Source organism: Lolium rigidum, chromosome 4 (genome assembly GCF_022539505.1).
Source record: "Lolium rigidum isolate FL_2022 chromosome 4, APGP_CSIRO_Lrig_0.1, whole genome shotgun sequence".
NCBI classification, from domain to species: domain Eukaryota; kingdom Viridiplantae; phylum Streptophyta; class Magnoliopsida; order Poales; family Poaceae; genus Lolium; species Lolium rigidum.
The window spans coordinates 114,228,913-114,301,001 of NC_061511.1; positions in this window are offsets into that span (position 1 = coordinate 114,228,913).

Consider the following 72,089-nt stretch of genomic DNA (forward strand, 5'->3'; position numbering starts at 1 on the left):
GTGAAGGGTCAAGGGATGGGCGCGTCGTGTAGGCGACTTCAAGGCGGTCTGGCTAGCGTCAATGGCGTGTCCAGGCTAGGCGTACGGTGGTCGGGCGCAGGTGTGTACTGACGCGGCCGCGGCGGACGGAATCGTCCTCTCCGGCGACGGCGGGTATAGGCAGGTGACGCTAGCGTGTCCGGCATGCTCCACGTGGCGTGGCGGGTACCATGGCGAGCGGGGCGGTCGGGGTTGCCGTGGTACGGCGGGGCGACAGGTGGCCAGTGGCGTCCGCGCGTGTACGGCGCGACGTCATCGGCATGGCTGGGCGATCTGGGCGCGCGTCGTCTGGCGGCTGTCGGCGTCCTTGCGATCAACGGCGAGTACCGTCGTACTCAGGAGATCCAGGGGAACTTGGAGGACAAGGTGGTCGGGGTTTTCGTGGAGGGAAAGAGAGGGGAAGGTGTCAATGGGGAACGTGGCCGGCATGGCCTTGTCATGCCATGCTTGGCCCTGTCCTGGTGTTGCCTTGGCATGGGCTAGGTGTGGTGGTGTCCAGGGGTCAATGCTAGGGCAGGTGGTGGTCAAGACAAGGCTTGGTTTGATCACATTTGGAAAATTGGGAAACTTCCCAAAGTTTCAAAGTCTCCTCTTTGCTTGCTTCTAACTTTTGATCCAAGATGAATTTGGGGTAAAGGTCTTTACCGAAATTTTTCACCTTGTTGAGTACTTGGATGACATGCAAAGAGTAGGATTTGTTTGGTTTCGAAATCTTGAAAACTAGAGGCTCAAAGTGGTGACCAGATTGTAATTGTCAAAAATGACCATTAGTCTATGTGAGCATATTTTTATTTTTAGATTTGGTTAAAATGGTGTTCCTTTGATTTCCAAAGTTGTAAGAACTCTTTAAGATCATATTGCAAATAATGGTGAAGGTCAATTGGGTCTAGGGTCAAAATTTGTAAAATTGGCATAAGTGTGAGATTGTTCCTCATATTAAAAAGTCCTAACTTTACATGAGCATAGATTTGGATCCAAAGTGAATTTGGCATGATGGTCTTTACAAAAGTTGTTCTCCTTCATGTGCTCTTGGATGAGGTGCAAATAATTGACAAAGTTTAGTTTGAAAATTTTGAATGGCAAGGGCTCAAAGTAGTGATCAGACTAAGTTTGACAGATTTTGGCCATTATCACATGTGAGCCAAATTTATATTTGAAAAGTATTTGATTTGCAAAACTTTGATTCCAAAAGTTGTAATAAATGTGTAGTATCACAGTACAACTAATGGTGAAGACCGAAATGGTCTAAGTCAAATATTTAGAAAAATGGCATAAACCATATGTGAGGGTTTTGGGATTTTCTAGCTTTTATTCTTTCATTTCTCTTTGTTTTATTTTGACAAGAGTAGGGTTTATTTGGTGTTAGATTGAGTTGAGTAAAAGGTTCAAACCATTTTGGGACAATGTGGGTGCCTAGGTCAAGATTTGATATTTTGGCTAAGTACCACATATGCCTCTATGCATATGTTTGATTTATTTTATTTCTTACTTGAATTGATTGGTAAGTACTTTGTTGAGTGTGTTGAGGTATTTCCAATCATCTACACAAGGTAAGCAAACAAAGTTTTAGTATTTACACAGAGTAGTCATGGGCTTCCATATGCCCCTTTTTCTTATTTAAGATCATCTCTTTTCATTTTGTTTTTTCAAAGAGTTGTGACAAGAGAGATGAGGTTTAGGGTTTGGTAAGTTTTGCAATGGTTCATCACCATTTAGCAAAGTAAGAAAGGTAGGGTTCAAAATTTACACATTAGGGCTACATGCCCACATATGTCTTTTTCTTTTATTTTGGTTTCTCAAAATAAATCCAAATGATTTTTGAGAAGGTTAGGGTTTAGGGTTTTTCTTATTTGATTTCTTTCTCTTTTATTTTATTTGGTTTGCGATCTTCACTTGATCACCTTAGGGTTTTAGGGTTTAGCACATAAGCATAAGAACACTCATCATGGCAAACACAAGTATTAGGTATGAGCACTATGCATAGCATCCAATGTAAGAAAAGTTTTTGTTGGTTCTCATTTTTGGAAAAAGGAAATTCATTTTCTCTTTGTTTTGAAATTTGGGGTGTTACAAACCCTTCCCCCTTAAACAAATCTCGTCCCGAGATTTTAAGAAAAGTTAGGTTCCTAAGAGAGATTGGGCGATATGATTTTAGCAGGGAACATACTTGGCATGGCTTGAGGTGCTTCTTGGTCTTCTGCGGCAGTCATGTTGTAGAGGCGGCCGTTGTTGTTATTCTGGTTCCTTCTTGCGGCAAAGCGGCGTTGGTTCTGAGCAGGTGCGGCGGGGTTGCCGGCAATCTTGGCGAGTCTCTTGGGGCACTCGTTGGAGTAGTGTCCCACAATTCCACATTCATAACAAGTTATGGTTGACTTGTCCTTGGGGTTGATGGGGATGGCATTACTTCCAGTCTTTGGGGCAGTGTTGTTGTTGTTGTGGTTGCTGTTGTTGTTGTTGGTGCGATTGTGGTTGTTGTTGCCTCCGGGCTTCGGGGGTCCTCCGTGGTTGTTGGTGTATTTTGGGCGGTAGTTCTGTGCAGGGGGCTTGTTGTACTTTGGAGTATATCCTCCAGATGAGTTGTTGCGGTACTTACGGGTATTGCTGGACCCATGCTGATTCATCATCCGGCTCTTGCGATTCTCATTGGCTTGGTGAAGCTTCCCTTCCATCTGGATGGCGGAGTCCACCAGAGCTTCTAGGTCAGCAAAGGGGATGTTGACCAGTACGGTCTGCATCTCGTCATGGAGTCCGTTCAGAAATCTTTCTTTCCTTTTCTCATTTGTATCGGTCTCATCCGGGGCGTACCTTGACAGAGTAAGAAATCTGTCGCGGTATTCTACCACGGACATTCTGCCTTGCTTGAGTTCGCGGAACTCGTCTCTCATCATATTGATCAGTCCTTGGGGCACATGGTACTTGCTAAACTTGAGCTTAAAATCCTCCCAAGTCATGAACTGACCTTTGTTCATGGCACGGGTGCTTGTCCACCAAGCGCGGGCTGGTCCAGCAAGATAGTGGGTTGCAAACAAGACCTTATCATTGGCTTCCACTCCAGCTACTTCAAAGTTATTCTCCATCGTCTGGAGCCAGTCATCGGCATCGAGGGGCTCTTCGGTCTTGTTGAAGATAGGTGGGTTGGTGTTCTGAAAGTTCTTCAGTTTTGACCCAGGGTGGTCGTGGTTCCCATGGCCGTTGTTGTTATGAGCGAGCTGTTGCAGTGCAGCAATGTTGGCTTGGCGTTCAGCTCTCTCGGCTTCTCGGTCGGCCATCATCATCTCTAGCATCTGCAGCATGGCGTCTTGGGTGGCGTTGCGGGTTGGTGGGGCCATCTGAGTATCGGAGTAGATGATAAGATAAGAGGGAAATTTCTACGGTTTGTTTGAATTTAAGTTCACAAGTTCAAAACTTGAAAATTGAGTAGTGTTGAGGGGGTAAAAACCAGCAACACTTTTTCATTCATACCAAACATCACACATTACAAGTCTAACACACCGTTGGTTTGAAGAACCATTCATTCGCGCTACGATACAAGGGGATCCTGATACAACTCACACCTACTTAAGTGCTGGGGTGATACTACTCTTCCGGGTGGATTCTTCGTCTTCACGGGTGATGTGCTTGGCGAGAGGCGAGGGCGTTGTCCAAATCCCTGCGGGTTTTGTACAGCCTGAAGTCCTGGTGTGCTACATAGTGGTTCATCTCCGTGTGCGGGGGCGTGGTCATCGGTCTTCCCATGGAGTCATGTCTTGGGTAGTAGATGAAACGAGTGTTCTTGATCTTGTTCTCATTTTTTCCACACAAACGGGAAATTGCTTCTTGAATAGCTCTGACTAGTCCTTCCTTCCAAGTGTTTCCCGTTACCAAAAACCAGATGGTTTCCCATACCGGGGCTCCAAGCTTTCTTCGTAGATCAGTAGAAACTTCCCACCGAGGTGTTTCTCCAGAGTGGTTGTTGAGGGGTATTCCGAAGAACTCGGGATACGGGTGTCCTAGATATTCCACTAGTTGCTTCAAATCCTTTTCGAACCTTAGGTCGCCTCCGGGACCAAGCTGATAGAACTCCCATTGGTACTCCATCTATGAACAAAGAGGAGGAGTAAATTAGAGAAGTATTCCAGTGTGCAAAATTTTATGTAGGAATGGCAAGGAAAAGTAGGGCATGAATTCCTCCTTTTGAAAAAGATCTCAAGGATAAGAGTGAGAATAAGTTTTTCGCAAATATTCACTTCTTTGGTTTTGAAACTAAGTTTTTCAGACGTCCATTCTAACTAGGGTCTTCTAAGGTCAAACAATGGCTCTGATACCAACTAGTCAACACCCGGATTTTTAAGTCCAGATGCCTGTTATGCCATACATCACAATCCCAGGAATATTGTTGTTGCGAGACATAACGGTTGAATATCATAAGTCATCATTCATTACATATCATAGTCGTCTTACAAATAGATCACATGATCCAATATTACAATAATAGTTGAACTATTGTTTCAACACACATCACAAATACATAGCGGAAGCGTAAAGATAAGGGACTCTCTAGTCCACCGGCCAACGCTTGACGTCAGGAGTAGTCCTAGTTGTCGTAGACGTCCTGCTGTCCATCCTCTTCATACTGCTGTTCCTCTTCATAGTCTGGCCATTCGAATAGCCAGGGACAAAACCGTGAGTACTTCAAAGTACTCGCAAACTAATACTAATGTAAGTACTAACATTTCTAGTAAGGGGATGCTAAGCTCTAGTTTCTTTTGCATAAAGCCAATTTTAGTTCACAAACATTTTAGTAAACAACTCTTCATGTGCTAACTAACTCAAGTGGGAACATTAGTGTCATTCCCACAACTCAATTGTGTTTCAAGTCAAAGTCGCCATTTCAAGTTCAAATCACAAGCCACCCTTCACATGTCACATTTTTGAAAAATTCGATGACGGAACAGTATGGCCTTTCCAACCGTCCATAACCGTGGACGCGGCTATTCGAATAGTTCTACACTCTGCAGAGGTCGTACACTTGTGCCACAACATTTGCAATAATCCGTCGGGGTTAATCGGCCCTGATTTATCACACTCCGTGTGCGGACTACCAACCATAACCTTTCACCTACATACCCTAGTATAGGCACCTCTCCCCATGAGCTTCGCCTCCCGAGTGAAGACAAGCTGTCGGCCTGGGAGCGCACGGGGCTTGGGCCGGACATTCACCTCAACTCACGTCATTTCTCATCATTGCTTTTGTTGTAGAGGCAGCCTCCAGGCATAACCCCGATGACGCTTGTTTAGAGGGAACCCATACTAAGGTACATAAACTTCTAGTTAAGCCCTTACCCATAATCAGGTATTGTGGGGGTACTTGCAAAATTGGAATGGTATCGCATCCGAACCCAACCATCGAGTTTTTGGTAAATTTCACCATGTCATTCACAAGTCATATTCACCTTCAAAATCTTTCAATATAATGACTCCTCATTCCAAGGTTTTCAAAGTCATTTCATTTCACAAGTTCCCATCTAGAGTAGTCAATTTCATTTGTTAGCACTAGCAACTAGTCATGAGGGGTGCTAACTAGCTTATAGCTTTATAGGCTAAGTTTGATGCTCTTGTTCTTCTATAAATCTAGACCCAGTGAATCATGAATCAAAAAGTAACTTTGATAAATCAAAATCAATAAAGCTTGTAAAGTAAAAGCTTGGGATGGGATCATTAAACATAAAGTATGATGTAGTGGTGCCTTGCTCTATCAGAGCTTTGCACTTGGGTAACTTGCAAGAATATTAGCTTGCATAGGTGTTAGCTTGCCTTGGTTGTTGAGGTGGTCAAAGTGGTCTTCTTCTCCTTCCTCTTCGTAGAAGACCTCCTCCTCCTGATAGTCTACGGTACTAGCGTCTAAAATACGAATACGAGGATACAATCACCAAGCTAATTCAATGGCTATCACACATATTCACACAAGCTACTCTAAGCACACAATTAATATAATTAGGGTGCATTGGTGGTGTTGCTTGAGGACAAATAATTTCCTCTCATTATATATGTAAATGATAGTTTCCATATGGTTCTTGAGAAATAATTTCCTCTCATTGAAATCTTCTTAAGATTTAATTTCTCAAACAATCACACATGAATTCATGTTGACCTAAGTCAACCATTCATCATCATCATTTGAGAAAATGATTTAAATGAGGTAGAGTACCTCATACTATTTAACAATGCTGATTATGATTTAACTTCACCAAGTATTTTATGTAAGAGTATTTGACCAGGGGTCAATACTTCATATGAAAGTATTTGGGACAAGATTTAAATGAAGTGAAGCACTTCATACAATTTAATCCTAACATGGTAGTGATTTAATGTCACCAAATAACTCAATATGAGATTATATATACCATGGTCACTACCTCATGTTGAATTACTTGAGAACAAGATTTAAATGAGAGGAATACCTCTCATATGATTTAACACATAGTTGTAACTAAGTTAACAACTACTATTGAGGTGAGTTAATATCATCAACAATTCATATGAGACATATATGACCAGAGTCTCTACCTCATTTTGAATTGTTCTTGACAAGATTTAAATGAGAGAAAAACTCCCCTATGATTTATTAATAGTTTTAGACAATATCTTTGACTAGAAATAGCCATATAGTCCTTTATTTAAACTATGGCATGATCATGCAAAGTAAGCATGGCATATTTTTGCATAAATAATTAGTACAAGTGTAATGTGACTTATAGGAGTTGGAATTAACTTAAAATCATTTGTGGTTGATTTTTAATAATTATTCTAAGGCAGAAAAGTTCCTGTCTTGTTTATTTTTATACTTTAATTCTACAACAGATATGGGTTTGAATCCAATGGCATTGTGTAGAGAAAACTCTAAGCTTTCCAAATATATAAATTTTGTAGAATTTGGCCAAGTAGATTTGGAGTTATTCAATTTCTAACACAGCATCAGTTTGCAATTTATCTAAAAAGAATTAAACGAATTTGAATTCAAATAGGGGGCAGGAAAGAAGTGGGCCGAATTGAATTAAATCGGCCCACGTCCAGCCCACCACGGTCCACAGACGCGTGGGCTGCCTGACAGCGCGGGACCCGCCTGTCAGCGGCTCACTAACCCCGAATCGGTACGGGAGAGGGACGGCCGTTGGATTACAATGAGATCGTGCGGCGCACGATCGTCGTCTCGTCCGACGAGAGGGCTTACTGGCGCGGCGAGGCACGGGGGTCGACGGCGAGCAGGGACTCCGGCGAGCGGTGGCGTTGACGCGTGGCGAGGTTGTCGTCGACGGTGAGTGCGCTGGTACCAGTGGCGTCGCCGATGGTGCTCCAATTCGTCGACGATGATCTCAAGTCCGCCGCGAGCTCCGGCGATCGATTGGACAACTCCGGTGAGTAATCGGGTGAAAGGAGTGGACGAGGAGGATCAGAAGAGAGAGGGGAGGGAGTTTGCTGTGAAAAGGATGGCGCGGGGATGGCTCCTTTTATAGTGGCGAGGTGGTGCTGCGAGGCCGTGGTGAGGTCGACGGTGGCGTCGTCGTTCCAGGGCGGTGAAGGGTCAAGGGATGGGCGCGTCGTGTAGGCGACTTCAAGGCGGTCTGGCTAGCGTCAACGGCGTGTCCAGGCTAGGCGTACGGTGGTCGGGCGCAGGTGTGTACTGACGCGGCCGCGGCGGACGGAATCGTCCTCTCCGGCGACGGTGGGTACAGGCAGGTGACGCTAGCATGTCCGGCGCGCTCCACGTGGCGTGGCGGGTACCATGGCGAGCGGGGCGGTCGGGGTTGCCGTGGTACGGCGGGGCGACAGGTGGCCAGTGGCGTCCGCGCGTGTACGGCGCGACGTCATCGGCATGGCTGGGCGATCTGGGCGCGCGTCGTCTGGCGGCTGTCGGCGTCCTTGCGATCAACGGCGAGTACCGTCGTACTCAGGAGATCCAGGGGAACTTGGAGGACAAGGTGGTCGGGGTTTTCGTGGAGGGAAAGAGAGGGGAAGGTGTCAATGGGGAACGTGGCCGGCATGGCCTTGTCATGCCATGCTTGGCCCTGTCCTAGTGTTGCCTTGGCATGGGCTAGGTGTGGTGGTGTCCAGGGGTCAATGCTAGGGCAGGTGGTGGTCAAGACAAGGCTTGGTTTGATCACATTTGGAAAATTGGGAAACTTCCCAAAGTTTCAAAGTCTCCTCTTTGCTTGCTTCTAACTTTTGATCCAAGATGAATTTGGGGTAAAGGTCTGTACCGAAATTGTTCACCTTGTTGAGTACTTGGATGACATGCAAAGAGTAGGATTTGTTTGGTTTCGAAATCTTGAAAACTAGAGGCTCAAAGTGGTGACCAGATTGTAATTGTCAAAAATGACCATTAGTCTATGTGAGCATATTTTGATTTTTAGATTTGGTTAAAATGGTGTTCCTTTGATTTCCAAAGTTGTAAGAACTCTTTAAGATCATATTGCAAATAATGGTGAAGGTCAATTGGGTCTAGGGTCAAAATTTGCAAAATTGGCATAAGTGTGAGATTGTTCCTCATATTAAAAAGTCCTAACTTTACATGAGCATAGATTTGGATCCAAAGTGAATTTGGCATGATGGTCTTTACAAAAGTTGTTCTCCTTCATGTGCTCTTGGATGAGGTGAAAATAATTGACAAAGTTTAGTTTGAAAATTTTGAATGGCAAGGGCTAAAAGTAGTGATCAGACTAAGTTTGACAGATTTTGGCCATTATCACATGTGAGCCAAATTTGTATTTGAAAAGTATTTGATTTGCAAAACTTTGATTCCAAAAGTTGTAATAAATGTGTAGTATCACAGTACAACTAATGGTGAAGACCGAAATGGTCTAAGTCAAATATTTAGAAAAATGGCATAAACCATATGTGAGGGTTTTGGGATTTTCTAGCTTTTATTCTTTCATTTCTCTTTGTTTTATTTTGACAAGAGTAGGGTTTATTTGGTGTTAGATTGAGTTGAGTAAAAGGTTCAAACCATTTTGGGACAATGTGGGTGCCTAGGTCAAGATTTGATATTTTGGCTAAGTACCACATATGCCTCTATGCATATGTTTGATTTATTTTATTTCTTACTTGAATTGATTGGTAAGTACTTTGTTGAGTGTGTTGAGGTATTTCCAATCATCTACACAAGGTAAGCAAACAAAGTTTTAGTATTTACACAGAGTAGTCATGGGCTTCCATATGCCCCTTTTTCTTATTTAAGATCATCTCTTTTCATTTTGGTTTTTCAAAGAGTTGTGACAAGAGAGATGAGGTTTAGGGTTTGGTAAGTTTTGCAATGGTTCATCACCATTTAGCAAAGTAAGAAAGGTAGGTTTCAAAATTTACACATTAGGGCTACATGCCCACATATGTCTTTTTCTTTTATTTTGGTTTCTCAAAATAAATCCAAATGATTTTTGAGAAGGTTAGGGTTTAGGGTTTTTCTTATTTGATTTCTTTCTCTTTTATTTTATTTGGTTTGCGATCTTCACTTGATCACCTTAGGGTTTTAGGGTTTAGCACATAAGCATAAGAACACTCATCATGGCAAACACAAGTATTAGGTATGAGCACTATGCATATCATCCAATGTAAGAAAAGTTTTTGTTGGTTCTCATTTTTGGAAAAAGGAAATTCATTTTCTCTTTGTTTTGAAATTTGGGGTGTTACACTTCCCTAATCCATCCCCTCATCTTACCAAACTTGGTGACAGAGTCCCGCAAGAACTCCTCATTGCGGTAGTCCATAGGCAGGTTAAGCATCATTAACCAACTAAGACGAGTATAAAAAGTTGATCGGAAATTTTCTCCCTCATCATGCCTAACAAAGGTCACTGTACGGCCATTCCCAAGCTGATGAGCAGGCTGACTAACTAATAGATCTCTGACAATACTATCTCGCATGCGGTACAAACCCAATCCAACAGCACTCTCCGCAAAGTTCACTACTTCCAAATGCAGATTTCCTTCAATGTGATCGTGTACCTGATTGAGGACTTCATCAATCTCTGCTCCTCTGGCCGCGGAAGAACTTGAGCAATGGCCCAAGACTCATGGCGGCGAGGTGGTGGGGTCGCAGCCGTGACATACATGCGCGCCGGCCTCTCATCGGCACCCCAAGGCTGGAGGACCTGGAATCCCGCCGGCGTGAATCGATGAGGATCCACCGGGAAGTTCGCCATCGCCTCGTCGCAGGAAGGTGAAGCAGCAGAGCAGGGGCAGAGGGATTGTTTGGAATGAACAGTAAGGGGCGGAGCGTCCGACGGGTTAAGCACAGGAATAATTGCCTTCTGTCCATCGTCGCGCGCAACGAGGTTGTCAGTTTTGGACAAAATTTTGGCTACCCATCGCATTGATGGCGGTTTTTTCCAACAATCTTTTTTCTCATGTCCATATCGGTAAAACGATTTGCAGCGAATTTTCCCCACACATTCCTTTGTACTGTGCGAAAAACTGAGGCAACGTTGGCAAGTCCAGACACTATCCACCATATCATCGATCATTGATTGAAAAGCATCATCTTGGGCTGGGCTAGAAGGGCAGAATCAATTGGGCCCGACAAAACCGGACTATCCAAATTCGGACTGACAAAATCAGAATTCTCCCGCTCATTACGTTGATCGACTAACTGAACCCTTGGAGGAGTCGACATGCTGCCGAACTGAATTTCCAGAGGAGGGGGCGTCAGTGATTCAGCAAAAACCACCTTAGGCTTATTCCCCAGCTGTGTGCATACATAACCTGCCTCAATGAGATCTTCCTTTAACAACCTGGGCATCGGGATACTCATAGCCTGGACATGCAGGGTACTCTAGAATAGCAGCAAAAGATAAACATCTTTGCACACCGAAACATTTTTCTTTAAGGCTGAAACAGATGGCCTCTGTTTAAGAACCCTGAGAGCATGATCAGTACGCTTTTTATTTGGGCTAACCAGGATCCATTCTTCAGCACACTCTTTCTGCCATAACTTGAATTCATATTTCCAAGAGGGTCCACCATTACCCCAAAGGTGAAAGAAACATTTGAAAGCAGGGCAGGCAAAGGATTTAAGAGAATAAATCAAGAACCCTATATGCTTTGAGGCCACATAAAATCTGTAAACCCTATCTCCAAGATGTATAACATGCAGCTCATGGCAGATACCTCCAATGCAGGACTTTAGGGCTAAACCAACAGAGAACTCATCCAGTTTAAATTTGGCACGTCCAAAAGAGACCACCATAATAAAATGATTAGCCTTGCCTAAAGGATGAACTGTAGATCTAAACCTACGCATGACATCCAACTGGAAACCAGATCCAAATGAAAAGTCCATTCCCAGATCCACTGCATCATGCATAGAAAGGCTAGAGGGTTCATCACTCAACTTGTCTGGCGCTTGAGCACGTACCTTAGGGGCAGCAATGCATTGAGAGAGCATTGCCGTGTGAGAGGGGAACCTCACATTTGATCCAATCAGAAGGGAGTCCCCATTTTCAAGAGATCTACCAACAAGGCACTCACCTTTGGCATTTAACAAAATGATCTGATCCTGATCCGACCAGAAATGAATCAAACCATCATAGGAATTGGGACGGCGACGATCTTGATCTCTCGCAGTGGAATACTTGACCTTCCAAACGCCATCAGGATCCGCCATGTAGTGTAGATCACACCAAGAATTAGGGCTCAAAAGAGAGAGGACAGGCCGCCGGAGAGAATGTATGGAGTGAAACTTGTGAATCACCAGAGATCAGTGAGATCGCCGGAGAAGAAGGTGTTTAGGGCGTGGGGACGTGGGTGGGAGGGAGAGCCATTCTCCGTCCTTTCCTTCCTCGGTTCATTTCTTTGTTCCACCAAGTGGCCACATCCAAGTCCTTTTGAAGACGCCTAATCTTAGCTTCCCCAGTGCCACATCCTTCTGTATTGTTCCTACAAACGTTTGCATCCACTACAAGAAAAGTTGCCATGGCCGACGAAGTTGAAGTCGCGCCGTGGTTGCTGGTGTACCATGGCCGACGATTTTTGGTCTCTCCGTTGTGCATGTCAAAATGTTTTTTTTCTCGTTTTTGAGGCCACCTAGCCCGACGAAAACGGCCAAAACGTTGCGTATGGTGGCCCGGGACGTGGTGCATCTCGAATTCTCGGGTTGACCAGCCGAGTCAACGCAAATCCGCACCGCCCGGGGATGTAGGGCCCAGATGGCAGCGTCTCTGGATTGTTTTTTTCTCGATCGCGCCATCTCGTTCAACGCTCTCCGATCGAGCCGTTTACGATGCAGGATCATAGGTCCCACATGTCATCCTCTATGAACCAAAATTCTTTCTATTCTTGGATTTTTTTTGACCCCCTGATTTACGGCTACTTCCTTTTTCTTTTGATCCCTTGCCGCCTTGGAAACGTTGAGACCGCTGATGCTAAATGGGACCCGCATGTCATCCTCTATGTGCAATCAACTTTCTTTTCTTGGAGTTTTTTTTGGCACCTCATATTTGGTCACTTGCCTTTTTCTTTCGATCCCGTGCCGCCTCTCAAACGGTGAGACCGCTCGTTGCTAAATGGGACCCGCATGTCATCCTCTATGTACTATAAAACTTTCTTTTCTTGGATTATTTTTGGCACCTCATATTTGGTCACTTGCCTTTTTCTTTCGATCCCCTGCTGCCTCTCAAACGGTGAGACCGCTGCTGCTAAATGGGACCCGCATGTCATCCTCTATGTACTATAAAACTTTCTTTTCTTGGATTAGTTTTGGCACCTCATATTTGGTCACTTGACTTTTTCTTTCGATCCCCTGCTGCCTCTCAAACGGTGATACCGCTGCTGCTAAATGGGACCCGCATGTCATCCTCTATGTACTATAAAACTTTCTTTTCTTGAATTATTTTTGGCTCCTGATATTTGGTCACTTGCCTTTTTCTTTCGATCTCATGCCACGTTTGAAACGTTGAGGAACCTGCTGGCTCATGGGAACCGCATGTCATCCTCTATGTACTATAAAAGTTCATTTTCTTGGTTTTTTTTCACCCTCTGATTTTTGGCTATTTCCTTTTTCTTTTGATCCCCTGCCGCCTTTGAAATGTTGAGGACTCTGCTGGCTCATAGGTCCCACATGTCAGCCTGTATGAACGATAAAGCTTTCCTTTCTTGGAGTTTTTTTTACCCCTAATTTCTGGCTACTTTCTTTTTCTTTTGATCTCAAGCCGCATTTGAAACGTTGGGACCGCTGCTGCAAAATGGGATCCGCATGTCATCCTCTATGTACAATAAAAGTTTCTTTTCTTGGATTATGTTTCACCCTCTAATTTTTGGTCACTTGCCTTTTTCTTTCGATCTCATGCCACGTTTGAAACGTTGAGGAACTTGCTGGCTCGTGGGACCCGCATGTCATCCTCTTTGTGCTATAAAAGTTTATTTTCTTGGATTTTTTTCACCCTCTGATTTTTGGCTATTTCCTTTTTCTTTTAATCCCCTGCCGCCTTGGAAACGTTGAGTAAGATGCTGACTCATGGGACCCGCATGTCATCCTCTATGTACAATAAACTTTCTTTTTCTTTTGATCTCAAGCCGCATTTGAAACGTTGAGACCGCTGTTGCTAAATGGGACCCGCATGTCATCCTCTATGTACAATAAAGTTTCTTTTCTTGGATTATCTTTGGCTCCTGATATTTTGTCACTTGCCTTTTTCTTTCGATCTCATGCCGCCTTTGAAACGTTGAGTAAGCTACTGGCTCATGGGTCCCGCATGTCATCCTCTACGAACAATAAAAGTTTCCTTTCTTGGAGTTATTTTTGACCCCTAATTTCTGGCTATTTTCCTTTTTCTTTTGATCTCCTGCCCCCTTTGAAACGATGAGGACTGTTGGCAGGTCGGTCCCACATGTCATCCTCTATGAACAATAAAAGTTTCCTTTGATGGATTTATTTTGAACCCCTAATAATTTCGGATATTTCCTTTTTCTTTTGATCCCTGCGCTTGGAATCGTTGAGGATGTCTTGCCTCATGGGTCCCACATGTCATCCTCTCAGAACGGTAAATATTTCTTTTCTTGGATTTTGTTTACGAACTGATTTTTGGCTTATTTTTTCTTTCGATCTCCTGCCGCCTTTAAAACATTGTCGACGCTGCTGGCTCACGTGTCCCACATGTCAGCCTCTATAAACAATAAACGTTGAGGATGCTGCTACCTCATGAGTCCCGCATGTCATCCTCTCAGAACGATAAATGTTTTCTTTTGTTGGATTTGTTTACCAACTGATTTTTGTTTTTTTTATTTTTGATCCCCTGCCGCCTTTAAAAGGTTGACGACGCTGCTGGCTCATGGGTCCCTGATGTCAGCCTCCCCATACAAGAAACATGTGATATCTTATTATTTTGCATACAATAAACAGTGTATTTCGCTCTGAGCTATTGCAAACAGATGAATTAAATCTTTATTTTTCATAAACAAACTTATATGTTGAATCTCCTTGTTTTTTTGTTTTTGCGAAAAATCCGAACTTTCCTGTTTTTTTTTTTTGAGAAAAATCCGAACTTTCCTGTTTTGGAGTGGGTTGAAATTGTACGAGTCAAAAGGCCCAGCAGGATAGTTCGAAGGCCCAGATGTCCAGATGCAGCCCAATTGAAATCTTTCTTTTCTTGGATTTTTTTCACCCCCTGATTTCTGGCTACTGAGTACTTCATTTTTCTTTTGGTCCTGTGCCGCCTTGGAAACGTTGAGACCGCTACTGCAAAATGGATCCCGCATGTCATCATCTATGTACAATAAAATTTCTTTTCTTAGATTATTTTCGAGTCCTGATATTTGGTCACTTGCCTTTTTTTTCGATCTCATGCCGCCTTTGAAACGTTGAGGAAGCTGCTGGCGCATGGGTCCCGCATGTCATCCTCTATGAAAAGTAAAAGTTTCTTTTCTTGGAGTTATTTTTAACCCCTAATTTCTGGCTAGTTCCTTTTTCTTTTGATCCTCTGCCGCCTTTGAAATGTTGAAGACTTTGCTGGCTCATGGGTCCCACATGTCAGCCTCTATGAACAATAAACATTTCCTTTCTTGGAGTTATTTTTTACCCCTAATTTCTGGCTATTTGCCTTTTTTTCTTTCGATCCCCGGTCGCCTTCGAAACGTAGAGGATGCTGCTGGCTCATGGGTCCCAGATGTCAGCCTCTATGAACAATAAACCTTTCCTTTGTTGGATTTATTTTTCACCCTCTGATTTTTGGCTATTTCCTTTTTTCTTTTGATGCATTGCCGCCTTGGAAACATTGAGTAAGCTGCTGACACATGGGGCCCGCATGTCATCCTCTTTGTACAATCAACTTGCAAGATCCTGGAGCGAAAGAGCTTGTATTAGTGGGACCCATATGTCATCCTCTATGTACAATAAAAGTTTATTTTCTTGGATTATTTTTTGCTCCTGATATTTGGTCACTTTCCTTTTTCTTTCGATCTCATGCCGCCTCTGAAACGTTGAGGAAGCTGCTGGCTCATGGGTCCCGCATGTCATCCTCTATAAACAATAAAAGTTTCCTTTGTTGGAGTTATTTTTTACCCCTAATTTCTAGCTACTTCCTTTTTCTTTTGATCCCCTGCCGCCTTTGAACGTTGAGGACTCTGCTGGCTAATGGGTCCCACATGTCATCCTCTATGAACGATAAACCTTTCTTTTCTTGGAGTTATTTTGACCCCTAATTTCTGGCTATTTTGCCTTTTTTTGGATCCCGTGCCGCCTTGGAAACGTTGAGGATGCTGCTGCCACATGGGTCCCGCATGTCATCCTCTCAGAACGATAAATGTTTCTTTTCTTCGATTTTTTTACCAACTGATTTTTGATTTATTTTTTCTTTCGATCCTCTGCCGCCTTTAAAACTTTGACGACGCTGCTGGCTCATGGGTCCCGATGTCAGCCTCCCGTACAAGAAACATGTGATATCTTGATTATTTTGCAGACAATAAACAGTGTATTTCGCTCTGAGCTATTTCAAACGGAAAAAATAAATCTTTATTTTTAAATAAACAAACTTATATGTTGAATCTCCTTGTTTTTTGTTTTTGCGAAGCATAGGACTTTCCTGTTTTGGAGTGGGCTGAAATTGTACGAGTCCAAAGGCGTCCAGCAGGATAGTTCGAAGGCCCAGACGGCCAGATCCAGCCCAATTGAAATCTTTCTTTTCTTGGATTTTTTTGACCCCCTGATTTCTGGTTACTTCCTTTTTTTTGGTCCTTTGCCACCTTGGAAGCGTTGAGAACGCTGCTGCTATGTCATCCTCTATGTAACTGGCTCATGGGACCCGCATGTCATCCTCTATGTACAATAATTTCTTTTTTTGGATTATTTTTGGCTCCTGATATTTGTCACCTTTTTCTTTCCATCTCATGCCGACTTCGAAACGCTGAGACCGCTGCTGCAAAATGGGTCCCGCATGTCATCCTCTATGTACAATAAAAATTACTTTTCTTGGATTATTATTTTTGGCTCCTGATATTTGGTCACTTGCCTTTTTCTTTCGATCTCTTGCCACGTTTGAAACGTCGAGGAACCTGCTGGCTCATGGGACCCGCATGTCATCCTCTATGTACTATAGAAGTTTCTTTTCTTGGAGTTTTTTCACCCTCTGATTTTTGGCTATTTCCTTTTTCTTTTGATCCCCTGCTGCCTTGGAAACATTGAGTAAGCTGCGGACTCAATGTACAATCAACTTTCTTTTCTTGGAGTTTTTTCACCCGCATGTCATACTCTATATACAATCAACTTTCTTTTCTCGGAGTTCTTTTTTACCCCTAATTTCTCGCTATTTGCCTTTTTCTTTTGATCTCAAGCCGCATTTGAAACGTTGGGACCGGCTGTCTGCAAAATGGGACCTGCATGTCATCCTCTATGTACTATAAAAGTTTATTTTTTGGACGATTTCCTATTTTGTCTTCTTTTCTTTCGATCTCCTGCCGCCTTGGAAACGTTGAGTAAGCTGTCGACTCATGGGACCCGCATGTCATCCTCTATGTACAATCAACTTTCTTTTGTTGGAGTTTATTTTTGACCCCTAATTTACGGCTACTTCCTTTTCTTTTGATCCCTGCCGCCTTTGAAACGTTGAGGATGCTTCTGTCTCATGGTCCCGATGTCACCTCTCGGAACGATAAATGTTTCTTTTCATTGGATTTTTTGACCCCATGATTTCTGCCTACTTCCTTTTTCTTTTGGATCCTATGCCGCCTTGGCAACGTCGAGGATCTTCGTTGCATAATGGGACCCGCATGTCATCCTCTATGCACAATAAAAGTTTCTTTCTTGGATTATTTTTGGCTCCTGATATTTGTCACTTGCCTTTTTCTTTCGATCTCATGCCAACTTTGAAACGTTGAGAACGCTGCTGCAAAATGGGACCCGCATGTCATCCTCTATGTACAATAAACGTTTTTTCTTGGATTATTTTTGGGACCCTGATATTTGTCACTTGCCTTTTTCTTTCGGTATCATGCCGCCTTCGAAACGTTGAGGAAGCTGTCGGCTCGTGGGTCCCGCAAGTCATCCTCTATGTAGAATAAAAGTTTCCTTTCTTGGAATTATTTTTACCCTCGATTTACGGCTACTTCCTTTTTCTTTTGATCCCGTGCCGCCTTGGAAACGTTGAGACCGCTGTCGCAAAATGGGACCCGCATGTCATCCTCTATGTACAATAAAGTTTCTTTTCTTGGATTATTTTTGGCTACTGATGTTTTGGCACTTGCCTTTTTCTTTCGATCTCATGCCACCTTTGAAACGTTGAGACCGCTGCTGCAAAATGGGACCCATATGTCATCCTCCATGTACAATAAAATTTTCTTTTCTTGGATTATTTTTTGTTCCTGATATTTGGTCACCTTCCTTTTTCTTTCGATCTCATGCCGCCTCTGTAACGTTGAGTAAGTAACTGGCTCATGGGACCCGCATGTCATCCTCTATGTACAATAAAGTTTCTTTTCTTGGATTTTTTTACCCCACGATTTTTGGTCACTTGCCTTTTTCTTTCGATCCTATGCCGCCTTTGAAATTGAGGAGGCTGCTGGCTCATGGGTCCCACATGTCAGCCTCTATGAACAATAAACCTTTCCTTTGTTGGATTTATTTTTTACCCCTAATTTCTCGCTATTTGCCTTTTTCTTTTGATCCCCTGCGGCCTTTGAAACGATGAGGACGACGCTGGCAGGTCGGTCCCACATGTCATCTTCTATGAAGAATAAACGTTTCCTTTGTTGGATTTACTTTTGACCCCTAATTTCTGGCTATTTGCCTTTTTTCTTTTGATCCTCTGCCGACTTTGAAATGATGAGGATCTTTGCTGGCAGATCTGTCCCACATGACAACCTCTCCGAACTATAAATGTTTCCTTTCTATGGTTTATTTTTGACCCCTATTTTCGGGATACTTGCTTTTTTTTTGGATATCCTACCGCATTTGAAATTTTGAGGACGCTGCTGGCTCATGGGTCCCACATGGCATCCTCTTTGGACGATAAACCTTCATTTCTTGTTAATGACAGGTTTATCTGTATTATTTTTGCAGACTAATACAAGCTCTTTCGCTCCAAGATCTTGCAAGTTAATAGAATAAATCATGGAATTATTAGGATATGTTTTAAATTTCAAATCCACTTTATGAATTATTGAAAATACCTTGATCCATGTGGGTATGGAGCGATCAAGGATTTTCATATTGGCCATGAGCAGTTTCAAAAATTGCAACCCAATAATTCAAAATAAATACAAACAACTTTTATGTAGAATCTCCGTGTTTTTGTTTTTTGCCAATCATAGGATCTCGTGGTTCTTTAGAAAAGGGCCAACATTGCATGAGCAGAAAGACCCATTTGTAGTTATTGGGCTTCGACAGCCGGAGCAAGTAGGCCAATAGCAAATACCTTGTAGATGGCCGTTGGAACCCAAAAGTATTTGTTGCCTAAACTTAGATGCCAAACTCAGCCTTATTGACATGAACCTTGCTATGCACACGACAATTTCAGTCCGATCCGTGTACGAAACACAAGATCCAACCCTTCGTGTGAGGAAGCAGGTGGAAGCACACCTCCAGATGCTCAATCGTACATACACATATCATATAGGAGTTGTCGTATGTACATCAGTTCCGTATTGACATGTTTTTTTCTTTGGTTCACATGTGGGGTCCGCACAGTCACCTAGGTCGCACATCTACTTCCTTGCTCGTAGTTGATGCATGTTTAGTGGCCTGCGCCAAGAATCACTGCCCCCAGGGATGTACTTTACCCTTTAGCGGCGAAAAAAATAGGAATGGTCCTCTCATGAGTATGATCAACAAGAGGTGGCTATATTATAAAGGACGTACACACATTGTAATTATAGTGCTGAAATAAAGTCAATCCTAAAACAGCCATGCATGGGTTATAATATGAAGGCAACACGAAATACAAAAGCGGGGCAGTGTTCAAATAAACTGATTCGGACTAGTACATACTAAAAACAGTGTACTACTTCTCAACACTTCAAGCATAATAAAAAAGTGTGTCAGTGTTTTTTTAAAGGTAACACCGAACGGGCAATGTTTAAAGCAGGCTTAAACCACATAGCCGCTTGTCGGACATTACCCCAACCATCTCTGGGAAGGCTGATAACTCCCACAGTCTCACCTTCATCCTGGCTGGAGGTTGCATCGCAAAATTTTAGGGTATTGATTATGAAGAAACTTCCGGTATGCTGTGTAGACGCAGTTTTTCCTCATGAATGGAACCAATGTGCCATCATGAGCTTTGGATTCACGCTTCTTCAGGTTGGCAATGATCGGGTAATTGAGTTCGAGGAACAGAGAGTGGTCGCCGAGGCTGTTAACCTGCCTCCAAAGAGAGTCCCCTGCAGGTGCAGTAGATAAGGGATCCTGCTCAAAGATGTAGGTGGCAACAGGAGGATACTGCCGTAGCTGAAGCCCATTAGCAGCATAGGGAATGCCAGGAGGTACTTCAGCATTGGCAATCCCAATGTTGTTTACTGCAAGGATGATCATCAATCGCTTGCCATCAGGAGATGGAGCGAGGAACTACGCGTACTGCTGATCATCCACCACCGGTGGCGGGATTACAAACGGGAGCATCAGGTTTTCTGCAATATTAGAAATGGAGACGAATAGGGTGTTGCGGCAACCATATTCAAACAGCAGCATTGTTCATCGTTCATGCTCACGGTATAAATACGACTATGTAAGCTAAGGACATTGGTCATTCATGTGTTCAAATCGAGTGTCCAATATATCGGTTATCTCGCATCCATCCCACGAAACTAGTCTTAACTTCGCCAAAACTAGACACTAGTTAGTGTATACACGATTATATACTACCTCTGTCCCACAGAAAGTGTCTGAGATTTGTCCAAATTCAGATGTATCTAGACAGTGAAAGCATATAGATACATTCAAATTTTGACAAATATATATCATCTTAAGTTTAAGTCATGTGCTGTAGTTAATTCCCTTTGTCTTAAGTGATCTATTAGAGAGCTTCCCTGTGACCACCCGAAGGGTAAGAAATGTTTAATTGTATAAGTGGATTGCCTAGACCTTTCCATCAGTTCGGACTTTTGGTTGCGTTGGCTAGTCCATGAAGCTTGACATGGTGTCAGAGCCAGGGTCTCGAGTTCGAGTCATGGCTTTCGCAATTTATCCTAAAATTGTTGTTGCCCCCTCGAGTCCACGTATATGCCTCTTGAGCTATACCTCCGAGTCTTTCCACGTGTTGACTTGTCTCCCATCACACGTGAGGGGGGTGTTGAATTGTATAAGTGGATTGCCGCCCTTGCGATCAGTTCGGACTTTTGGTTGTGTTGGTAGTGCATGAAGCTTGACAAGAAAGAAATGCTCTTTGTAGCTAACCCCAAGTCTCGTAACATTTGCAAAATAGGTATCAGATGCAGCTATCCATTCAGTAGAAGAATTTGCATTTTAGAGTTGAAGGTTCATAATATCTTCTCTACTATTGATAGTAAAGGGTACACATAGTATTTGTTTACCTCATTTTTGCGTTCTAAAAAAGGTACGCTATATGGTTGTGCTAAGTTAAACTGATTTAAGTCTGTTCAAGTTTATCGAAAATTATACTACCAACATCTAAAACATCAATATAGGTTCATATATTACAAAAGATATTTAGATTTTCTTTTCTCGAACACATGCCTAGTCGTGCATCATTATATATTAGAGCATACGGGGTTGTAGCAAGGCTACGAAAAAGCGAGAAAGCAAAAAGAAAGAACTATACAGGGGACTATAGGCAGCTAACTTTGTTAGGCCTGCAGGTGCTAAATCTTATATATATATATATGAGGTTGTAGATATTAGTCGTAAACTTACTCAAACTTAAATAACATTGAATTAGGAAAAAGATAACCCGAGTTATTTTGAATGAGGGGACGTCACAATCACTAATCAAAGATAATTGTGGGAAACTAAAATCTTCTCAAGAAAATGGGAGAAATAATGTATCAAAAACAAAATTAATTATAACATTTTGTAGATTGTTCACCGATATAAACAAAGAACTGTTTGATCTGCATGTAGGTACATCCAATCAACGCTTTTTCCCCGATCTCTAGAAAATATAAGCTACGCATGTAATTACAAACGATTTTCTTCTATTTTTCTGTTTCTACGTTAACATTTGAGATATTTGTTAATTACATCCAAATTCTGCAGTTGCATAGAGTTACTAATTCAGGAATGCATTCACATACGGAGTATACTATGTTTGCTGATGACTGACTAGTACTAATTCATTGCAAGCAACGGTTCAGTCATATTCAGATAAAGGATGTGATCGTTAAGTCATATACTTATGAAAGTCCTTATGCATCTCTCTGATGCAGATGACGGGGGTCTCTCGTCCTCCTTTTGGATGCAAAATCAATTAGTTATACATGAAACAATGGGTGTAAAAGTTTATCAAAAAGGGTACCTTCATAGTGCTACGTTATCTTTTGAGATACTGGTTAATTACATCCATATTCTGCAGTGGCGTAGAGTTACTAATTCAGGAATGCAATCACATACTGAGCATACTATGTTTGTTGGTGACTAATTAGTACTACTAATTCATTGCAAGCAACGGTTCATTCATATTCAACAAAAGGGGGTGTGATCATTAAGTCATTTAAGAAAGGTAAAATATAAACAAGGTAGTTCATGAATAACTTCATTGGTTAAGGCAGTGTATCATGCAATGCAACATAAGGACTGAAAAAATACCATTTGCGGTGTCCCAGAAGTACGTGGAGCCGTCAGTTTCATCCACCGCAAAAACGTGGCCACCGAGTTCAATGGCATCACAATAATTTGGATAATCGGGTGCAGGTGTAAGGGCCTCCAACATTCTCCAGTCGCCACCCCCTTCAAGGTAGAAAATCGTTTTGTCGAACAAGGCGATGAGCTTGTAATCTGCGTACCTCCCACCTTTTGTGGGCACTTGGCAGATTACAATCTTCAACAAATCAATTGCTGGACCCCAGTGAAAAGAGTATGCAGGTTGATATGAAACACTACTATGACCAATCTTCGAAGCAGGTAGGGATGGAAGGGGGATATGTCGCTCGGTGTAGACGTTCACGAGGCACCACTGGTACCCATGATGATCGGCGGCGGCGATCCAGTCGCCGTTCGCGCCAAGCCATTTTCTGTCGTGCATGAACGGCAGGGAGACAGAACGGCGAGGATGGTCGAGGGGCACTAGGTCGTACACGGTATCATGCAGACGAGATGCTGTCGCCCAATCCCAGTGTTCATCGAACCAATAAGCAGGCGGAGGCATCAGCATGCATGGTTCATCCCAATGGTGCATCTTACCTTCATCCTTGCTGATCCGGTCGTAGAGCTCCTTGGAACATGCGGCAAGTCGGACGGTGTAGGTAACGTCCAGATGCGCAGCGATGAGGTCGATGTTGTCGCCGGTGAGAGCCTCCCAGTGGCCTTCCCCGCCGCCCCGGCAAAGCCTAGAATAATTCATCACGTGAAGATGGATTTAGGTGGATGGCGGATGCAACCGCGCTTGGGGATTTCGGAGGAGAGGGTGAGCGCTATGGAAGGAACGATGCGGCGTGGTGGGGATCGAGATCCTGCGCGTGCGCGTGATTCTGGGAGGGTGAAGAAGAAGATGATAGACATGCAAGGGGCAAAATCTAGGTAGTACTCTAGCCTGCTGCTGCGACTGGGCGCCGATTTGACTGTTGGTATACTAGCACGCCACCCATCTATAAATTTGCGATGACGTTTGGTGCAGTGATGTCTCCTCACATCAGGTTGACCAGAGAGGTTTTTTTCACAGTTTCCATTTCGATATATTTTTCGCCAATAATCGTAGTTCTCTACATGCCAGAGACACGTACCTTAACACGTGGGCAGCATGCAACTGCGCGAGCACCAAAATGGAATGAGAGATGTTTTAGAGCAGAACTTCATTTCCAATGCCTTTCCTAGCTTGGTTTGGAAACTGGACAGAGCTTCAGTGACTTGATGCTTCCAAGATACATTGTGACTATGTGCCACCATCTACCATCCATTTGAGATCCAACGTTCCAAACTATCTCTTATTTCGAAGCTAAAAAAGAAAAACTATTCAGAAATTTTTGAAAACATCCAGTAATATGTAGATGCCTTGTTTTCAAATCTATGAAGCTTGTGATTAAATAGCTTCTTACGTACTCGAGCACTAGTTCAAACTAAATATATATTTGCTCACAAACCTATAATTCAAATCGAATGAAACTTCATCAAAATATAAATCGAAATATGCATGATTTACTGGAAGTATGAGATATGAACCTTTACATTAATTAAGATGGGACCCACGTAGTATGAGATGTGAACCTTACCATTAAGATGGGACCCACATAGTATGAGTAAGTGAACCTCAGCATCTTAATCGTATGAGGAAGGAGAGAGAAATTATTTTCTTTTGTTTGTGGACAACCAACCAGCTTGTAGGTCACCCATAAGAAATTTTCCTTGTGGAACACATCCATTATGTATAATAGACAACCTTATGGACTACTTTTTCCTTGTGAACAACATAGTGGATTCCCTCGAGGAATCACCTATATATGTGTGTATATATATAGTAATAATATTAACTTTCGCCATAACTTGGGTCCCATTTATCTTGTGAAGTTTCCCACTATGTATGATGAACTGAACCTTAGCATTAAGATGGGACCAACATGTATATGCTATTGGTGTACCCACATGCACGACAGAGGAATGAGAGATAAATTATTTTTGATTGCTAGTAATTTGATTCTACGGGATTTTTTCCTACACCAGCTAGTTGTTTGATTCATGGGAACATATCCTATAGGAAATAATCCCATAGAAAATAAACATGAGGTCATATCTCATTGATAATTCCTTTGGCAGAATCAAAGAGAACTCATCTTCCTACAGGATTCGACTAGGCATGCCATACTAATCATATGTTTTTCCTATTCCTACGAATCATGGAGCCCAAGGAAATATTACTTGTGGATTTCTAGGTTTTTCCTATGATAAGGTTTTTCCTATTCCACTACAACCTTATCAACTACTTTTTCCTTGTAGATAGGTCTTGTGGACAACATAGTGGATGCTCTTAGCCTTTTGCATAGCGGTGGAGCTTGACAAGAAAGGTTGGAGGGACAACAAGCTGAGAGAAAGTAAAATGAGCTAATATTACGCTGAATTTTACAAATAACATAGGCTTAATTTTTCTAGGTTGGGCGAGCCACGGCTCGGTTTTGCTTCAACTAAGACTAGCCACAATGGGAGTATCATAGGTAGTAGTAGTATCATGCATTTCATGTAGGTATAAATCTTATGTGGCACATCAATTAATGATGAGAGAGGTGAAATTAGTATCATAGGTAGATACGGTATCATAGCACGTAAAACTAGAAATTTTAGTGGCAAACACATCATGTACACATATTTGCATTGAGATTCTACAAAACATTAAATAGAATGGAACTATGATACTAGTTCATGATACTATGTATTGTAGGTGTTATATCATAAACTAGTATCATACTCCCTCCGTCCACAAATAAGTGGACGTGCGGGATTTTCAAAGTAAATTAGTAAAAAGAGAGAAAAATTGCATTGGGAAGATGCAACCAACATCTCCCTCCTCTTTAATTATTTCATCTCCAATAGGCTAAGTGCATGTACAAAATTAAGATAACATTTGTTGAATATTATTGGGTTTGATTTCCATGCGATGAGAGAGAAATAACTTTTGCTAATTTAAAGTGCATTGGGAACATAGAAGTACACTCTTTCATGGACAAAGTTTGAGGCTAGATGTCAACTTATTTGAGGACGGAGGGAGTATGTATGATACTAGTCTATGATACTTCCCATTGTGACTAGTCTAAGTGCTTTTGCACCATGAACACTAGCTATGCACAGACCTCAAAAACACTTCTACATCATTCTACTATTCACACTTTCTTTTTCTAATAGAACTGCGTACCATTGTTTTTAATATAATCTTGTGACGAGAGTATATATTTCTAAAATACTCATTTATGTTTCGCATAAGCTCAAAGAGGGGTACTTAATTATGAGAGATATCTTTCAACGAATACGTTGTAGGAGTACTTTAATTATGTGAGCTATCGTGTGAAATGCTTACTAGAATGAGTACAAAAGGTGTTTGATAACATTACAGGCCACACACCCAGTGTGGCCTGCATTGTAGGAGCATTACATCAATTTAACAACTACGGAGGAGTAGCCTAGGTAGAGATAACAGGCAAAGGAAATAGTTCAACAGATAGTACAACACAACTACGGAAAGGGAGTGGCCTAGGTAGAGATAAACATGCAAATGAAATAGTTCAACAGATACAAATCTTGCACTACAACACGAGTATTACATAAAGTACATCATCCCTTCTTTACGGACCTGTGACGCGAAGGCAGGTTCCATTGCCGGGCGTTGGCGAAGCTTGGGATGAACCACAACGGAACCTGCCGCCATGTCCATCTAATGTTGGTTTGGAAACCAACAGTACAGTCTTCAGAATTCAAACTGAAGCGGCAAATTTCTGGAGAAGGAGGATATGCAAGGCCTACTGCATGGTGCGATGTGTAAACAGAGTTGCTTCTCGCCATATTTGGACGGTCATGTTCTGCCCCGTCTTCTACTGGAATGATAATCGGATAGTTCACTCCAAGGAAGAGAGAATATGATCCAAGGGAAATAATCCTCCTCCATGGCCTCGGTGGCATCAAGCGACTGGTGTCCATGTTGTACACCTCGCAGCCAAGTAAACCCTTACCATACCCGCTAATCGTGCGACCATGACGACCCTCGGAGGTAGCAGCGACGAGTAAAATCCGAACCAGTCCAGTATAATCCCGCCCGTCGATAACGACCCGGTATGGACCGAGAAAAAGTCTAGAACCATCGGGAGATCGTGCTAACCACCGGGAGCCAAGATTGTACCGACCTTGTTCATCAAGTTACGGCGGAATAGGTGCCGTGCTCGATCAACAAAGGACCTTGCAAAGGAAAGCACAGCTTGAAGTCGGTTCAACAAAACTTGATTAGTTCATTACATACATGAATAATGATACTAGCTAAAATACTGCCTCCGATCCAAATTAATTGACTCAACTGGATGTATCTAGCTAGATATGCACAAATTAATTGACTCAAGTTTGTCTAGCTAGATGCACTCGCTAGACAAAGCTGAGTCAATTTGATTTGGATCTGAGGGAGTACTTTATTTTGACTCAAAGGCATATCGCTGCTGATTTTGATTGAATATAGAGGGGGAAAGGTATAGGCATGACACGAAAACTAAACAACAAAAAGAAAAAAGGCTAAAGCTAAATCTGAAACTAGCAGGTAATAGCGAAAACACATCATATGAGATGAAAAAAATTACACCAAGAAAGTTGATTCCATGCATAAACTTCGCCTGTCTGAGTTACAGCAAAAACAATACCCTTGTGGATGATTGCATCGGAGTAGCCGAACGCTAAGAACTGGTTGTCAAGAACTGTCCATGTGCTAGAAGCACAGTGAAGGACTGCAATTGCCGCATTGAAGATGGCAAGAACAGAGAAACTAGTATAATTTGAAGCAGCTGTTGGAACTCGGCAAATAGCTATCTTCAGCAGTTGAAGATGTTGATCATTAGACTCGAACACAAGTTTATCCGGGGTGGATTTAAACTCACGTATTGGTGGTAGAGGAATCCGGCGACCGATGTACACATTGACAAGCTCCCAATTCCGGGGGAAGCCAAGAAGGGCGATCCAATCTCCATTCGCGCCTGCCCACATGCCCGTACCACCATCTGGAATCACGGCATCGGAAGAGATCCTGTCCAGCGGCGTCAGTTGGCACAAGGTACCCTTGCGATCTTTTGCATCATGCTGCTTGTCCTTCTGCGCACCCTGCTGCTTGAACTTGTGGACGCGGGAGAAGGGATTGTGCGCGGGCGGTACCTCAGTTTGGTGAGTATGAAGAACACAGGGCATGCCAAACGGCTGAGATGCAGGCAGAGCTACACTTTGTGTTGCTGAATCATGATAAAACTTGCATGAACCGACGAGGCTCGCGGCAGTGATGATATCGCATCGGGATGCGATTTCTTCAAGGGGGCCATCAGGAAACACCCATGAACTGCCGCTCTCATTGATCGATCTCGCCATTGGAAGGATGCGGTCAAGTGGGTGTGGGGGTGTGGGAGTGGGACGCTGGCGTTTGGGTATGAGGTATTGGAGGACAGTGCGAGCGGCAGCTGGTAGAGAGATATGGATAAAAGTCCACAACTCCTACTAGTACCATCAAACAGGTGGCTCGAGATGAACCGAAAAAGGCATGGCGGCGGTGGTGCAGGGGCTGCTGGTGTAGGCGGAGTCGCCAGAGAAGATGGAGATTGATGTCTACGGGAGCTTCTATTCTTGTAGACAGTGTTGGGCCTCCAAGAGCAGAGGTTTGTAGAACAGCAGCAAGTTTCCCTTAAGTGGATACCCAAGGTTTATCGAACTCAGGGAGGAAGAGGTCAAAGATATCCCTCTCATGCAACCCCGCAACCACAAAGCAAGAAGTCTCTTGTGTCCCCAACACACCTAATAGGTGCACTAGTTCGGCGAAGAGATAGTGAAATACGGGTGGTATGAATAAGTAGTAGCAACGGCACCGCAACGGTGCTTTGCCCGGGACGAGTAAACAAGCAGTAGTAACGCAGCGAGTAGTAACGCGATAGAAACGAGTAAACAAGCGAGCAACAGCAGTATTTAGGAACAAGGCCTAGGGATTACACTTTCACTAGTGGACACTCTCAACATTGATCACATAACAGAATAGATAAATGCATACTCTACACTTTTGTTGGATGATGAACACATTGCGTAGGATTACACGAACCCTCAATGCCGGAGTTAACAAGCTCCACAATAATGCTCATGTTTAAGTAACCTTATAGTGTAAGATAGATCAATAGACTAAACCAAGTACTAGCATAGCATGCACACTCGTCACCTTCATGCATATGTAGGAGGAATAGATCACATCAATATTATCATAGCAATAGTTAACTTCGCAATCTACAAGAGATCATGATCATAGCATAAACCAAGTACTAACACGGTGCACACACTGTCACCTTTGCACACATGCAGGAGGAATAAAACTACTTTAATAACAAATCACTAGAGTAGCACATAGATAAATTGTGATACAAAACATGTTGCAATCATAAAGAGATATAAATAAGCACCTCACTATGCCATTCAACATTGAGTAAGTATTCTGTGAAATATGGCCTAAGAGACCCACACGGTGCACACACTCGTCACCTTTACACACGTGGGACAAGGAGTCTCCGGAGATCACATAAGTAAAACTCACTTGACTAGCATAATGACATCTAGATTACAAGCATCATCATATGAATCTCAATCATGTAAGGCAGCTCATGAGATTATTGTATTGAAGCACATAGGAGAGAGATGAACCACATAGCTACCGGTACAGCCCCGAGCCTCGATGGAGAACTACTCCCTCCTCATGGGAGCAGCAGCGGTGATGAAGATGGCGGTGGAGATGGCAGCGGTGTCGATGGAGAAGCCTTCCGGGGCACTTCCCCGCTCCGGCAGGGTGCCGGAACGGAGACTCCTGTCCCCCGGATCTTGGCTTCGCGATGGCGGCGGCTCCGGAAGGTTTTTGTGGTTTTCGTCGAACGCCCCGAGGTTTTTAGGTCGGGGGCTTTATATAGGCGGAGAGGCGGCGCAGGAGGGCTTCCGGGGGCCCACACCCTAGGGGGCGCGCGCCCCCCTTGGCCGCGCCGGTGTGGTGTGGTGGCCCCGCCCCCTTCTCTAGCGGTTCTCGTGTGTTCCGGATGCTTCCGGATAAAATAGGAACCCGGGCGTTGATTTCGTCCGATTCCGAGAATATTTCGTTACTAGGATTTCGAAACCAAAAACAGCAGAAAACGAGAACCGGCACTTCGGCATCTTGTTAATAGGTTAGTTCCAGAAAATGCACGAATATGACATAAAGTGTGCATATAACATGTAGATAACATCAATAATGTGGCATGGAACACAAGAAATTATCGATACGTTGGAGACATATCAGCATCCCCAAGCTTAGTTCTCGCTCGTCCCGAGCAGGTAAAACGATAACAAAGATAATTTCCGGAGTGACATGCCATCATAAACTTGATCATACTATTTGTAAAGCATATGTAGTGAATGCAGCGATCAAAACAATGTATATGACATGGGTAAACAACTGAATCATAAAGCAAAGACTTTTCATGAATAGCACTTCAAGACAAGCATCAATAAGTCTTGCATAAGAGTTAACTCATAAAGTAATAATTCAAAGTAAAGGTATTGAAGCAACACAAAGGAAGATGAAGTTTCAGCGGTTGCTTTCAACTTATAACATGTATATCTCATGGATAATTGTCAATGCAAAGCAATATAACAAATGCAATATGCAAATATGTAAGAATCAATGCACGAGTTCACACAAGTGTTTGCTTCTTGAGATGGAGAGAAATAGGTGAACTGACTCAACAATGAAAGTAAAAGAATGGTCCTCATAGAGGAAAAGCATCGATTGCTATATTTGTGCTAGAGCTTTGATTTTGAAAACATGAAACAATTTTGTCAACGGTAGTAATAAAGCATATGAGTTATGTACATTATATCTTACAAGTTGCAAGTCTCATGCATAGTATACTAATAGTGCCCGCACCTTGTCCTAATTAGCTTGGACTACCGGATCTTTGCAATGCACATGTTTTGACCAAGTGTCACAATGGGGTACCTCCATGCCGCTTGTACAAAGGTCTAAGGAGAAAGCTCGCATTTTGGATTTCTCGCTTTTGATTATTCTCAACTTAGACATCCATACCGGGACAACATGGACAACGAGATAATGGACTCCTCTTTAATGCATAAGCATGTGGCAACAATTATTATTCTCATATGAGATTGAGGATATATGTCCAAAACTGAAACTTCCACCATGAATCATGGCTTTAGTTAGCGGCCCAAAGTTCTTCTCTAACAATATGCATGCTCCAACCATGAAGGTGGTAGATCTCTCTTACTTCAGACAAGACGGACATGCGTAGCAACTCACATGATATTCAACAAAGAATAGTTGATGGCGTCCCCAGAAAACATGGTTATCGCACAACAAGCAACTTAATAAGAGATAAAGTGCATAAGTACATATTCAATACCACAATAGTTTTTAAGCTATTTGTCCCATGAGCTATATATTGCAAAGGTGAATGATGGAATTTTAAAGGTAGCACTCAAGCAATTTACTTTGGAATGGCGGATAAATACCATGTAGTAGGTAGGTATGGTGGACACAAATGGCATAGTGGTTGGCTCAAGTATTTGGGATGCATGAGAAGTATTCCCTCTCGATACAAGGTTTAGGCTAGCAAGGTTATTTGAAACAAACACAAGGATGAACGGTACAGCAAAACTCACATAAAAGACATATTGAAAACATTATAAGACTCTACACCGTCTTCCTTGTTGTTCAAACTCAATACTAGAAATTATCTAGACCTTAGAGAAACCAAATATGCAAACCAAATTTTAGCATGCTCTATGTATTTCTTCATTAATGGGTGCAAAGCATATGATGCAAGAGCTTAAACATGAGCACAACAATTGCCAAGTATCACATTACCCAAGACATTTATAGCAATTACTACATGTATCATTTTCCAATTCCAACCATATAACAATTTAACGAAGAGGAAACTTCGCCATGAATATTATGAGCTAAGAACACATGTGTTCATATGAACCAGCGGAGCTTGTCTCTCTCCCACACAAGCATGATGTAATCCAATTTATTCAAACACAAACAAAAATAGAAACAAACAACAGACGCTCCAAGTAAAGTACATAAGATGTGGCCGAATAAAAATATAGTTTCAAGAGAAGGAACCTGATAATTTGTCGATGAAGAAGGGGATGCCTTGGGCATCCCCAAGCTTAGACACTTGAGTCTTCTTGATATATGCAGGGATGAACCACCGGGGCATCCCCAAGCTTAGAGCTTTCACTCTCCTTAATCATAGTATATCATCCTCCTCTCTTGACCCTTGAAAACTTCCTCCACACCAAACTCGAAACAACTCATTAGAGGGTTAGTGGACAATAAAAATTAACATGTTCAGAGGTGACACAATCATTCTTAACACTTCTGGACATTGCATAAAGCTACTGGACATTAATGGATCAAAGAAATTCATCCAACATAGCAAAAGAGGCAATGCGAAATAAAAGGCAGAATCTGTCAAAACAGAACAGTCCGTAAAGATGGATTTTATTAGGCCACCAGACTTGCTCAAATGAAAATGCTCAAATTGAATGAAAGTTGCGTACATATCTGAGGATCACTCACGTAAATTGGCATAATTTTCTGAGTTACCTACAGAGAATTAGACCCAGATTCGTGACAGCAAAGAAATCTGTTTCTGCGCAGTAATCCAAATCTAGTACTTACTTTACTATCAAAGACTTTACTTGGCACAACAAAACACAAAACTAAGATAAGGAGAGGTTGCTACAGTAGTAAACAACTTCCAAGACACAAATATAAAACAAAGTACTGTAGCAAAATAACACATGGGTTATCTCCCAAGAAGTTCTTTTCTTTATAGCCATTAAGATGGGCTCAGCAGTTTTAATGATGCACTCGCAAGAGATAGTATGTGAAGCAAAAGAGAGCATCAAGAGGCAAATTCAAAACACATTTAAGTCTAACATGCTTCCTATGCATAGGAATCTTGTAAATAAACAAGTTCATGAAGAGCAAAGTAACAAGCATAGGAAGATAAAACAAGTATAGCTTCAAAAATTTCAGCACATAGAGAGGTGTTTTAGTAACATGAAAATTTCTACAACCATATTTTCCTCTCTCATAATAACTTTCAGTAGCAACATGAGCAAACTCAACAATATAACTATCACATAAAGCATTCTTATCATGAGTCTCATGCATAAAATTATTACTCTCCACATAAGCATAATCAATTTTATTAGTTGTAGTGGGAGCAAATTCAACAAAGTAGCTATCATTATTATTCTCATCAAGTGTAGGAGGCATAGTATAATCACAATAAAATTTACTCTCCATAGTAGGTTGTACCAAAAGACCACTATTATAATCATCATAAATAGGAGGCACAGTATCATCAAAGAAAATTTTCTCCTCAATGCTTGGGGGACTACAAAGATCATGAAAACCAGCTTCCCCAAGCTTAGAACTTTCTATATTATTATCAACAATGGTGTTCAAAGCGTTCATACTAATATTACTACCAGCATGCAAATAAGATTCCATAGGTTTTTTAATTTTCGCATCAAACAATCCATGTTTTAAATCAGGAAATAGAATAAGAAGCTCACTCTTGTACATTATGCCAAACTAGTGTAAACAAGAAACAACAAGATGCAATTGCAGGATCTAAAGGAAATAGCTTCGAGCACACACGCAACGGTAACAGGAAAGTACTTTACCTGGGACCGTAGTATGAGTGCCTTTTTACCTTTCCTCCCCGGCAACGGCGCCAGAAAAGTGCTTGATGTCTACGGGAGCTTCTATTCTTGTAGACAGTGTTGGGCCTCCAAGAGCAGAGGTTTGTAGAACAGCAGCAAGTTTCCCTTAAGTGGATACCCAAGGTTTATCGAACTCGGGGAGGAAGAGGTCAAAGATATCCCTCTCATGCAACCCCGCAACCACAAAGCAAGAAGTCTCTTGTGTCCCCAACACACCTAATAGGTGCACTAGTTCGGCGAAGAGATAGTGAAATACAGGTGGTATGAATAAGTAGTAGCAACGGCACCGAACGGTGCTTTGCCCAGGACGAGTAAACAAGCGGTAGTAACGCAGCAGTAGTAACGCAATGAAACAAGTAAACAAGCAGACAACAGCAGTATTTAGGAACAAGGCCTAGGGATTACACTTTCACTAGTGGACACTCTCAACATTGATCACATAACGGAATAGATAAATGCATACTCTACACTTTTGTTGGATGATGAACACATTGCGTAGGATTACACGAACCCTCAATGCCGGAGTTAACAAGCTCCACAATAATGCTCATGTTTAAGTAACCTTATAGTGTAAGATAGATCAATAGACTAAACCAAGTACTAGCATAGCATGCACACTTGTCACCTTCATGCATATGTAGGAGGAATAGATCACATCAATATTATCATAGCAATAGTTAACTTCGCAATCTACAAGAGATCATGATCATAGCATAAACCAAGTACTAACACGGTGCACACACTCGTCACCTTTGCACACATGCGGGAGGAATAAAACTACTTTAATAACAAATCACTAGAGTAGCACATAGATAAATTGTGATACAAAACATGTTGCAATCATAAAGAGATATAAATAAGCACCTCACTATGCCATTCAACATTGAGTAAGTATTCGTGAAATATGGCCTAAGAGACCCACACGGTGCACACACTCGTCACCTTTACACACGTGGGACAAGGAGTCTCCGGAGATCACATAAGTAAAACTCACTTGACTAGCATAATGACATCTAGATTACAAGCATCATCATATGAATCTCAATCATGTAAGGCAGCTCATGAGATTATTGTATTGAAGCACATAGGAGAGAGATGAACCACATAGCTACCGGTACAGCCCCGAGCCTCGATGGAGAACTACTCCCTCCTCATGGGAGCAGACGGCGGTGATGAAGATGGCGGTGGAGATGGCAGCGGTGTCGATGGAGAAGCCTTCCGGGGCACTTCCCCGCTCCGGCAGGTGCCGGAACGGAGACTCCTGTCCCCCGGATCTTGGCTTCGCGATGGCGGCGGCTCCGGAAGGTTTTTGTGGTTTTCGTCGAACGCCCCGAGGTTTTTAGGTCGGGGGCTTTATATAGGCGGAGAGGCGGCGCAGGAGGGCTTCCGGGGGCCCACACCCTAGGGGGCGCGCCCCCCTTGGCCGCGCCGGGGTGTGGTGTGGTGGCCCCGCCCCCTTCTCCGGCGGTTCTCGTGTGTTCCGGATGCTTCCGGGTAAAATAGGAACCCGGGCGTTGATTTCGTCCGATTCCGAGAATATTTCGTTACTAGGATTTCGAAACCAAAAACAGCAGAAAACAGGAACTGGCACTTCGGCATCTTGTTAATAGGTTAGTTCCAGAAAATGCACGAATATGACAAAAAGTGTGCATATAACATGTAGATAACATCAATAATGTGGCATGGAACACAAGAAATTATCGATACGTTGGAGACGTATCAGAGATGAAGAAGACGGAGAGGCACGCACAAAAACAATTTGAATTGAAATCTATATAGGAGTACTACGGGCGTGCCTTCTCTCTCTGGTCTCTTCTGCACTTACTGCACCTGTCGTGAAGGCGTGTGACCCGAGAAGAAGTTAATGTATTGTATAGCTGTCCTTGCACGCCGTGGAGCTGTATTTTGTCTCATCAAATTAGCTCTGGACAGTTTCAGCAGAGAAAAGATCCTTTGCCATCATCATGATATATTACCACGGGCCCATGGCAGTGCACATTCATCTTGTACTACCATATACTGTACTGCTCTATATGTTGCACAAACCACCACTTGGACATTTTTTTTGCAGTTTCCACCATGTGGTGGTCTAATATGTTGCAAATTTCACCACTTGGTTATCTAATCAGCTAGTTTGTCATGTTGATAGCAAAATCGACAAGTGGGTTCAACATGTCAATGCTCCAATTAATGTTTTAGAAAAAATAGATTTTTCAAAATTCATACTTCTTTTATTTAGCTATTTAAAAATGCTTATTCATTTATTTCAACAAATATTGTGCGGTCTTGAATTTTTTCAAACAAATATTATGGCATCGGGTTTGGGACTCCCGAAAAGGATCGAGTCGTGGTACGGGAACCCGAAATGAGGCCCACAACATGGTCGAAAGTGGCAAGGAACCCGTCGTGGTGGATGAACTCGGGAAACCTTGGTAGAGGTAGGGATCTTGAAGAGGCCATTAGGGTTAGCCTACCCCCAATAAGCGTATGAGCAAAAAAAATTCACATAAGTAGTAGCTATTATTAAAATTTCACAAATATTACGCGCTTTTGAATATTTCAAAAGTATTGTGGCGTCACGCTGGCCTTGCCCGAATTTTACCTTTCAGGCTGGATGTCACGAGCATGATCACTCAACCAACCGGGTCCAAACATATATATACAATTGGCCTCCTCGAGCCTACACCGACCAGATTGTTGCTGAAACTGGATCATATAGTTTCTATAGGATTGATGTCCTAAGGAAATATTCCAACAACGGAAGCCGTTTGATTCGTTGTATTATATTCCTTAGGAATCTTGTTGGGCTTGTTTGGTTCGAAGAAAATTCATAGAAATTTTGTGGGATTCAAATCTCAGTGGCTCCTTTGATTCTTGAATACATGATAATTCATACTAATTCACGTGTTTTTTGTGTAGCACTACAACCAAAGAACATGCAATTCAAATTTGTGTGATTTCTTTCATATAATATTAATTCAACATGCAATCATATTCAATTCCTACATTATTTCTATTTTAACATTTTGTACACATCATGCATGCGACCCAAACAATGCGTGCATGGTGGGGGGTGTTTCGTTGCAAAAGCAGTTGGTCACACCACAAACAAACATGCAACAATTAATCTAAATTCACGTGGTTTCCCCACGATGCAACCATACAATATTCAATGAAACTAAGCATGCCATAAACATATACAATACACACCATAAATTTTGGCTGCTTTGATTATTCGCAAGATTTTCAAAGTGCGGGAATATGAAAATTGTATGATTAGAGCGATGATCATCTCCAAATATATAGGATTGAGAAACAACGGTATTTGGATCCAATAATGTTTGATTACGTGTGAAAACCAAAAGAAATAATAACATACGGTTACACAATGAATGATTTTTTGTTTTTATATAAAAATGTATTGTCAATGAATTCTGAAAATTGCAATCCTATGAATTAAACAATCAGAAATCGTGTCAGACTAATTCCTACGATTCGAGATTCTAGTACGGAATATGATTTCTTTGAAGGGGCGCAGTGGGACATGGGTAGCAATGTCGGGTCCCTATCTTGTCTGTATACACTGTACTTACGTATGACTAGTGTTGCTCAGGAAGTCTTAATCTGACGTACTCTGAAGCTAGATGCATCACTGTTTCCAGTCTGATACCAGAAATCCTCAACTCGTCTCCAGTCTCTGTCCTCGTTTTTTTGGCAAAATAGACAGAAATAACCCAAAGTCAAAACGATTGGGAAAAACAAACTTTCGACATACTAGCAAGATTGGGTTATTTTTGTCCAAATTCTCGTTTTTTTCTCTTGGCTTCCCTACCCTTGAATCCATGTCACTTACGTGTGTTGCCCATGCGTCAGGTCCCACACTTCAGTGAGCACAAGTGACGTGCTGTACGTACGCAAACTCCCAACGATCTTCTTTGTCAAGAGAAGACGCATCAAGATTCAAGACCCGATCGCATTTCTTGCTTTCATCCTGGGGTCCTCCATGTAAAAGTTAGGGATTTAGATGTAATTTCATGTTTATTTTGTGTGCTGTTGTAAACAGTTGATTTTTTATGTCCATTTGAATCTTGGTCAAATCCTAGGTTTGACCTAGATTTAAACAAGATTAAAACATGAAAATGAAAAAGTAAGCCTAGATCCTCCTTAGTCAATCCAAAATGAAGCTTTTGGGAGGTTTTTGAAATTTCCATGTTTGAAACCCAAAACCACTTCTTTTCATGCTAGACTTCATAAGACATAGTTTAGGGATAGGGGTAGATACATGATTTGTCTAGTTTCAATATGTCTAGACCTTGTTTATCAACTTGAATGCTTACTATATGACATAAGAAGACTATGTGCTTTGGTTTTTCATTTATCTATTTTTTTGAATTTTATGCCCATTTGAATCTTGGTCAAATCCCAGGTTTGACCAGGATTTAAACAAGTTTAAAACATGAAAATGAAAAGGTGTAAGCATGGATCCTTCGTAGTCACTCTAAAATGAAGCTTTTGGGAGGTTCTTCAAATTTCCATGCATGTTTGAAACCCAAAACCACTTTTCTTCATGCTTGACTTCATAAGACAGAGTTTAGGGTTAGGGGTAGATATATGATTTTTCTGGTTTGAATATGTCTATGTAGTGACCTCACTTTAAATAAAGTGCAAGTCCCTGTGCATTAGTGCTAGTCCCTGGATCGAACTGCTAGCACACACAGTTTAAGATGAAATACCAAATAGCAAAGGTCTTCATTACAACCTAAGATCCAGCGGAAATAAAATAGTTCGATACAACTTGCATAGCTCAAGGGCTAGCATAAACATAAATCAGAGTTCAATATCAAGCGGAAATCAAATAGCATGGAGTCCTCTTCCTTCACGGATGCCACGAGCGGACATGTTGGGCAAAGACTCGTGATCCTAACATCTTCTTCAGCAGCTAGGGATACCTGCAACATCAAACGTTGCAGCCCGAAGGAATCAATACATTTGGAATTGTATTGGCAAGGACACTTTTGTGGACTCAAAAGGCATCCTACACCTACGTGCACATCTGGTAGGTAGAGCTTCTTTTTTTGCATAAAGCCAATTTTTCCCTATCATTTATCAAAACATTTTCTTTCAATCTAATTAACAGTAACATTGGTAAATCCCCAATGTACCAATTAACAGTAACATTGGTAAAGCCCCAATGTACCTTCCTACCCTTGTTCACCCATCAAATTTTATTTAAGAAATTGGGATGAGGAGATCTTCGAACAAGGACTTGTCGGTTCGCTCAAGTTGTCCATAACCGGGGACACGGCTAAGTACTTAGATTTTACACTCTCGAGAGGTTGTACACCTTTACCCACATGGCCAGGTCAATCCTTCTACCTCGATGCACATTTTGCTCGGAGGACGAGGTGCGGACCGTGGCCGAGACCTTCGTGTGTAATCACCCGAACCATTCCCTAAGGGCCCCGTTCCACCTACGGTATCCCTCTACCACCACCTGGCCCCTAGGATCCGGGTTCATACAACATACTTTGTCAAGCCGAGCCATAGTAGCATGTGGTTGTACGGAAAGCTAATGAGCAAGATTTGTCTACAATCTCTTTAAGCCCGGGTGACTTTCCGCAAGTGTGCACTAGCACCGGGGTCTTGCCCCTGATACAGCCACCCTCTCCATAACTCCACCATTCACCCAGGTAATTCATTAAACTTAGTTGTTTTTCCTTAACCTCTATCAAAACCTTTTCCATGGCATAGCAGGTAACAACTAAATTTAATGGCGGCTAAGGGAGTCTAGGAGTGGTGTAGCTAAAACTACTAGGATTTACTAGCAAGCATAAAGCATAAACCCTAGACATGTCTACTATAAAAACACTACGGTGCAAGAATTAAAACTGGGACTTTTGGTGTGTGTCACTTGCCTTTTTCAGAGGGAAGAGTTGCAATCTTCGCAGTCACAACGGTTGCAGCTGTCACAGTCGCAATCTACAAGCATTCATACATAGCACGATAAACACAATGCACAACACAAATGCACAAGCATAGACATGAGATGCATATGATATTTACACAAGTGCACTCCATTTAATGATCTCTGGTTGTCACTATATGCATGATGCCATGGTCAAGTTTTATGGTTGGTTGAATTATTGCGAACCATCTATGTCGCACTAGCGAAGGGCAACTACCATTAATTGAAAAAGGTATTTTGGTACAGTAGAAAAATGATGATTTTGGTACTACTGGACAGAGGGTTCCATTTGCAAGCATATGCAAAAGGAATCACTCGAAAAGGTTATGTGGATCTCATTTTATGGGTGAAGTACTCCGATTAGGCATTTAAATATGGATGAATCTAAAACTACTGTAAGTCCACATTTTATTGTTCCAAAATGTTCCTCATATTTTTAGGATTCCGACGATATAAAGTTTGTGATTTTTGGACAAGCGGATCTCTGGATACGATTTTTACAAAGCGCGGACTATCGAAACCGAGACTAAACGCAAACTAGGGTGTGTCCAGACAAGTGGCGCGTTCCTATTGGTGCGTATCCCTTCACACAGATCACCCGATTGGCACCGTTGGATCTAACTTAATCCTATGGCTCGGATCTAAAGACAGATTAGGGAAAGAAATAAAAAGAAAAAGGGGGATGCTCACGTGGCGCCGGCCGGACGCGGACGTGGTGCACGCGTGGCTGCGAGGTGGCGGCCGACGTGGCCGGCGGCGAGGTGAGCTCGCCGGCGGCGATGGTCGGCGGCGCTTCGGTGGTTCCGGCGGCGGGGAAGGGGCGGACGACGTGCGGGTCGTCGCCGCGGTGCAGGTGGTTGCCGCGGCGCGGCTTGGGGAGGTCCCGGCCGGCGGCAATGGCCGGCTGGAGGCGGCGCGGCGAGGTGAACTCCGGCGACAAATCCGGGCAGCCCGGGGGCGCGATTGGGTGCGGGGAAAGGGGAATGGAGAGAGGGGGCGCGGCCTTTAAAGGGGCGGCCTCGGGCTGAGAGGGGGGCGCGTGGGGAGGTGGGGGAAGTGGAGAGGGAGGTGGCGGGGGCGGTTGCTGTGCGTGCCCGCGTGCGGCGCGTACGGAGGCGGCGGTTCGGTTGGGGACGAAGGAGATGGGGGCGCGCGGGCGAGGCCCGGGGTCGGCCCGGCCCGGTCGGCTCGGTGCGCCTGGGCCGGTGGCCCGGGGGCGGCCCGGAGGAGAAGGGGCGCGGGCTGGGGCGCGGGGAGGCTGGTCGGGCCATTCGGTCGGCCCAGTTGGGTCGGCCTCTCTTTCTTTTTTTTTTCTTTTTTTTTCTTCTATCGCTTTCTCGCATTTAAAAAATGTATTTGAGGCACCAAATAAATCAGAAAAATGCAAATGATATATCGATGGATTCCTTGCAAAAATAGCTTCACTATGGAACCGTCTTTGAGACAAGATAAAATACTTTTGAAACTAAAGTTGGCATACATGCCTATGTGGCTAATAGCGCCATATAAGGGTTTGGTTTTTGAAATTCAATTTGAATTCTCCCTAAATGCAAAATGTCATGATGCACATGTATGAAATGCATGCTTTTCAAATTTAAAATTTGGGATGTTACAAACCTACCCCCCTTAAGATGATTCTCGCCCTCGAGAATCGGAGTGGCTAGCAAATAGGTGTGGGTGATCTTCACGGAGGTCATCTTCTCGTTCCCATGTAGCTTCTTCCTCGGTGTGGTGGTTCCACTGGACCTTGCAGAATTTGATCGTCTTCGTACGGGTCACTCTTTCTGCTGTCTCCGGTATCTTGATCGGCTTCTCTTCATATGTGAGATCACTCTCCAACTGAACTTCCTCAAGTGGCACTGTATCTCTCAACGGGGTCTCTGCCATTTCTGGGTGACACTTCTTCAGTTGGCTTACGTGGAACACACTGTGAACTGCAGCTAGAGATTCTGGCAGTTCCAACTCATAAGCTACTTCACCTTTGCGAGCCAAGATCTTGAATGGTCCTACAAAGCGGGGTGCTAACTTTCCCTTGACTCCAAATCTCTTCACACCACGTAGGGGTGAGACTCTTAGGTATGCTCTATCACCTATCTCATAGGTCACTTCCCTACGCTTTGAGTCAGCGTAGCTCTTCTGTCTAGATTGGGCTATCTTCAATCTATCTCTGATTAGTCTGACCTTCTCTTCGGCATCCTTGATTAGGTCTGGGCCAAAAAGACTTCTTTCTCCTACGCCACTCCATAGCAATGGGGTGGTGCACTTCCTTCCATACAATGCCTCAAAGGGTGCCATACCAATACTAGCTTGGTGGCTATTATTATATGAAAACTCTGCATAAGGAAGATTTTCATCCCAACTTGATCCATAGTCCAATGCACATGCTCTTAACATATCCTCCAAGATTTGATTCACTCTTTCGATCCGTCCATCGATCAGTGGGTGAAACGCTGTGCTGAACTCAAGTCTAGTTCCCAAAGACTCATGTATTTGACGCCAAAAGTGAGATGTAAACTGAGTACCTCTGTCTGACACAATGCTCTTGGGCACTCCATGCAAACATATGATTTTGTTCATGTATAGCTTGGCTAGTTTGGCGCTCGTGTAGGTGGTCTTCACTGGAATGAAGTGAGCCACTTTAGTTAGACGGTCAACTACAACCCAAATGGAATCATATCCCGATCTAGTCCTTGGCAATCCGGTGATAAAATCCATGCCAATATTCTCCCACTTCCATTCTGGTACAGGTAGTGGTTGCAACAATCCTGCGGGTTTCTGATGTTCCGCCTTGACTCTACTACAAACATCACACAGTGCAATATACTCAGCGATGTCTCTCTTCAGATTACTCCACCAGAACCTTTCCTTCACGTCCATGTACATCTTGGTGTTACCCGGATGAATGGAGTATGGCGAATCATGGGCTTCCTGGAAAATCAACTTCCTAAGCTCTGGGTCCTGGGGTACACAGATACGCTTCTCAAACCATATGGTTCCTTGTTCATCTGCATGAAATCCTTTTGCTCTGCCTTCGCTCATATTGACCTTAATCTCCTCTATCTCTTTGTCTATCTTTTGAGCTTCTCTAATTCTGTCCATTAGTGTTGGCTGAACTTCAAGTGATGCCAAATAACCTTTGGGCACAACCTCTAGTCTGAGGTCCTTAAACTGTTCACACAGTTCCTCGGGTAATTCTCCAGCGGTGAGGCCATTTACATAGCTCTTACGGCTCAGCGCATCGGCTACAACATTAGCCTTTCCTGGGTGGTATTGCAAATTCATATCATAATCTTTTATTAACTCCAACCATCTTCTTTGTCTCATGTTCAGCTCCTTCGAGTGAATATGTACTTCGAGCTCTTATGGTCTGTGAACACATCACAATGCTTTCCCATCAAGTAGTGTCTCCATACCTTCAGGGTATGAACAACAGATGCTAGCTCTAAATCATGGGTTGGGTAGTTTCTCTCATGCTTCTTGAGTTGTCGTGAAGCATAGCACACTACTTTTCCATCTTGCATTAAAACACCTCCAAGTCCTTGACGAGAGGCGTCGCAGTACACTTGGAAATCCTTATTGATATCCGGCAAACATAGAACCGGTGCACTTACTAGGCGTTGCTTCAACTCTTGAAAACTAGCTTCACACTCGTCAGTCCAGATAAATTTCTTCTCCTTCTTCAACAGTTCTGTCATTGGCTTTGCAATCTTGGAGAAATTCTCAATAAATCTCCGGTAGTATCCAGCGAGTCCTAGGAAACTCCGGATCTCTCCTGCATTCTTGGGTGATTCCCACTCGGTCACAGCTGCAACTTTACTCGGATCGACTGCGACTCCTTCTGCTGAAACTATATGTCCAAGGAATCCAACCCTATCCAACCAGAACTCACACTTGCTGAACTTGGCATACAACTTGTGCTCTCTAAGCTTCTCCATGATTAGGCGCAAGTGCCTCTCATGTTCGGCTTCATCCTTTGAGTATATCAATATATCATCGATGAATACTACTACGAACTTATCCAAATATTCCATGAACACTTTGTTCATCATGGCCATAAAATATGCCGGGGCATTGGTTAGACCAAATGGCATAACTCGTATACTCATACGGACCGTATCTAGTAGTGAATGCGGTCTTAGGTATGTCTTGCTCTCCGATCTTCATTTGGAAGTAGCCCGATCGAAGATCAATTTTGGAGAACACCTTTGCTCCCTTCAGTTGGTCAAATAGATCGTTGATATTGGGCAACGGGTACTTGTTCTTGATAGTGACTTCATTGAGTGATCGATAATCCATTACCAATCTCTTGCTAGAATCTTTCTTCATCACAAACAAAACAGGGGCTCCCCATGACGATGAACTAGGTCGGATGAAACCTTTTTCCATTTGTTCCTTAAGCTGCTTCTTCAACTCCTTCAATTCCTCTACATCCATCTTGTATGGTCTCTTGGCTATTGGTCCGAGTTCCGGGCAACGACTCAATGAGAAATTCAACTTCTCCGTCCGGTGGCATTCCTGGCAACTCTTCCGGGAACACATCCGGGTATTCTCTCACAACGAGCACAGTCTCCATGCTAACCCCCTTAAGAGAGTTGACCTTACTACTTTTAAGCTCAAAGGTTGAATTGAAACGAATCCTCTTCATTTATGGGGTTGTGAGTGTAATTGATCTCTTTGCACAATCTATTATGCCTCCATAAGTGGTCATCCAATCCATGCCCAGGATTACATCTAGACCTTGGGATGGTAGGACTACTAAGTTGGTCGGGAACTTATGTTTTCCAATTTGCGGGGTCAAATTTCTACATCCATCGATTACTAACATCTCTCCCCCTGGAGAGCTTACTCTAAGAGGGCATCCCGTTGTTTCAGTGGGCAGATTATTCTTAACCACAAATGCTCTTGATATGAAAGAATGCGATGCACCAGTATCAAATAGGACAAGTGCTGAAAAGCAATTGAGCATGAACGTACCGATCACTGCATCAGGCTCATCATAGATCTCCTCAACGTTGACATGGTTGGCATGCCCCTTCTGGAACGGGTTCGGCTTGCCTGCATCCACAACCTTCCTTGCTTCCTCAGCCTTCTTCTCAGGGCAGTCATTGGCAAAGTGTCCTGTCTTCCTGCACTTGAAGCACTCCACCTGGCTGATGTCCTTCTTCACAAAGCGATGACCATTGTTGTTGTTGTGGTCATTGCCATTTCCATGATGGTTGCCATTACTCTTCCCAGAGTTGTTGTGATGGTGATTCTTGTGACCATTGTGGTGGTGCTTGTTTCCACCATCATTGCTACCATACTTGTGATGGCCAGAACTTCCACTACCTTCTCCATATGACCGCATCTTGTGAGCTGGTCCTGATCCATACTTGTCATATCCGTGCTTTCTCTTCCGGTTCTCCATACTTGTTGTGCTTGGACTCAAGCTGCCATCTGCGCTGTCATACATCTCCCGGTAATTGGCGTACCTAGAAGCACAAAGCTGAATGGATATCTCATCATTGAGGCCTCTCATGAATTCCTCCTGCCTCTTCCTATCAGTGTTCACATCTTCAGGTGCATAACGAGCCAACTTGTTGAAGAGCTCAGCATAGTCAGACAAGGAGCGAGATCCACCGGCGCAAGTCGCGAAACTCGCGCCTCTTCAAAGCAATGACTCCAGAAGCAACATGAGCAGTGCGGAAGGCATTCTGAAACTGATCCCAAGTGATGGCTGCGATGTCAGGGTAGGTGATCTGGTAGTTGTCCCACCATTCAGCTGCGGGTCCTTCAAGCTGATGTGCGGCGAACCGCACCTTCTCTTCCCCATGTGCTTGAATGGTGTCCAATTTCTTGTTAATTGTACGTAGCCAGTCATCAGCTACGATTGGCTCAGGAGAATTGGAGAATGTGGGAGGGTTCAACCTCAGGAACCTAGTCGGACGGTCCTGTTCGTGGCGGAGGTGGCGGTGGCGGGGGTGGTGGATTGTTGTTGTGGTTGTTGTTCGCATGTTGTTGTTCAGTTGGGCTATGGTCTGAGTCACTACTTGCATCAGCTGGGCCTGTGCCTCCATCATCTGCTGAACATATGCTGGCACCTCGGGCTCTCGGCGGGGCGGCATGCTGTGGGGTTTGAGAGGTAAGAATGGAATTAGACTAGAGCTAAGGAGAAATAAAATTTCCTACCCTCACACAACACAAGCATATAAACAATCCTCAAAAATCACGCAAGCCAATATTTTTAAACACTAACAAACTGGTATGGTCATACCACAGTTTGGTATGATCAATGCGTTTTTAAGATATCGTTGGTCTGATAAAAAGAGAGAGTGGTGGTCTACTCTATTTCCATCTTGGGTGCTTCAAGCTTCTCTTCCACTTCCTTGAGGTCTTCAAAGGTTGGACGTCTAAAGGATGAAGATTTGTTTTGAAGATGAAATAGGTGAGAATACAAGAAAACCAATTTGCAAACATTATTTTAATAGAGAATGGATTAGATAGATAAGATGGAATTTCATCCTAAGTCCTTCCTATTTCTAATCCAAATCTAGGGTCACGAACCTATGGGCAACACAGTGCTCTGATACCATCTGTAGTGACCTCACTTTAAATAAAGTGCAAGTCCCTGTGCATTAGTGCTAGTCCCTGGATCGAACTGCTAGCACACACAGTTTAAGATGAAATACCAAATAGCAAAGGTCTTCATTACAACCTAAGATCCAGCGGAAATAAAATAGTTTGATACAACTTGCATAGCTCAAGGGCTAGCATAAACATAAATCAGAGTTCAATATCAAGCGGAAATCAAATAGCATGGAGTCCTCTTCCTTCACGGATGCCACAGGCAGACATGTTGGGCAAAGACTCGTGATCCTAACATCTTCTTCGGCGACTAGGGATACCTGCAACATCAAACGTTGCAGCCCGAAGGAATCAATACATTTGGAATTGTATTGGCAAGGACACTTTTGTGGACTCAAAAGGCATCCTACACCTACGTGCACATCCGGTAGGTAGAGCTCAGTTCATTTTGCATAAAGCCAATTTTTCCCTATCATTTATCAAAACATTTTCTTTCAATCTAATTAACAGTAACATTGGTAAATCCCCAATGTACCAATTAACAGTAACATTGGTAAAGCCCCAATGTACCTTCCTACCCTTGTTCACCCATCAAATTTTATTTAAGAAATTGGGATGAGGAGATCTTCGAACAAGGACTTGTCGGTTCGCTCAAGTTGTCCATAACCGGGGACACGGCTAAGTACTTAGATTTTACACTCTCGAGAGGTTGTACACCTTTACCCACATGGCCAGGTCAATCCTTCTACCTCGATGCACATTTTGCTCGGAGGACAGGTGCGGACCGTGGCCGAGACCTTCGTGTGTAATCACCCGAACCATTCCCTAAGGGCCCCGTTCCACCTACGGTATCCCTCTACCACCACCTGGCCCCTAGGATCCGGGTTCATACAACATACTTTGTCAAGCCGAGCCATAGTAGCATGTGGTTGTACGGAAAGCTAATGAGCAAGATTTGTCTACAATCTCTTTAAGCCCGGGTGACTTTCCGCAAGTGTGCACTAGCACCGGGGTCTTGCCCCCGATACGGACCACCCTCTCCATAACTCCACCATTCACCCGGGTAATTCATTAAACTTAGTTGTTTTTCCTTAACCTCTATCAAAACCTTTTCCATGGCATAGCAGGTAACAACTAAATTTAATGGCGGCTAAGGAGTCTAGGAGTGGTGTAGCTAAAACTACTAGGATTTACTAGCAAGCATAAAGCATAAACCCTAGACATGTCTACTATAAAAACACTACGGTGCAAGAATTAAAACTGGGACTTTTGGTGTGTGTCACTTGCCTTTTTCAGAGGGAAGAGTTGCAATCTTCGCAGTCACAACGGTTGCAGCTGTCACAGTCGCAATCTACAAGCATTCATACATAGCACGATAAACACAATGCACAACACAAATGCACAAGCATAGACATGAGATGCATATGATATTTACACAGGTGCACTCCATTTAATGATCTCTGGTTGTCACTATATGCATGATGCCATGGTCAAGTTTTATGGTTGGTTGAATTATTGCGAACCATCTATGTCGCACTAGCGAAGGGCAACTACCATTAATTGAAAAAGGTATTTTGGTACAGTAGAAAAATGATGATTTTGGTACTACTGGACAGAGGGTTCCATTTGCAAGCATATGCAAAAGGAATCACTCGAAAAGGTTATGTGGATCTCATTTTATGGGTGAAGTACTCCGATTAGGCATTTAAATATGGATGAATCTAAAACTACTGTAAGTCCACATTTTATTGTTCCAAAATGTTCCTCATATTTTTAGGATTCCGACGATATAAAGTTTGTGATTTTTGGACAAGCGGATCTCTGGATACGATTTTTACAAAGCGCGGACTATCGAAACCGAGACTAAACGCAAACTAGGGTGTGTCCAGACAAGTGGCGCGTTCCTATTGGTGCGTACCCCTTCACACGGATCACTGATTGGCACCGTTGGATCTAACTTAATCCTATGGCTCAGATCTAAAGACAGATTAGGGAAAGAAATAAAAAGAAAAAGGGGGATGCTCACGTGGCGCTGACTGGACGCGGACGTGGTGCACGCGTGGCGGCGAGGTGGCGGCTGACGTGGCCGGCGGCGAGGTGAGCTCGCCGGCGGCGATGGTCGGCGGCGCTTCAGTGGTTCCAGGCGGCGGGGAAGGGGCGGACGACGTGCGGGTCGTCGCCTCGGTGCAGGTGGTTGCCGCGGCGCGGCTTGGGGAGGTCCCGGCCGGCGGCAATGGCCGGCTGGAGGCGGCGCGGCGAGGTGAACTCCGGCGACAAATCTGGGCAGCCTGGGGGCGCGATTGGGTGCGGGGGAAAGGGGAATGGAGAGAGGGGGCGCGGCCTTTAAAGGGGCGGCCTCGGGCTGAGAGGGGGGCGCGTGGGGAGGTGGGGGAAGTGGAGAGGAGGTGGCAGGGGCAGTTGCTGTGCGTGCCTGCGTGCAGCGCGTACAGGAGGCGGCGGTTCGGTTGGGGACGAAGGAGATGGGGGCGCGCGGGCGAGGCCTGGGGTCGGCCTGGCCTGGTCGGCCTGGTGCGCCTGGGCCGGTGGCCTGGGGGCGGCCCAGAGGAGAAGGGGGCGCGGGCTGGGGCGCGGGGGAGGCCTGGCTGGGCCATTCGGTCGGCCCAGTTGGGTCGGCCTCTCTTTCTTTTTTTTTCTTTTTTTTCTTCTATCGCTTTCTCGCATTTGAAAATGTATTTGAGCACCCAAAATAACTCGGAAAAATGCAAATGATATATAGATGGATTCCTTGCGAAAAGAGCTTCACTATGGAATCACCTTTGAGACAAAATAAAATACTTTTGAAACTAAAGTTGGCATACATGCCTATGTGGCTAATAGCGCCATATAAGGGTTTGGTTTTTGAAATTCAATTTGAATTCTCCCTAAATGCAAAATGTCATGATGCACATGTATGAAATGCATGCTTTTCAAATTTAAAATTTGGGATGTTACAGTCTAGACCTTGTTTATCAACTTGAATGTTTACTATATGACATAATTAAGAAGGCTATAGGCTTTGGTTTTTCATTCTTTAGATTTTTTGTCCGAATTTTTATTCCCATTTGAATCTTGGTCAAATCCTAGGTTTGACCAAGATTTAAATAAGTTTAAAACATGAAAATGAAAAGATAAGCAACGATCCTTTAGTCGCTCTAAAATGAAGCTTTTGGGTGGTTTTTAAAATTTCCATGTTTGAAACCCAAAACCACTTCTCTTCATGCTTGACTTCATAAGACGAAGTTTAGGGTCGATAGGGGGTAGATACATGATTTGTCTGGTTTGAATATGTCTAGACCTTGTTTATCAACTTGAATGCTTACTATATGACATAAGAGGACTATGTGCATTGGTATTTCATTTTTTGATTTCTATGCCCATTTGAATCTTGGTAAATCCTAGGTTTGAGCAAGATTTAAACAAGTTTAACATGTGTAAATGAAAAGGTAAGTCTGGATCCTTCTCTTAGTCACTCTAAAATGAAGCTTTTGGGAGGTTCTTGAATTTACCATGTTTGAAACCCAAAACCACTTCTGTTCATGCTTGACTTCATAAGACAGAGTTTAGGGTTAGGGGTAGATACATGATTTTTCTGGTTTGAATATGTCTAGACCATGTTTATCAATTTGAATGCTTACTATATGACATAAGAAGGCTATGTGCTTTGGTTTTTCATTCTTTCGATTTTTTCTGAATTTTTATGCCCATTTGAATCTTGGTCAAATCCTAGGTTCGACCAAGATTTAAACAAGTTTAAAACATGACAATGAAAAGGTAATTAATCTTGGATCCTTCTTAATTAACCAGTCAGTCTAATAAAAATGAAGCTTTTGGGAGGTTTTTGAAATTTCCATGCTTGAAACCCAAAACCACACTTCTCTGCTTCATGCTTGACTTCATATATAATTAAGACTGAGTTTAGGGTTAGGGGGTACATGATTTGCCTAGTTTGAATATGTCTAGACCTTGTTTATGAACTTGTTGAATGCTTACTATATGACATAAGAAGACTATGTGCTTTGGTTTTTTATTTCTTTTTATTTTATGCAAATTTGAATATTGGTCAATTCCTAGGTTTGACCAAGATTTAAACAGGTTTAAAACATGAAAATGAAAAGGTAAGCATGGATCCTTCTTAGTCACTCTAAAATGAAGCTTTTGGGAGGTTTTTGAAATTTCCATGTTTGAAACCAAAAGCCACTTCTCTTCATGCGTGACTTCATAAGATAGAGTTTAGGGTTAGATACATGATTTGTCTTATTTGAATATGTCTAGACCTTGTTTATCAACTTTTGAATGCTTACTATATATATATATATATGTGACATAAGAAGACTATGTGCTTTTGTTTTTCATTTTTCCGATTTTATTTTATTTTATGCCCATTTAAATCTTGGTCAAATCCTAGGCTTGACAATGATTTAAACAAGTTTAAAATATAAAAAAGAAAAGGTTAGCATGGATCCTTCTTAGTCAGTCACTCTAAAATGAATATTTTGGGAGGTTCTTGAAATTTCCATATTTGAAACCCAAAACCACTTCTCTTCATGCTTGACTACATAAAACAAGGTCTAGACATATTCAAACAAGAAAAATCATGTATCTACCCCACTACAACCTTATCAACTACTTTTTCCTTGTAGATAGGTCTTGTGGACAACATAGTGGATGCTCTTAGCCTTTTGCATAGCGGTGGAGCTTGACAAGAAAGGTTGGAGGGACAACAAGCTGAGAGAAAGTAAAATGAGCTAATATTACGCTGAATTTTACAAATAACATAGGCTTAATTTTTCTAGGTTGGGCGGGCCACGGCTCGGTTTTGCTTCAACTAAGACTAGCCACAATGGGAGTATCATAGGTAGTAGTAGTATCATGCATTTCATGTAGGTATAAATCTTATGTGGCACATCAATTAATGATGAGAGAGGTGAAATTAGTATCATAGGTAGATACGGTATCATAGCACGTAAAACTAGAAATTTTAGTGGCAAACACATCATGTACACATATTTGCATTGAGATTCTACAAAACATTAAATAGAATGGAACTATGATACTAATTCATGATACTATGTATTGTAGGTGTTGTATCATAAACTAGTATCATACTCCCTCCGTCCACAAATAAGTGGACGTGCGGGATTTTCAAAGTAAATTAGTAAAAAGAGAGAAAAATTGCATTGGGAAGATGCAACCAACATCTCCCTCCTCTTTAGTTATTTCATCTCCAATAGGCTAAGTGCATGTACAAAATTAAGATAACATGTGTTGAATATTATTGGGTTTGATTTCCATGCGATGAGAGAGAGATAACTTTTGCTAATTTAAAGTGCATTGGGAACATAGAAGTACACTCTTTCATGGACAAAGTTTGAGGCTAGATGTCCACTTATTTGAGGACGGAGGGAGTATGTATGATACTAGTCTATGATACTTCCCACTGTGACTAGTCTAAGTGCTTTTGCACCATGAACACTAGCTATGCACAGACCTCAAAAACACTTCTACATCATTCTACTATTCACACTTTCTTTTTCTAATAGAACTGCGTACCATTGTTTTTAATATAATCTTGTGACGAGAGTATATATTTCTAAAATACTCATTTATGTTTCGCATAAGCTCAAAGAGGGGTACTTAATTATGAGAGATATCTTTCAACGAATACGTTGTAGGAGTACTTTAATTATGTGAGCTATCGTGTGAAATGCTTACTAGAATGAGTACAAAAGGTGTTTGATAACATTACAGGCCACACACCCAGTGTGGCCTGCATTGTAGGAGCATTACATCAATTTAACAACTACGGAGGAGTAGCCTAGGTAGAGATAACAGGCAAAGGAAATAGTTCAACAGATAGTACAACACAACTACGGAAAGGGAGTGGCCTAGGTAGAGATAAACATGCAAATGAAATAGTTCAACAGATACAAATCTTGCACTACAACACGAGTATTACATAAAGTACATCATCCCTTCTTTCTGGACCTGTGACGCGAAGGCAGGTTCCATTGCCGGGCGTTGGCGAAGCTTGGGATGAACCACAACGGAACCTGCCGCCATGTCCATCTAATGTTGGTTTGGAAACCAACAATACAGTCTTCAGAATTCAAACTGAAGCAGCAAATTTCTGGAGAAGGAGGATATGCAAGGCCTACTGCATGGTGCGATGTGTAAACATAGTTGCTTCTCGCCATATTTGGACGGTCATGTTCTGCCCCGTCTTCTACTGGAATGATAATCGGATAGTTCACTCCAAGGAAGAGAGAATATGATCCAAGGGAAATAATCCTCCTCCATGGCCTCGGTGGCATCAACTGACTGGTGTCCATGTTCTACACCTCGCAGCCAAGTAAACCCTTACCATACCCGCTAATAGTGCGACCATGACGACCCTCAGAGGTAGCAGCAGCAGGTAAAATCCGAACCAGTCCAGTATAATCCCGCCCGTCAGTAGCGCCCCAGGTATGGACCAGAAAAAGTCTAGAACCATCAGGAGATCGTGCTAACCACCAGGAGCCAAGATTGTACCGACCTTGTTCATCAAGTTCTGGCGGAATAGGTGCCGTGCTGATCAACAAAGGACCTTGCAAAGGAAAGAACAGCTTGAAGTCCATTCAACAAAACTTGATTAGTTCATTACATACATGAATAATGATACTAGCTAAAATACTTCCTCTGATCCAAATTAATTGACTCAACTGGATGTATCTAGCTAGATATGCACAAATTAATTGACTCAAGTTTGTCTAGCTAGATGCACTCGCTAGACAAAGCTGAGTCAATTTGATTTGGATCTGAGGGAGTACTTTATTTTGACTCAAAGGCATATCGCTGCTGATTTTGATTGAATATAGAGGGGGAAAGGTACAGGCATGACACGAAAACTAAACAACAAAAAGAAAAAAGGCTAAAGCTAAATCTGAAACTAGCAGGTAATAGCGAAAACACATCATATGAGATAAGAAAAATTACACCAAGAAAGTTGATTCCATGCATAAACTTCGCCTGTCTGAGTTACAGCAAAAACAATACCCTTGTGGATGATTGCATCGGAGTAGCCGAACGCTAAGAACTGGTTGTCAAGAACTGTCCATGTGCTAGAAGCACAGTGAAGGACTGCAATTGCCGCGTTGAAGATGGCAAGAACAGAGAAACTAGTATAATTTGAAGCAGCTGTTGGAACTCGGCAAATATCTATCTTCAGCAGTTGAAGATGTTGATCATTAGACTCGAACACAAGTTTATCCGGGGTGGATTTAAACTCACGTATTGGTGGTAGAGGAATCCGGCGACCAGTGTACACATTGACAAGCTCCCAATTCCAGGGGAAGCCAAGAAGGGCGATCCAATCTCCATTCGCGCCTGCCCACATGCCCGTACCACCATCTGGAATCACGGCATCGGAAGAGATCCTGTCCAGCGGCGTCAGTTGGCACAAGGTACCCTTGCGCTCTTTTGCATCATGCTGCTTGTCCTTCTGCGCACCCTGTGTTATCACCAGAATTTGACCGAGTCAGAGGTGGGCCGCGATCAAGATGGACTTGAAGATATGTACATGGAAGAAATACGTGAATCGGCCTTGTGTACCAAGTTTGGGCTAATTGCCCGTGTATCTGTAACATATTAGATTATGAGTCGGTTAGGAGATAGAGTTTTACCCGTGCACGGTTAGGTGCACACCTAAATTAGAAAGTCCCCGGGACTATAAATATGTATCTAGGGTTTATGGAATAAACAACAACCAACGTTCAACACAAACAAATCTCGGCGCATCGCCAACTCCTTCGTCTCGAGGGTTTCTCCGGTAAGCACCATGCTGCCTAGATCGCATCTTTCGATCTAGGCAGCACAAGCCTACTCACGTTGTTCATGCGTTGCTCGTGCTGAAGCCTTTTTGATGGCGAGCAACGTAGTTATCTTAGATGTGTTAGGGTTAGCATTGTTCTTCGTATCATATGCTGTCGTAGTGCGACCCTTATACATCTAGCCGCCCTTACACCTATCTTAGGTGTAGGGGCGGCACCCGCTTGATCATAGTTCAGTAGATCCGATCCGTTACGGTTGCTCCTTGCTTTTCAAGGATTAGTTTAATATCTGCAATAGTTAGGCCCTACAAAGGGTTGGAGGATCCAGCGGCGTGTAGGGTGTAATTCGCTAGCCCTAGAAAGGATGTTCCGGGGATCAACCTCGTGTTGGTTTTTAGGCCCTATCTAGGATCGGCTTATGATCACCGTACGCGAGCGCGAGGCCCAATCGTGAGTAGGATGATCCGATTATGCGGTGAAAACCCTAAATCGTAGTAGATCTCATTAGCTTTATCTTGATCAAGCAGGACCACCATATATTCGGACACCTTGTTCGAATCATGGGTGGATCGGCTCTTTGGGCCGATTCACAGGATAACCTGAGAGCCGATCGAGGCTCGTATTTAATGTTTACGTGTGTGCCCTGCAGGAAACTAAGCGAGGCATCATCCAACACCTTCCTGACCAGGTATAGGTCAGGTGGCACGCCCTTGCGATAGCATCGGACGTGTGACCGAGGAGGCTTTGCGGGCCGTCGCTTCGAGGGACTGGGGCCAGCCGCAGCCCTAGTTGTTCCCGGCTCTACTGTGTTGCCCGTCGCTGCCCGCCGGTGGGTTTCTGACGCCAACACATTCTGGCACGCTCGGTAAGACAACCTTCGACATCCACCACATCGCCATCTACATCCGAGATGGCGGAAAGCACTCCGGTCAAGTACGAGGATCTGCCTGACGAGCTCAAGAAGAAACATGACGAGATCAAGGCAGTCCTCGAAGCCGAACTCATCGGCTCTTTCCACAGAACCCGCTCCCATGGCGTCAGGTGGAAGGGGTTCTCACCTGAAGGCGCACTCGATGGAGTGGACCTGTCCGCCCCGTCGGAAGAACGCACCAGGTCGCTGCGTCAGGAGATCAACTACATGGTGGCTCATTCGCTGCACCGCCACTCGAGAGCCTCGGTGAACACTTTGGAGCGTGTCGCTCCGCGCGTGGTCCAGGAAATCATGAGCCATCGGTATTCTCCGTCGGGACCAGCTGCGGGGACTTACAAAGGAGAGATGCCACTCCTGTCCCATCCTCCGCTGCCGTTCGCATGGGCAGCACCGGAAGTGCCGAACTCATCGGCATACGTCGTCTACAAAATTGGTGGTGATCCTAGTGACTACCAATTCCTACCGGAGGCGCCCAAGGAGATCCCTCACGGATACGCGTGCGCATACGTACCAGACGGCAGCACCTGGGCACTCTCAAACCAGGCTGCGACAGCAGGGGCCTCTGGAACAGCAGGAGGAACGTCGGGAGCAGATCTTGAGAAGCAAACGTGGCTAGCTAAGTACGCCACTCCGACAAACCTCCGAGCCCAGCTCCCGCGGTTGGCTCGGAACTGGAAAAGCAAGCATGGCTGGTTAAGTATGCCACCCCGGCGAATCTTCAGGGTTCGACGCCTTCAGCCATCACCGCGGATCAGATTTGTACAATTCTGAAAGATCAGTTTGGCATGATGCCGAAAAGGAAGACGTTTGGCTATACCAAGCCGTACCCCAATGAGTACGAATTGATCCCGCTACCACCCAAATATCGGCTCCCGGACTTCACAAAGTTTAGTGGATCAGATGGTTCCAGCTCCATCGAGCATGTGAGCCGATATTTGGCACAGCTGGGCACGATCTCACCGTCAGACGAGCTGCGTGTGAGGTTCTTCGCACAGTCCCTCACAGGATCGGCTTTCGGATAGTACACATCGCTGCCACCGAACTCCATCCGGACTTGGAAGCAATTGGAAGAGCAGTTCCATGAGCAATATCACTCAGAGGCTTCCGAGGCTGGCATTGCCGATCTAGCACAAGTACGACAGAAGCGCGGGGAAACAGTGTCGGAATACATCCAGCGCTTCAGGACCGTGAGGAACCGATGCTATTCGGTTCACGTAAGTGAAAAAGAAGCAGTCGAGTTGGCGGTGGTGGGTCTCTCATCATCGATCAAGGACGTGGCCTCCCAAGCGAGACTACCCTTCATTGGCGCACATGGTGCGAGAAGCCGTCGGCATATGAACAGCGCCACCCGGATGTTTACCGAGGATAAATTCAAGCGTGCGGTGACCCTGGTTGAGGCGGACGAGGATGAAGGTGCTGCGGGAGATCGAGAGGTAGCAGTGGCTGAATGGACTCGAGCGGCGAGGCCCCGTGTCCCGCAAATGGGTGAAGCCACAAGGCCCTCCAAAAGGGTTCGACTTCGACGTGACCAAAACCGAGCAGATTTTTGATCTCTTACTCACGGAGAAGCATATAAAGGTACCCGAAGGCCACAAGATCCCCACGGTGCAAGAGCTGAACGGAAAGCCATACTGCAAGTGGCATAACACGTTCACCCACACCACCAACGACTGCAGGGTGTGGCGGCAGCAGATCCAAATGGCGATAGAAAATGGACGGCTGATTTTCAACCAGTACGCCATGAAGGTCGACACACCACCCCTTCCCCGCCGTTAACATGGTGGAGTGCACTTACCATGGAGGGTGCCAGCCAGATTTCTCATGCAATATCAACATGGTAGGACCTGGACACCACTCTGGTAAGGACGGAGATGAGGGCAGCTGCTCTCATAGCAAAGACACGAGGAGGCCGCTCCACGCGATCGGCTCCGCCAAGACGGCAAGCGCTACGTCACGGAGGGAGAAGTGAAGAACATAAGATATCAACGACCTCTCTCTCGATCACCTCCTCAACAAGTATGTGAGTCGAGTATGACCAACGCCGGCGATACAACGACGATGATGAAGAAGATCGTCTGGCTAGGGACGACAGGAGACGTCGTCGGCATGATCACAACGAGGAGCGATACGAGCGCCACGCCAAGGAGAAGTCGAGGGAGCAAGACGACGAGGATAGGCACTGGGACTGCCCCTTCTTCAGACATTGCTGGGATTCAGGAATGAGCCGATTGCCAACAATCGGCAATTGCCCAGAATGCAACCAGAAGAAGAAGGAGACAGCCAACGTGTCCGTGTTCAAGCGCCTAGGGCCTCTCCCGCCACAAAGCAAACGCGATGAGTCCCCTCGGTTGGAAGATCTCGAGGATTCAGAAGACAAGGGAGAAGAAGAAGACAGGTACCACCGGCCAAGGTGGTGCCCTGATGGACTCAGCCGTTCCCAAAAGCGCAGGGTTCAGCGATTGCGCGGCCTGGAGGAAGCCGAAAGGTTATACTTGCATACGCTAAGGAAGGCACGACCTGATCTGGCTGCGAAAGTTCAGCGAACCCTGGATGAAGAGTGTCGTCCACGGAAAATGGAGTGGCGCCCCAAGCAAAGGAAAGCCGATGATGATACATCGGCTGGCACAAACATGGTGCTCGTCCTTCCGACGAAGCTTAGTGCTCCACGATTGCACGATGCACTCGAGGTAGACAACAGCAAGCGCACCAACATGATAAAGTCAGAGATTGGGCTGGTTTTATCCACCGGCCTGACCGAGTAGCAAGAATAAACCAATGAGCAAGTGTGGCGAGGCTGATCCTTGTGATTGGCCCCAAAAAGTTGATGGAGGAACATTGCAAAACCTTCATCGAGCAAGCAACGTGGAGGCCGATTCCAGCAATCGGCCAAAATTATCCTCATCATCCATGCTGCCTGGGTTCAACATTTAATCCAACGTGGAATACCTAAAGAGCCGACACCATCAATTCTCTTGACAGAATCGGCTCGGGGGGCACCTAGGTGGATAGAACATGAGGATATGCAGTAGGAGTGTCTTGCAAATGCCCAGCAGCCCAAGATATTCTTTCAAGATGAGTATTGAGGTATGGGGGCCGATACATAAATCGGCCTTAAAAAAAAATTCAAATTTTTTTTAAGCACAGCCGATGCAGCAGACATCGACTTAAGGATATAAAGCCGATGCATGACCATCGACTCAAGATGTATAACTGTTATAATCAGAGGGTCAACGGAGCAGGAAGTGGGCCACGAAGAGAGACTCTAATGGAAGAACTCCTCAAGGGAGTGGTTTAATGGCTCGGATCCTTGATGGCGTGTATTTCACACGTTCGTTGGGCAACCCCAAGAGGAAGGTATGATGCGCACAGCAGCAAGTTTTCCCTCAGAAAGAAACCAAGGTTTATCGAACCAGGAGGAGCCAAGAAGCACGTTGAAGGTTGATGGCGGCGGGATGTAGTGCGGCGCAACACCGGAGATTCCGGCGCCAACGTGGAACCCGCACAACACAACCAAAGTACTTTGCCCCAACGAAACGAGTGAGGTTGTCAATCTCACCGGCTTGCTGTAACAAAGGATTAACCGTATTGTGTGGAAGATTATTGTTTGCAGAGAAAACGAGTAAAACAAGTATTGCAGCAGATTTGTATTTCAAGTATTAAAGAATGGACCGGGGTCCACAGTTCACTAGAGGTGTCTCTCCCATAAGATAAAAGCATGTTGGGTGAACAAATTACAGTCGGGCAATTGACAAATAGAGAGGGCATAACAATGCACATACATGACATGATAAGTATAGTGAGATTTAATTGGGCATTACGACAAAGTACATAGACCGCCATCCAACTCGCATCTATGCCTAAAAAGTCCACCTTCGAGGTTATCGTCCGAACCCCCTCCGGTATTAAGTTGCTAACAACGAGACAATTGCATTAAGTATGGTGCGTAATGTAATCAACAACTACATCCTCGGACATAGCGCCAATGTTTTATCCCTAGTGGCAACGAGCACAACACAACCTTAGGGGTTTCGTCACTCCCCAGGTGTCAATGCGGGCATGAACCCACTATCGAGCATAAGTACTCCCTCTTGGAGTTAAAAGTAAAAACTTGGCCAGAGCCTCTACTAGAAACGGAGAGCATGCAAGATCATAAACAACACATGTATAATAACTTGATAATTAACATGACATGGTATTCTCTATCCATCGGATCCCGACAAACACAACATATAGAATTACAGATAGATGATCTTGATCATGTTAGGCAGCTCACAAGATCCAACAATGAAGCACAATGAGGAGAAGACAACCATCTAGCTACTGCTGTGGACCCATAGTCCAGGGGTGAACTACTCACTCATCACTCCGGAGGCGACCATGGCGGTGTAGAGTCCTCCGGGAGATGAATCCCCTCTCCGGCAGGGTGCCGGAGGAGATCTCCAGAATCCCCCGAGATGGGATCGGCGGCGACGGAGTCTCGGTAAGGTTTTCCGTATCGTGGTTTTTCGCATCGGGGGTTTCGCGACGGAGGCTTTAAGTAGGCGGAAGGGCGAGTCGGGGGCTAACGAGGGGCCGACGCTATAGGTCGGCGCGGCCAGGGCTTGGGCCGCGCCGCCCTATAGCTTGGCCACCTCGTGGCCCCACTTCGTGTGTTCTTCGGTCTTCTGGAAGCTCCGTGGAAAAATAGGGCCCTGGGTCTTCGTTTCGTCCAACTCCGAGAATATTTCGTTACTAGGATTTCGAAACCAAAAACAGCGAGAAAACGAGAACCGGCACTTCGGCATCTTGTTAATAGGTTAGTTCCGGAAAATGCACTAATATGACATAAAGTTTGCATAAAACATGTAGGTATCATCAATAATATGGCATAGAACATAAGAAATTATCGATACGTCGGAGACGTATCAAGCATCCCCAAGCTTAGTTACGCTCGTCCCGAGCGAGTAAAACGATAACAAAGATAATTTCTGAAGTGATATGCCATCATAACCTTGATCATACTATTTGTAAACATATGTAGTGGATGCAGCGATCAAAACAATGGTGATGACATGAGTAAACAGGTGAATCATATAGCAAAGACTTTTCATGAATAGTACTTCAAGACAAGTATTAATAAGTCTTGCATAAGAGTTAACTCATAAAGCAATAAATCAAAGTAAAGGTATTGAAGCAACACAAAGGAAGATTAAGTTTTAGCGGTTGCTTTCAACTTGTAACATGTATATCTCATGGATAATAGTCAACATAGAGTAATATAACAAGTACAATATGCAAATATGTAGGAATCAATGCACAGTTCACACAAGTGTTTGCTTCTTGAGGTGGAGAGAAATAGGTGAACTGACTCAACATAAAAGTAAAGAGAATGGTCCTTCAAAGAGGAAAGCATCGATTGCTATATTTGTGCTAGAGCTTTTATTTTGAAAACATGAAACAATTTTGTCAACGGTAGTAATAAAGCATATGAGTTATGTACATTATATCTTACAAGTTGCAAGTCTCATGCATAGTATACTAATAGTGCCCGCACCTTGTCCTAATTAACTTGGACTACCGGATCTTTGCAATGCACATGTTTTGACCAAGTGTCACAATGGGGTACCTCCATGTCGCCTGTACAAAGGTCTAAGGAGAAAGCTCGCATTTTGGATTTCTCGCTTTTGATTATTCTCAACTTAGACATCCATACCGGGACAACATGGACAACAGATAATGGACTCCTCTTTAATGCATAAGCATGTGGCAACAATTATTATTCTCATATGAGATTGAGGATATGTGTCCAAACTGAAACTTCCACCATGAATCATGGCTTTAGTTAGCGGCCCAAAGTTCTTCTCTAACAACATGCATGCTCCAACCATGAAGGTGGTAGATCTCTCTTGCTTCGGACAAGACGGACATGCATAGCAACTCACATGATATCCAACAAAGAATAGTTGATGGCGTCCCCGAAACATGGTTATCGCTCAACAAGCAACTTAATAAGAGATAAAGTGCATAAGTACATATTCAATACCACAATAGTTTTTAAGCTATTTGTCCCATGAGCTATATATTGCAAAGGTGAATGATGGAATTTTAAAGGTAGCACTCAAGCAATTTACTTTGGAATGGCGGATAAATACCATGTAGTAGGTAGGTATGGTGGACACAAATGGCATAGTGGTTGGCTCAAGTATTTTGGATGCATGAGAAGTATTCCCTCTCGATACAAGGTTTAGGCTAGCAAGGTTATTTGAAACAAACACAAGGATGAACGGTACAGCAAAACTCACATAAAAGACATATGGTAAACATTATAAGACTCCATACCGTCTTCCTTGTTGTTCAAAACTCAATACTAGATGTTATCTAGACTCTAGAGAAACCAAATATGCAAACCAAATTAGCAAGCTCTAAGTATTTCTTCATTAATGGGTGCAAAGTATATGATGCAAGAGCTTAAACATGAGCACAACAATTGCCAAGTATCAAATTATCCAAGACATTTTAGAGTTACTACATGTATCATTTTCCAATTCCAACCATGTAACAATTTAACGAAGAAGAACTTCGCCATGAATACTATGAGTAGAGCCTAAGGACATATTTGTCCATATGCAACAGCGGAGCGTGTCTCTCTCCCATAAAGTGAATGCTAGGATCCATTTTATTCAAACAAAACAAAAAAAACAAAAACAAACCGACGCTCCAAGCAAAGTACATAAGATGTGGCCGAATAAAAATATAGTTTCGGGGAGGAACCTGATAATGTTGTTGATGAAGAAGGGGATGCCTTGGGCATCCCCAAGCTTAGACGCTTGAGTCTTCTTAATATATGCAGGGGTGAACCACCGGGGCATCCCCAAGCTTAGAGCTTTCACTCTCCTTGATCATATTGCATCATACTCCTCTCTTGACCCTTGAAAACTTCCTCCACACCAAACTCGAAACAACTCATTAGAGGGTTAGTGCATAATAAAAATTCACATGTTCAGAGGTGACACAATCATTCTTAACACTTCTGGACATTGCATAAAGCTACTGGACATTAGTGGATCAAAGAAATTCATCCAACATAGCAAAAGAGGCAATGCGAAATAAAAGACAGAATCTGTCAAAACAGAACAGTCCGTAAAGATGGATTTTATTAGGCCACCAGACTTGCTCAAACGAAAATGCTCAAATTGAATGAAAATTGCGTACATATCTGAAGATCATGCTCGTAAATTGGCGTAATTTTCTGAGCTACCTAAAGGGAGATAGACCCAGATTCGTGACAGCAAAGAATTCTGAAACTGCGCAGTAATCCAAATCTAGTACTTACTTTTCTATCAAAGACTTTACTTGGCACAACAAAACATAAAACTAAGATAAGGAGAGGTTGCTACAGTAGTAAACAACTTCCAAGACACAAATATAAAACAAAAATACTAGAGTAAAAACATGGGTTGTCTCCCATAAGCGCTTTTCTTTAACGCCTTTCAGCTAGGCGCATAAAGTGTATCTCAAGTGTTATCGAAGGATGGTGCGTCAACCTTACCTTGGGCTTTACCCTTACCTTTCTTATTGTTTTTCCTTCCCTTTGGTTTAGGGAATATATGATTTCCCCCGGCATAGAGGTGAATTTCAGAGTGCCTTTTCCCACATCAATGATCTGCTCCCAATAGTTTCAACAGGGATCTCCCAAGTATGATTTTTCCTGTTTCAATAACAAGATAATCAATGGATATTGTTCTTCCAAGAATGGTTGTATGCACACCTGCAGCTACTCCCTTAGGAATTATATTAGAGTTATCAATGAGAGTTATCTCTTCTCCTCCTTCATCGACTCCCCAAAGTTTCAAAGATTTATAAATGCTTTCAGGCATAAGGCAAAATTCATACATAATATCACGAGTAGGCATGAAGAGTTCGATCACCGATAACAATTTTAACGAGCAGGATCCCATAATGAAAGTTCAGAGTTCACTAAAACTTGATCAAGACGGTTACGAATGTATCCATAATTTTCATTTAAGCGAGATGCACTTGTCTCAAGAGTATTTAATCTATTATGAATGCTGATAAGGGCTGAATCAAAATTATTAGCTGAATCATGTGATGCAACCAACTTCTTTATGGCATTAAAAGCTTGATCCCCATTGAAATGGAGGAAATCTCCTCCCACTAAAGTATCCAAAGCATATCTATAGCGAACCATAAGACCAAAATAAAAATTACTAAGGAGCAAACTTAGAGTCATTTGAGGTTCAGTATCACGATAAAATTCTAGACCAAGCATCCTTAAAACTCTCCTCATCCCCTTGTTTAAAAGTGAAAACTAATTCTTCAGGCGAAGAAGTAACAAGTTCAGAGCTAGACATGGTAACAAAAGTAACTAATTTTTTTTTGTATTTTTAATATAGAGTGCAAGACAGTAAATAAAGCAAACTAGATAAAGTAAATGCAAGTAAACTAATTTTTTTGTGTTTTTGATATAGCAAACAAGATAGCAAATAAAGTAAAGCTAGCAACTAATTTTTTTTGTGTTTTGATATAAGTGCAGCAAACAAAGTAGTAAATAAAATAAAGCAAGACAAAAACAAAGTAAAGAGATTGAGAAGTGGAGACTCCCCTTGCAGCGTGTCTTGATCTCCCGGCAACGGCGCCGGAAAAAGAGCTTGATGGCGTGTATTTCACACGTTCGTTGGGCAACCCCAAGAGGAAGGTATGATGCGCACAGCAGCAAGTTTTCCCTCGGAAAGAAACCAAGGTTTATCGAACCAGGAGGAGCCAAGAAGCACGTTGAAGGTTGATGGCGGCGGGATGTAGTGCGGCGCAACACCGGAGATTCCGGCGCCAACGTGGAACCCGCACAACACAACCAAAGTACTTTGCCCCAACGAAACAGGTGAGGTTGTCAATCTCACCGGCTTGCTGTAACAAAGGATTAACCGTATTGTGTGGAAGATTATTGTTTGCGAGAGAAAACGAGTAAAACAAGTATTGCAGCAGATTTGTATTTCAAGTATTAAAGAATGGACCGGGGTCCACAGTTCACTAGAGGTGTCTCTCCCATAAGATAAAAGCATGTTGGGTGAACAAATTACAGTCGGGCAATTGACAAATAGAGAGGGCATAACAATGCACATACATGACATGATAAGTATAGTGAGATTTAATTGGGCATTACGACAAAGTACATAGACCGCCATCCAACTGCATCTATGCCTAAAAAGTCCACCTTCAGGTTATCGTCCGAACCCCCTCCAGTATTAAGTTGCTAATAACAGACAATTGCATTAAGTATGGTGCGTAATGTAATCAACAACTACATCCTCGGACATAGCGCCAATGTTTTATCCCTAGTGGCAACAGCACAACACAACCTTAGGGGTTTCTGTCACTCCCCCAGGTGTCAATGCAGGCATGAACCCACTATCGAGCATAAGTACTCCCTCTTGGAGTTAAAAGTAAAAACTTGGCCAGAGCCTCTACTAGAAACGGAGAGCATGCAAGATCATAAACAACACATGTATAATAACTTGATAATTAACATGAAATGGTATTCTCTATCCATCGGATCCCGACAAACACAACATATAGAATTACAGATAGATGATCTTGATCATGTTAGGCAGCTCACAAGATCCAACAATGAAGCACAATGAGGAGAAGACAACCATCTAGCTACTGCTATGGACCCATAGTCCAGGGGTGAACTACTCACTCATCACTCCGGAGGCGACCATGGCGGTGTAGAGTCCTCCGGGAGATGAATCCCCTCTCCGGCAGGGTGCCGGAGGAGATCTCCGGAATCCCCCGAGATGGGATCGGCGGCGACGGCGTCTCGGTAAGGTTTTTCCGTATCGTGGTTTTTCGCATCGGGGGTTTCGCGACGGAGGCTTTAAGTAGGCGGAAGGGCGGAGTCGGGGGCTAACGAGGGGCCCACGCTATAGGTCGGCGCGGCCAGGGCTTGGGCCGCGCCGCCCTATAGCTTGGCCACCTCGTGGCCCCACTTCGTGTGTTCTTCGGTCTTCCGGAAGCTCCGTGGAAAAATAGGGCCCCGGGTCTTCGTTTCGTCCAATTCCGAGAATATTTCGTTACTAGGATTTCGAAACCAAAAACAGCAGAAAACAGGAACTGGCACTTCGGCATCTTGTTAATAGGTTAGTTCCAGAAAATGCACTAATATGACATAAAGTTTGCATAAAACATGTAGGTATCATCAATAATATGGCATAGAACATAAGAAATTATCGATACGTCGGAGACGTATCAATCCTCTCTTCAAGAACAATGCCAAGAGCAGCATGGGTGTGCAGATCAGGTTAAGGGTGGGGTCAGATCCACCAAAGGAAAGGAGCCGATCTGACCTGCAAGGGCAACGAAGTGGACTGAAGAAGCTCGCGGGGCAGTTCACCCTGAAGGTTCTCTGCTCTGGAGAGTCGATCTTGTTAGGAATCGGCTGGCTATGCATGATAGTTCTCTCAGACATGATCTAGCCCAGGTCCATTTGTCTGAATGGCATGCCCTCGCCTTTGTTTCGCCTTGACTGAGACTCGGGGGGCAGCTGGCCTGGTGGATGCTCTGTTTTTGAAAGCCGACTGGGTGGCCATCGGCTAGTCCTGCGCCGCGATTTTCGTCAAGGGTGGTGATCCGGCGGAACTCAAATTCATTGTTCGAAAGGACAAAGGATAGTTCATGAAGGCTTGATGCGCTGACATCGGCTTTTTGAGTTTTGGCCAAGATTGCAGTCACCCCGTGGTCGAAGAAAGGAAGGGCGGATTATGAGAGACCGATGCGTTGCCATCGGCTCATTGGGAATCGGTGTAAAAGAAGTCGGCAAAGTCAAATTGGGGAAACTGCTTCATTCATAAACAGGATTTCTTACAGAGAAAGAGCCGGTTGCTCAAAGAAGGAAGAACAAAAGAAGGGTCTATTGACCAATCTACTACTGCTAGGCCTACACTAGTAGATCCTAATCTACGGGCCATCGCTGCCCTCGTCGTCATCCTCGGAACTCTCATCGGCACTACTGCCGATGGGCTCCTCGTCGCTACTCCCGTAGCCCTCTACGGGAGCTTCATCCCCGTCTTCATCGTCGCTGCTGTCGTCGTCCCACCACATGCGGAGGCGTTTCGCCGGCGGGTAGCCCTCGAGGGAGTCGTCGTCTTCGTCGTCGTCTTCCTCTTCTTCAGAGGTGGGGCAGCCGTCCCAGGGGAACCGGTCGTCCTCGCTTTCCGACTCCAGTTCCCCGTCGGCGAGGAACCGAAGATCTTCATCCCCGCTGGTCAAGGACTTGTCGTCCTCGGACCAGATGGAGGAGGCGTGGCTTTCCTCGTCCCATTCTTCTGGGGCGCGGATGTCCGGCGGCGTCTCGCGGGAGGAGGAGGACCCGTAGGAAAGCTCGGAGGAGGAGGAGGAGGAAGAAGACATGGTGGCACAGGAGGGTTTTTGGGTGCTAATACGAGAAGGACGAAGGAGGAGCGAGCTGCTTAGAACGGTTAAATAAAAGGGATATGAGGGAGATTCAATGCCACAGCAGTTTCCGAGGAGATGATGCCCAACAGGAAAATTTTGCGGCCACGTGGAGAAGTGGAAGGGGCAAGGCATCATGATGAGGATTCTGCGGCGGTTTCTGCTCTGCCATGACATGACCCGACGAAAGAGAGCATAATGATTTTGGAAATGACATTTCCAAAACCAGGGGGGCATGTGTTATCACCACAATTTGACCGAGTCAGAGGTGGGCCGCGATCAAGATGGACTTGAAGATATGTACATGGAAGAAATACGTGAATCGGCCTTGTGTACCAAGTTTGGGCTAATTGCCCGTGTATCTGTAACATATTAGATTATGAGTCGGTTAGGAGATAGAGTTTTACCCGTGCACGGTTAGGTGCACACCTAAATTAGAAAGTCCCCGGGACTATAAATATGTATCTAGGGTTTATGGAATAAACAACAACCAACGTTCAACACAAACAAATCTCGGCGCATCGCCAACTCCTTCGTCTCGAGGGTTTCTCCGGTAAGCACCATGCTGCCTAGATCGCATCTTGCGATCTAGGCAGCACAAGCCTACTCACGTTATTCATGCGTTGCTCGTGCTGAAGCCTTTTGATGGCGAGCAACGTAGTTATCTTAGATGTGTTAGGGTTAGCATTGTTCTTCGTATCATATGCTGTCGTAGTGCGACCCTTATACATCTAGCCGCCCTTACACCTATCTTAGGTGTAGGGGCGGCACCCCGCTTGATCATAGTTCAGTAGATCCGATCCGTTACGGTTGCTCCTTGCTTTGCAAGGATTAGTTTAATATCTGCAATAGTTAGGCCCTACAAAGGGTTGGAGGATCCAGCGGCGTGTAGGGTGTAATTCGCTAGCCCTAGAAAGGATGTTCCGGGGATCAACCTCGTGTTGGTTTTTAGGCCCTATCTAGGATCGGCTTATGATCACCGTACGCGAGCGCGAGGCCCAATCGTGAGTAGGATGATCCGATTATGCGGTGAAAACCCTAAATCGTAGTAGATCTCATTAGCTTTATCTTGATCAAGCAGGACCACCATATATTCGGACACCTTGTTCGAATCATGGGTGGATCGGCTCTTTGAGCCGATTCACAGGATAACCTGAGAGCCGATCGAGGCTCGTATTTAATGTTTACGTGTGTGCCCTGCAGGAAACTAAGCGAGGCATCATCCAACACCTTCCTGACCAGGTATAGGTCAGGTGGCACGCCCTTGCGATAGCATCGGACGTGTGACCAGGAGGCTTTGCGGGCCGTCGCACTACAAGAAATGTGTTGACTAATGACCTTTTCATAACGACCATGAGTATTTTCGTCATGGATCTATGACCACTTCGAACCAAATGGTCGTAGGCCATTTGGGAGGGTCCAAACCTTGAAAAACTACGACCTTTTTTGTGTGGAAGGTCATATCTTGCTTACACTAATTGGTCATAACATAGACAACACTGGTCTATAACCTTAATTTTGGGCGACTACGACCAATTTGAATGGTCGTGTGTGCCAGCTCAACATGTTTATCTACGTGTCGTGTAAATGTGTCAATTTCCACCGACGTGTATCATATCCATGTGTTAATTTTTTTGCTTAGTGTTTAGTGTCCACACTTGATCTATAACCCTATCATATAGGTCATCCAAACCAAACTGCATGAGCTGAACAGACACTTGAGCAAGTTTGAGAAACTCCATACTAGACAAGATAACCCTGTTTGAGAATACTTTTTTGTTTATTTTGAAATGTTGCATGTTTGTTATTTTATTTGGATACTAGTTCATATAAAATGAACTAATGCGAAGGTTTTCCATCTTTTTGATACTTTAAGAGTTAGTTATGTCAATTTCATGACGCAGTTTAATTTTTGAAATATGTTCCATAACCCCTTAGGCGTGCTAAACTCCTTAATTGTCCATGATACTACGTGGTCTAATTTGAGTAAAATTTAGTGGTTCCATTTTTTCCCATATTTTCTTGTAGTTGCTTAAAAAAGCCATTTTGCACTTAAAAAATAAAAATATTTTCTGTCAAAAAAATGTATACGAAATGGCCCGACCACCATCATGCTCACACTAAAATCATGCACTCTCATTTCTGACACATTGTTCTACTTTTCTGTGATAGAGGTTCAAGAAGGAAGCTGCTGAGAAGAACAAGAGGTCTTCAAGTATGCTGGGAGGTTGACAAGCTTAAGGAAGCAGATCATCAGCATGCCCTCCTTGCTTTCACCTTTGGAGTGAAGCAGATGATCTCCTGCTGCAACAGGTCTAAATCACCCAAAATCTATTTGTTTATGAAACATACTATTCTGCATGAAGTTCTTGCTTGATTTAAACTTGCTGTGTGATCTAAATGGTTGAGATCACTTAGCTGTGTCTATATAATCTACGTAAAATGCGTTATTTGTAGTCCATTCTTTTGTTCTGTTGTAGTAATATATCATTACCCCCCTTAATGAATGTTTTATCATCTTGGCTTCCCCTTGTGTACACAAACTCATTCAGTCCTTTATTTCATTTTCATCTTGTTGGCCTCTTGCTAACGGCTTCTCATTTGTGTGTCGTGTTGCAGAAGTAGACCAAAGAAGCAGTAGGTATAGGTGAAAGCACATTATTATTCGGCAAGGCCAACAACTACAGGCTGCTCACCGAGGTTTCCAATATTATCTATTTACATCTTCCGTCAACATGTTAACTATTTAAGATTAGTTGTAATTGATATTATTTGTACCCAGTTCATACATGTAGCTTAACTTAGATAGGACGGATAACAAGCCATGTTTTCGCATAAGGTTTTAGCATCGTGCTCTTAGTTTGAACCATGAACAATGCGCAAACTTTTAACTTCCATTTTTGTGGTGTAACTGTGTGCAGATTTGCGTACTCAAAGGATACATGTGAGATGAGGAAGGTTTATCTTGTATAGCGTGACAATTAGATATCCCGCTGTTAACAATATGTATTGTTTCTGAGTCAGCTACAAGCCTACAGTAGTATATGAAATATATGATGTTCTGAAAGTGAACTCAGTTTCTTTTTAGTATAAACTACTAAAAAATGCCATGTTTATGCACATTTTTAGTTTCTCATGCCTGATCAGTCTAATGCCAGGTGATCTGGTTTTCAGAAGTTGGGGCGAGGAACAACTCTTGAAGAGCGTATGTTTTGTTGAAACTAGTTCTTGGAACTAGCATTTTTGGTAGATGGTCCTAGTTCGTGTGTGTGAACTTGTAATGTACTGCTGAGAGAAACTTGTGATTATATGTTCTGATATAAAATCTACTGATATTGACATGTTATGTGATGTTTCATGTGTGATTTTACGTTTTTCTACTGTTATATATGGGGTTGTAAAGAGGCCGTGGCCCAAATGATTATCTCACTGTAAAAAACGAATTGGGAAATTAAACAAAAAACGCTTGACACAGTAATTGACTAGAACAAGGCCCAAAATGGGAACAGGTTCGTAATAGGCCAAGGCCCATGATGGAAATGGACAATAAAAATGCCATAGGCTGAAAAAAAAATTGCTAGTAAAAAGGCTGGGACCTAGAAAATGTTGGGCTTGGCCCATGTAGATGGAAGAATTGAACTGGGCTAATTTTGATCCAAGACCATTTGGTTTGGTCGCAGGTCCGCCACGTAGGATTTGCCACGTTGGATCTGACGTGGATAGACCAAATTGCCCATGACCAAAATTTTGGTCGTAGAATGTATGACCATCAATTTTGGTCATATCCCTCTACGACTATTAGAGAAAAAAAGTCGTTGTGCTCCGTCAGTGACGCTCAACTGGCGACCAACAGTTATTGGTCACGGCGTGGTCATAGATGGCGCACAATGACCTTCCAGTGACCAATATGGAGGGTCGTAGGTCACCATATTTCTTGTAGTGTCGCTCTGAGGGACTGGGGCCAGCCGCAGCCCTAGTTGTTCCCGGCTCTACTGTGTTGCCCGTCGGTGCCCGCCGGTGGGTTTCTGACGCCAACACCCTGCTGCTTGAACTTGTGGACGCGGGAGAAGGGATTGTGCGCGGGCGGTACCTCAGTTTGGTGAGTATGAAGAACACAGGGCATGCCAAATGGCTAAGATGCAGGCAGAGCTACACTTTGTGTTGCTGAATCATGATAAAACTTGCATGAACCGACGAGGCTCGCGGCGGTGATGATATCGCATCGGGATGCGATTTCTTCAAGGGGGCCATCAGGAAACACCCAAGAACTGCCGCTCTCATTGATCGATCTCGCCATTGGAAGGATGCGGTCAAGTGGGTGTGGGGGTGTGGGAGTGGGACGCTGGCGTTTGGGTATGAGGTATTGGAGGACAGTGCGAGCGGCAGCTGGTAGAGAGATATGGATAAAAGTCCACAACTCCTACTAGTACCATCAAATAGGTGGCTCGAGATGATCCGAAAAAGGCATGGCGGCGGTGGTGCAGGGGCTGCTGGTGTAGGCGGAGTCGCCAGAGAAGATGGAGATGAAGAAGACGGAGAGGCACGCAAAAAAACAAATTGAATTGAAATCTATATAGGAGTACTACGGGCGTGCCTTCTCTCTCTGGTCTCTGCTGCACTTACTGCACCTGTCGTGAAGGCGTGTGACCCGAGAAGAAGCTAATGTATTGTATAGCTGTCCTTGCACGCCGTGGAGCTATATTTTGTCTCATCAAATCAGCTCTGGACAGTTTCAGCAGAGAAAAGATCATTTGCCATCATCATGATATATTACCACGGGCCCATGGCAGTGCACATTCATCTTGTACTACCATATACTGTACTGCTCTATATGTTGCACAAACCACCACTTGGACATTTTTTTTGCAGTTTCCACCATGTGGTGGTCTAATATGTTGCAAATTTCACCACTTGGTTATCTAATCAGCTAGTTAGTCATGTTGATAGCAAAATCGACAAGTGGGTTCAACATGTCAATGCTCCAAGTAATGTTTTAGAAAAAATAGATTTTTCAAAATTCATACTTCTTTTATTTAGCTATTTAAAAATGCTTATTCATTTATTTCAACAAATATTGTGCGGTCTTGAATTTTTTCAAACAAATATTATGGCATCGGGTTCGGGACTCCTGAAAAGGACTGGTCGTGGTACGGGAACCCGAAATGAGGCCCACAACATGGTCGAAAGTGGCAAGGAACCCGTCGTGGTGGATGAACTCGGGAAACCTTGGTAGAGGTAGGGATCTTGAATAGGCCATTAGGGTTAGCCTACCCCCAATAAGCGTATGAGCAAAAAAATTCACATAAGTAGTAGCTATTATTAAAATTTCACAAATATTACGCGCTTTTGAATATTTCAAAAGTATTGTGGCGTCACGCTGGCCTTGCCCGAATTTTACCTTTTAGGCTGGATGTCACGAGCATGATCACTCAACCAACCGGGTCCAAACATATATATACAATTGGCCTCCTCGAGCCTACACCGACCAGATTGTCGCTGAAACTGGATCATATAGTTTCTATAGGATTGATGTCCTAAGGAAATATTCCAACAACGGAAGCCGTTTGATTCGTTGTATTATATTCCTTAGGAATCTTGTTGGGCTTGTTTGGTTCGAAGATAATTCATAGAAATTTTGTGGGATTCAAATCTCAGTGGCTCCTTTGATTCTTGTATACATGATAATTCATACTAATTCACGTGTTTTTTGTGTAGCACTACAACAAAAGAACATGCAATTCAAATTTGTGTGATTTCTTTCATATAGGATTAATTCAACATGCAATCATATTCAATTCCTACATTATTTCTATTTTAACATTTTGTACACATCATGCATGCGACCCAAACAATGCGTGCATGGTGGGGGGTGTTTCGTTGCAAAAGCAGTTGGTCACACCACAAACAAACATGCAACAATTAATCTAAATTCACGTGGTTTCCCCACGATGCAACCATACAATATTCAATGAAACTAAGCATGCCATAAACATATACAATACACACCATAAATTTTGGCTGCTTTGATTATTCGCAAGATTTTCAAAGTGCGGGAATATGAAAATTGTATGATTAGAGAGCGATGATCATCTCCAAATATATAGGATTGAGAAACAACGGTATTTGGATCCAATAATGTTTGATTACGTGTGAAAACCAAAAGAAATAATAACATACGGTTACACAATGAATGATTTTTTGTTTTTATATAAAAATGTATTGTCAATGAATTCTGAAAATTGCAATCCTATGAATTAAACTATCAGAAATCGTGTCAGACTAA